Source organism: Haliaeetus leucocephalus, unplaced genomic scaffold, assembly GCF_000737465.1.
Source record: "Haliaeetus leucocephalus isolate CR32 unplaced genomic scaffold, Haliaeetus_leucocephalus-4.0 Scaffold897, whole genome shotgun sequence".
Classification (NCBI taxonomy): Eukaryota; Metazoa; Chordata; class Aves; order Accipitriformes; family Accipitridae; genus Haliaeetus; species Haliaeetus leucocephalus.
The window spans coordinates 3,400,868-3,469,078 of record NW_010973333.1 but is presented as its reverse complement, the minus strand read 5'-3'; the positions used below and the strand labels follow the sequence as shown (position 1 = coordinate 3,469,078).

The window sequence follows — 68,211 nt, the reverse complement described above, 5'->3', positions numbered from 1 at the left end:
GTTTCGTAAACACTTCTACCTTCCTGTCCTGATTTGCAGCCTGCTTTACTTTGGAAAAATGTGGTTTACGCAGCCCTGAGCCATGCGATGCCCTCATCGTGCCCGAACCATTGGGCAATTTTGCCTGGGTTTACAGAGCTGGGGGTGGCTCAGCCTCACCACTGGCATCTGCATCCAAGGCTGGATTTTGGTTCTCCAGTGCCCATGCCGCTCACAGATGCGACCAAGGTCTTCCCTCTGCCCCATCTCCCTCCCAGGGTGGTGGGACGTCTCATCCCTGGGGAAAATCCGCCTGTGAGCTATATGGGCAGGTGGGGAATTGGGTGTCCCACGAAAGCGAGTGTCCCGGGTTAACCTGGAGCTTCTAGGTGGACTTCAGGAGAAAAGCCGAGGACAGGGAGCTCCCAGCGGTGCCTGCAACAGAGGACAGGCTGCATCATGTGTGTGGTCCCAGGGGCAGAGCCTGGGAAAGGGCCATGAGGCTGCAGAAATGTCCTGGGCTTGCAGAAAGGTCCAGCTGGAGCTCACAGTCCTTCTCTTGCACAAGCCATGTGTCTAAGCTTTGGGCTGGAATAAAAAAAGTGTGGATGCTTCAGCCCCCAGCACCTAAAAACTGGGGAAAATCAAAGTTCTTCTGTGTAAGAAGTATCCTGATCTCCCATCTTGGGGCTGTGTGGAAATCCATCTGAAATGTTATAAAAGCCCTCTCTGACCCACTTTGTTTGCTGATCACGTGCTAGCAGCCTCGGGAAAAATAAAGCAACTCTTGCTTCTAGTTGTTTTCTCCTTTGTCCATTAACATTTCATTTTCCTAAGATTAAGGAGGAAAAATTGGAGCCCCAAACAGCCTCGTGTTTCTCAACACCTTGCAGCAGCAGCAAGAAACAAAATGAAACAACCCCTTAAATTATTGCATTTTCAAAGAGAATCATCATCTCGTCATACAGACGGTGTGCGCCAAGCCCTCATTAGCATCCTGGTCTATTTTTAGCCCCTGTTCTTGCTGCGCATGAAATTTGGCTGTATTAAAGGAACTACCACGCTGCCTTCCCCAAACATCATTTCGGTCCACGGAAAGCACTCTGCACCTTCCTGCCTTGGGTTTTAAGGCACAACTGCCTGCTCTGCAAACTAGCGACTGCTCTGCAGCCAAGAGTGTATTTGTTCACGGGGAAGTGAAGGAAAATCACCTGCCAGATCTCCCCCCTCCATCACCAGCTCTTTTTTTTGTGTCTGACATGAAAAAAAGTTGTTAATCCTGAAAGAAATGGAGTCCTCCTCTTTAAACCTTGTTGAAACAGAGTCTAGGATTGCGCTGGCAGGCCAGAGAAAGCGAGGGCAACAGAAATTAAATTTTTTTTTGCTGCTCAGCTGGGGACCAATGCTAACCCACAGCCCAGGATGCTCCTTTGGTAACCTTTTGTTATTGCCAGCTGGTAAATGAGCGATTTTCCTGGGGAATTTTAGCATATGGCGGGAGTGCAAGCACAAGGTGCTTTGCTTCTAGCCTGCCGTGTTTGGGGCAGGTTTCACTCTGGTTTTCCTGGAGATTTGAGCCCCCAGCAATGAGCGGAGCTCGATGTGAGCGACGTAACGACTTTACTCCTTTCCTCCCACAGTAGGTGTCTAAATAGCTGCAATGGGTCACATCCTCAAAGTGGCCTGCCTCCACGCTGGACAAGGGGAACTACTGGTGACCTGTGCAGATGCAGGCACTTGTCTTCCAGATGTCTAAAATCAGAGGGGACAACATCCATGCTTCACATCCAAGGGGAGAAGCTGGTTCTTGTAGTCCCTTCGAGTCCACTTTCATTTGCACATATGGCAGGGAATTTCAGGTGCCTCCACTCTGGACCAGATACAGTTTTCTTTCACCATTTTGCTGAATTATTTAACACGAGCTTGATGTCCCTCGCAGCTAGGTTCCAGAGGAATGAGTGGTAATGAGGCAGTAATTTGTATGAGAGACAACAGGTCAGCTGAAGGTACCCTGCTCTGAGAAGAGGGTGGAGGTTGCTCCAATAAACCATGAATATTCATCTTGCACGTCTGGTCAGTTTTGATCACTCAGCTCTTTTCAAGGCAATTTCTATCAAGCTTCATGAGTGCCTGAAACAGGTTTTGGCAATAAGAAAGCAAAGGAAAAGATTGATGTTAAAAGGAATTGACAGGCAATAGGGTTAGAGATGCTGCCCAATTCTGATCTTGCAAATAACCAACCTGAAATTAAAGAATTAATATGTGAAGCTCTTTGACAACTTAAGGGGTAGCGCTAAAGTATAGTCCCTGTTAATTGTCCAGAAGAAAAAAACCAACCAAACAAAACTCAACGCCCAAAGCCTGCAAGAAATGAGGAGCAGCTTCGTGTTGTTTCCATTTAGTGAAATGGCAGAAAGATTAGAAAATACCAAGAACCCCTTGCTCTGTTTCCCCACATGACCAGCTTTGGGCTAGACACAAAACCAAAGCTCTGATTCCCAGGTCGATTTTCAAGCTCCCGCCACCAAATGCCAAATCCAGCTCATGAGGGCAACTGGGGACAGCCCAAACTGGGAGTACTGGGACCCGTGTTTTGCCTTTAGTGATGGTGACACTTTTGTTTTCAAACTGGTTGTGACTGTAGAAGATTAAAGGTAGGCAATAACAAATCGTAAGGCAAGCTTTAGCAGGCAGTGCACTTTGGCAATTGTTCTTTTCTTCCTAATATTTCATTTCTAGCCTCTCACGATGCACTACCCTCTTCATAAAAGTAGCCCTCCAATGCAAGAAGGTGATACAAGCTGAGAATGCCAAATAGGACTTAATGGCGTTTTTCATGGCAGACATTGTGAAAGGTTTTACAGATACCAATGGAAAGGTTTATTGCTGCTCTTTCATGTAATACATCATCATAAGGTTTTCTAGAAAATTATATACATTTGTTCAGATTAAGGAATTCTTTCTGAGGTATCATTGCACGTTAAAGCAGAGCACTTTATACAATGTAATACATTAAGTCGATGTCAAATATTTGGGGGGGGACACAGTGGAATATGAATGCTAACAAATACACGTATATGTCAAAAAACATACGGAAGAAAACACTGCTTAGGATTTGTATAGCAAATTTCTTACCTGTTCCTACATCACTTTATTTAAATTCGAATCTGGCATACCTCACCTGGGTTCAGGCAGGTTATCCACGCTTATCTTCGAATCTGTGCTTAGTCCTTCCCTGTCCATTGAAATGCTTAACCACATCCGAAGATCTCCTGACTGAAGTCCTAGGGAAAAATTGCTATGCATTGGTCCTTAAATGAAGCAGCTGCTCTGAGAGCTTTGCCGTCCTGAGAATCTCAAGTGGCACAGCCTTGGACTGCTCATCCAAAAAGGAACACTTTCAGTTTCTCAAAGGATTAATTTTCTTGAGGCATTAGCAGAGTGATACTGCTTGAATTTTAAAAGAAAAAAACAGGCTTTTGAAGATGCTGTCATTGATGCTCACTGATGGACACAGCTCAGCATCTCAGAGGCTAAGCATTCAGATTAAGTGACCTGACCTGTAATTAAATCACGGAGTAGTCATGTTCCAGGAACCCCTCTTTTCCATAGTCCTCTGCTGAGCTTCAGGGACGCCCACCTTGCCAGCCCTGCTCCAAGCACTCCTTGTTGCACTCCTTGATGCTTCTTTCTAACCAAGTGGAACTGGAAGCCTGTCTCACGGTTTCTTGCTGGTTTTCTACCTGCTGCACGCTTTGCGATGCCTTGTGCTAGTTTGCCTTAGGGTTAAATGTGTCTATCCTGGGAAATGACACTGTGTTATGACATGTGGCATCTAACACAAGGCTGAAGAGATAGCCAGGATCCCTTAACCCTTTGGGAATATGAAGTCTTGTGCAATTATGTTGACATGACATAGAGGTGGTTTGCGTTCACTTTTTGAGCTGGAAAGTTTTCTTTTTAGAAGAATTAAAGCCGGGGCCTTTAAGCACTGCAAGGGGATGGGATTGCTACCTGTGGAGGAATAAGGATAGTTTTGTGGGGTGTTTGGGCTGAAGGGAAGGCTGCTTGCCAGGGAAGGAGACTGCTCTAGGGTGGGATGATGAGGGGACAGCCAGCTCTTCTGCCGTAGGGGTGGTGACCCCATACCCCGTGAGGGTGTTCTAGCTGGAGCTGCAGCTCGGAGGGACTGAGGACCACTCTCAGGATCATGTGTCACCATGAACACAATCAAAATCTCCCCCAGACGAAGTGATTTGAATATGGTGGTCACCACTGGATGAGAAGAGAGCAGTAAGCCATAGATAGGCATTTTAGTGACAATGAAAATGCTTCCCAGCATCACCACTGTTATTTCTGCCTTTCCCTAGAGGACCTGAGACCAAACATTTGTGTAGCTGAGGAGTCAGGAGGACTTCTCCTGATCACAGCCTCGTGTGGGAGCTAGCCAAAAGCAGCCTCTAACTACACAGCCCTATTCCAACACGCTTCTGCTTGACAAGTCGGTCCCCAAGGCAGCTCGGTTAGTGCTTCTCTGATCAGAGACAACTGCCATCGAGTCTTTTAACACACAGTTATACTTTGAAAGGTCACTCCGTGAAAATGGTGCCGTGAGGCTCCATGTTTATTGACTCCCTTCCCTGGGCAATTTGCTCAGTTTACATGTAATGAATAAATGCTGTTCTTGGCTGCTGCCCAGCCCAACAGATCTGAAAGCCAAGCTGTGTCAGCTTTCTGCCAGGGCATTATCACAAAACTAAAGGTTCCTCCAGAAAAACCTCTCAACCTGTAGCCTGGGAGTGTCTTTTGCCTGTCATGTTTGCATTTGGGCACTTTGCCGTAATCCTTCTTGTCAGCATCCCCCATTTCTTCTTGTTTTCAGCTGCTGATGAACCCCACCACTCCTTGTATGAGAGTTAGTCAGATTTTGGTGCCATTTTGTCCCACTGTCAATTTTCACCTGTGGCGTAGCCCCTAACTTAGCTGTGATGGTTCAAACCTGTCTCTAGAACTGGTTGTTCTGTCTGCTCAAGACGCTCAGGAGAGGAAGATGGGGTTTGCTGTGTTGGATAGTGTATTAGCCTTATAGATGGCTGCAGTCTGTAGGGTTAATTTAGCTCCAGGATGGGCGGCTGACCCACCAGGGGCTAAACAAGTGACTCAACCTGCTAAAGTGGTGGGACTATTATGGCAGGATGGCTTCTGATGCTTGTGCTGGCTCACCTGTAGTCAGATCGTGGAGTTCACAGCAATGCGGTGTGAACGTAACTGCTTTACAGATTTAGGGCTGGAAAGGATCATTCTGATCTTGTGGCCGAACGGTGCTGATGTGGTTTCTGCAGCAAGCCTGCACCTGGGGAGCATCATCAACTCTGGAGAAGAGCTACACTGTGCCTACACAGAAAAGCAGTTATGTATGTCACTCACCGAGGAACTGAGAGCCCAAAGTGTGGCCCATTCGACCTGACAGCCATCGAGTCTGAATGGCAAGTGCAACCATCACTGCACAGGGAAGTTTCATGAGTCACGGTAGAGCTTTCACTTAGTTTGCAACTTGAGTGAAGACGAGTGCATTTTGCAGAAAGAAGTCCTCTGTTTCTCTCTGGATGGGAGGATGTCTGAAGTTAAGGGTTATATTCAAAGTCTTCTCAGTATTTGGGTCTGTGCTGTTTGGAGTTTCTCTCTATGCACAGCGATGGACCCTCCAGGATGGACACCCCCGTGGTTCTTCTGTGCTGGCCTCGGTGGCCTGGACACCAGCATGGCCAGTGACTCAGCTCTGCTTCCTCCAGGTTTCCAGCAGAGAGAAGAGCAATCAGGAGGCATGGGTGAGATGCGATCCAGCACAGACGGTACGATTAAGTGCTCACCCTCAATACGCTAAGGACATATCTCATGCAGAAAAGTTTTTTCAACGTGACTTCTCAGTGTATACATACCCACCAGTCAACATATGTCAGTCCTGTATAACAGGCTGTAGGGCTGGTGAGTTTGCCATAACCCACAGCCTGGTCGTCAGCATCAGCCAGTACAGACGTACACTGCTGGAGGGCCCAGGTTTAATCTCCACCGGTTTTCAACGTGGGAGTTATCACACACAATCGCTGTAAAACAGCGACAACAATTTACAGGCTGTCAGGAATGCAGCCAGTCCTCCTCAGACCTGCGGCTGTCCCTGTCTTCTGCCAATCCAGCAAAGGAGCTTCGTGGAGGCTTACCCAGAGGAGGCTGGATAAATCTCCTTGGCAGCTTTCACGCTGGTCACACTGTTCAGTGGATATTTATACTCTTTTTTTTGCAGTCCCGGTTAAGTATTTCTTTACGAAAACTCTGGAAGTGACAGAGCAGGGGCTGTGAAGTGCCAAAGTTCAACCCTTTCTGCCTCCTGGAAATCCTTTTCCAAGGACATATGTCACAAGAAACTGCTGCCCAGAGGCAACAGCATTATATTTCTGCTTCACTCAGGATTCTCCTAGATAAATTTTTTTTAGTTCAGCATTTCTCTGAGTAATCAGGGCAGCCCTGAGACTGCCACTCTTCTGGATGTCTTCCTCCACATCTCAATAAGGCAAGAGCACCGGCATCACCTGAAGCTCATTTTGAGTAATGATCCCTTTCAGTATCAGCTGCTACTTTTAAAGATGTTATCAGCCCTAAAAGGCCTCACTGCATTATTATTTTATGTTAGTATATTATATGATTATTCATTTATATTACTGTAGTTCCCAGAGACCTTTCTGTGGATCAGGACCCTACTGTGGGAGGTATGGTAACACCTGGCCGTGTTTTGTAGCCTACTGTCATCGTCAGAAGCCAGAGAGGAACCCATATCCCGAAATAGGAGCCACCTGATGGAGATATGAATGGGCCTAATGTTTCTGTGCAAGATCTTGTTTTAATTCTCACAGCTGAGGGAGGGACTCACATCGATTTTGGCTGCTGTTGGACCGAACATCTCCAGAACTGGTGGCATCCAGTTCTGTTGTCCAGCCATTTGCCACAGGTTATTAGGAGAGACCCAAACTTATCCCTGCGGGTGTATCTAGTGCATCTATCCTATTCGAAAGGCAAAGACGTAGGGCTTGCCTGCATCCCTCCCATGCACACACGCCAACGAGCCTTGCAGAGCCTCAGTGGAGCCTCGCTGTCTCGTGCCCTAAAACCATCTCAGCCTAAAAGTCGATATTAGTAGATTTTTAGAGAGCAGTCTTAAAGTCATCAAAGGTTTCAAGCCAGCTGCCTGACAGCTGTTATCTTCAATAGTTGAAGCAGGGATTGTACCATGAATAAAGTGTCTACATAGGTTGTGCTTGCTTCTCTGGATTCACCCTGAACAGGTAGGAGATGTAGAGCTCTCCCCACAGTCTGCTGGCCAGGCAGTCTGGTCTGAAAAGAAAGATCCTTTCCAGACTTGTTTCATACATGACAGTGTTTGCTTTACTTTTTCGAGTGGTCTCCCTCCATAGAGAAAGGAAGAATATCTGAGTTTCTCTTGAACTCAAGCCAACAGGACATGACTGGCAGTGAAATGACTCTTGCTATGCAGACATCCAGTCTGTGGCAATAAGGAAAGTGCTTTTAAGATCACCTGAAAACTCTGCCCCAAATCTCATGTTTGCATTTGAATAAGTTTATTTCTTTGTCTAAAAGCTCTGATTTTTCAGCCTGCACCACATGGATGTTGAAGCAGTTCATCACTGTTACCACGAAAGTTCAAAGCCATTTATCTTCAATAAGGTTACTTGATGCAATTTCTAACAGCAAGAACCCCTCAGTCCTGGGGCTTTCTACAAGATTAAGTGATGTATTCAGATAGGCAATGTCTCAGGAGGATTTTCAGTACCTGGAAGATATAAAGCTCATTCTGGTCGAAGGACAGCAGGCTTTGCAATTGGTGTTTCCCATTTGCCTCCCACTAAGGTTTGCTAGGCTCTTTTTTGGAGCCTGGCATCCCTTTGTGAAGGTACTGCAAGAACAGCCACCTTTGCAACAAATGTTAGTCCTCATCCTTCTCTTGAAGATGATCACTGCCTGCATTAGTGCCTTCACATGCATGTTCTGGAGGGGCAGAGCCCAAAGGAGGATAAAAACACTGTGCATTAGTCTATTGCCTTTGTGGAGAAAGAAAGAATGAGTGATCACAGTCCTAACCAAGGGTCTGAGGTACAGGTTTAATTTGATGGTCTGCCAAAGATTTTTTGGGTGGTTTTCAGCAAATACCTTCCTACCTTGGTGGGAGCTACGCAGGTGAAAGATGACAAACTCTCTTGTGCCAGGGCTTGGAGGACCCACTAGCAGCTGCAGGTAGCTGCGTACCCACAAAAAGCAGAAGAGTTGTGGGGCAGGATTGGGGCTGGGTGTCTGCCCTCACTTTGAAGCGTCAGGACCATCCGCACACAAACCTGCAGCGCCAAGGGCTGATCCCCTCATCCGCACTGCTCCCAAAACAAGGCTCCCAGCAAACGAGAGACCCTTCTGCCGGGTGGAAGGTGCCGATGCGCAGAGACGCGTCTCTGCACAGACCCTCAGTTCCCCGCGTGTTTGCTACTCTCGAAAGGTCTGATCATTTTCCTGACAGCCCCCGCTGTGACCTCCCTGCGAGTGGTTTCTGTTGAGTAATGTTTCTGTCCGGAGGTTTTGCTCTGCCCTCGGTTGTACGTGTACAGCTCCGGAGGCTGCGGGCGCTGCCCTGTGCTACCCTGCAGTGAAACCCCCTCGTTTTCTGCAGGGTCATCTCTGCAGAAGATGAATCACCTTTTTGTGTGAATGGTTCTGGTGATGATACGTGTGGCAATCTTTGTTTTCCGCCCTTCGCTCAGACGGTGTGAGCCTGCAGAGTTAATTGGATTAAGGAAAAAAAAAAAAGGATTAAAAACTTATGCTTGTGTCTGAACAGTTCAGAAGCTGCACTCCTCCATGTGAGAAGGTGTTTCTGATCCAGCTGGAGCAGAAGTGCATCTCTGAGTCTGTTCTGACGGACTCTTCTCTGATCAAAGTGTTTTTCAGGTGTGTTCTGGGCTGGAAAAGCAGATAAATCACCTATACTACAGTACTGTCAATCGGGTTTCATTCCTCTGATGCCCAAAAGAGAGCGAGCCATGCAGCAGTGTCCAGCAATTTATTGTAAACCATCCATTTTGTTATAACCCTTTCATTGTCCCTCCTTTCTTCAGTAGCTTACTGGCCAGTATTCATAAAGGATGGTGTCAGAGCCCATTGGGAAGAGGACCACTGCCCTACTTCTCAGCAAGCCCTCCGGCTGGCACTGGCACTGGCACAGCAAGATCCTTTGTCATCTTCAAGATGATGAGACTAGGGATGCTTCAGCTGATTTATAAGTAGTCATGGATATATGATGTGAGCTTAATTCATAATGGGATTGAGCTGAAAGCACTAATGCTGTTTTACTGCAGATCTGACATTAACATTCACACTGTGTCTGATGGATAGTGCAGAAGAACCAAAGTAGGTTTTCTAGTGGGTCTGGTAGCAACCCATCTGGCTCAGCCTGATGAAATTATTGCTGCAATTTACTAATCTAGGCACAAGAAAATCCATCCATGAACACAGATATGTAAAAAAAAACCCCAAACAAAACACCTCACCATTTTGTCTATGTAAAAAAAACCCCAACAAAATAAAGAGGGAACACTGCTTTCAGGTAGGTAGGAAAGCAGAATTTTGCAAGAGCTGCATAGTAATTTTGCAAGAGCTGCATAGCAATTTTGCAGGACCTCATTTTCTCCTGCACCAAAGGAAGGGTACTTCCTTACTTCAAAGAGATGTAAGGCTGTGTTCTTCGCATTTTTGAAGGAATTTGGAGCGACCGGGTATAATATTATAAAGATGCAAAATACTAGAGTACAAAATGAATTCTAGGAGCCCCAATTTCATCCCAAATTTGCAAAACCAAGCTACAGCTGCCTTTCAAACATTAGTAAAGAGCTGTAAAAAGTGCTATATTATGGGCATTGAAAGAGTGCACGTAAACTGAATTTCATTGTTGATCCCACTTGCCAGCATTTTAGGATTTATGTCCCACCATGCAGCATATTTGCCTCACCTTTGCTTTATGGCAGTGAAGGGTTGCTCATAGTCTTTGAATTATGACAGAATTAGACTGTCTTCCATGGTAGAAAGTCCTTAAATAAACCCTTAAACATCTGAGTTTTATACTGAGATGCCTATGAAGGCTAGAATTAGGCACCCTTATCCCCTTTCTCCCAAAAATGTGTCCTCCTTTTCTGTACTGGGAGTCTTACTGGGCAGATTTTCATCGGTACTCCAACATATCTGGATTTCTGAAATCACTGCCAGAGCTGGGGCTTTGCAGCTGTGGAGAGAGCCGAGCAAGGAGGTTACTTGGTTGGCTGCAAAGAGCAGGAAAAACAATTTAAGCAACAGCACCCAAGAGGCAAAAGCGGGAGGAAGCAAGAAGTGCCACGGGCTCTGCAAGTGGAAGGGTGAAACCCAGGTTGAGAGCTTGAGAACGGGCTGAGAAGGGTGGCCACCAGATGAAGAAAAGGGACAGGCTGAACTGTTGGTATGGTCATGAGAAAGCTCTGGGAGAAGGACACGTGGGACGTGAGGAGGTCCGTGTTGGGGACGTCACATTTCCAAGTGCCTCCTGCTCCACTGAAACCAGAAAATCAGGATGCTGGTGTGGGATGGAGATGCCCATCCCAGAGAACTGTTGCTGTCACACTCATCCTGCCCCTTTGGTGAGGGGCATGCCCCAAAATACCCACAGTGCATTCTTCTTTTCAGTAGATATTTCAGGAACAGAAGGTGCCAACTAGCAAGAAGTAAATAGTCTGAAACAAGTGAATACCCGAGGAATATCCCTCCCCCTAGAACTGATTGTGATCAGGCAACAAAAGCAGCATTACGTTAGGTCTCTACCACAGTGTACAAAGAGCTCAGGAAATTTAAGCTAGAGGAACTCTTTTTATTGGGGTTTTATTGCTTTTGCTTTGTTTTAATTCAGCAGCAGAATATTTGCTGGAGGAGCTGAAGAAGCCAGTTTCAGTCCACAAAAATGCCAATGATTTATTTATTGCTATCATTTAGGGAAAGGGCAGCAGTTGCTGGTTCTGAATATTTAACATGGCAGGGAAAAGGGAAGCCACACCGAAGCCTGCGTGTTCCAGCGAAGCACTGCAAACCAGCATGCCCCCCCAGCCCCTCAAATTCAGAGGTGGGAGAGCTGTGAAAGTATGCCCCAGCATACTCTTACAGGGACTGAGACGACTTCTTCAGACCTCGGCTTGCGTGTTCACGAGCAGCCTGATGAAGAGACCCCAGCTCCTCTCTGAGCAGGGACCTGCTATGAAAGTCCAGGTAAGGAGGCGAGGTGCATCTGCAACTCGGACGGTATCACCTGCGTTGCAGTCATCTCGGGAAAATTGCAATTTGTTTTACTTCACGCGTCATTTGTAATAATTCCCAGGAGAGCAGCAGGTGGGAGAGATTAGCATCCGTGGGTTTGCCCACCCAAAGCTGGCTACAGCGAGATGCCTTTTGAAACATCGAACGCTGTTCTTCGCTTGCTTCCCCCCTTCCCTGGTTTTCCAAGGGACTCAAGCAACGAGCCTCAGTCTCTCTAGCTACTAACTGGCTCAACCCACCAGATGTTTCTCGAAAAAGCGTTCAGCCAGGCCACAGCCACACACGAGCAGAAGGGAAAAGAGGCAAAGACAATTTCCCATGTTTCTCGTGTGTCACGCTCACTGCAGAGCCCCATCCTTCAACACGTCACCTACTGCGGAGGGATTTTTACTGCTGGCGTTGGCTATGGAGGAAACGTGCCTGACTCCAGGTGGGACCGAGGGTCAGGACATGGCCAGCATCTGCCTCTGACTCTCCCCAAAAAAACATCCAAGGGAGAAGCTCTTAGAGAAGCCTGCGCCTTCTTGTGACCGTTGCCGTCTGTGAAACACCCTCAGCAGAAGAAAGGGACCATCACCACCCCCCAAGTGGATGGAAGAAAAAAAATTAAGGTTATTTTTAAAGGGGAGCACTTCAAATCTCATAGCCAATTTGCAAATGGATATTCTGGCTGCGTTGTTTTAAATCAATATTTAGCTGCACACACCCTGTGGGTCTAAGGGGTACAGAATTCAATAGCAAGATCAGTACACACCTTAGTACCATCCTGATACTTTATTTTCTGAAATTCTCTTTTTGAATGCTTAAGGAAAGAGCAGCTAAAAAGGTGAATGCCCCGATGGCTGGCTATGGTTATATCCATCCTGGAGCCAGACCATCTAGCAAGCCTCTCACTGCCCATCACGATACAAGAGTGAGATTTAACCCGTGACCACCCACTAGCTGTCATCCCCAATTTCATGCAGGATGAGGCTTCCCAGGTGCCGGCACAGTGGAGAGGGTGACTTTTTCTTCTGAAGATTTCGTTGTCTGGGTGGTGGAGGTTGCTTCCTCAGAAGCTGAAGGGAGCTCTGAAACGGCAAGCTCCACAGGGCTTGGTTGTGACCACAGTGTAAGAGTTAAATCACTATTGCTAGTATTGAAACCTGGGTGCTCTTGTCCCTTAGTGGAATACTTTACCTTTTAGCAGGCATGGAGAGCCTCCTTAATACCAGGCAATTAGGCCGACAATGAAGAAAACACATTTGCATACCACGCTCAGACCAAAGGTTTCTATGAGTCACCCTGGGTGCAATTTCCAGGAGAAAGCGTTGTTTCCATTGTTGCTGGAGGGCGACAATAAATTGATTAGCCTCTTTAAAATTTCTCATAAAATTGTATTAACAAAACGGTAAATACATTACACAGAGACCGTAACCACAGGATGTTTACATAATGCCCACTGTGGACGAGTACTAAATACCATAAAAGACCTGAGACCCCCCCGAAAAGTCCGCAAGTTCTGGCTCTCACAAGGCAGCTAGAGCACCATGGTTCCTCCTCCTCCTCTTCCCCCTTCACATTTCAGCTTCGGCGTTGTGAACTTTGCTGGTGGTTATTGCAATTCCTATCGCTAGGCTTCCGTTGTCGGAAAAGAGTTGAGCCAGGGAAGTGTTCAGCACAAGGCAATCCCCATCCGAAATGACAGAGTCAATGCGCTCCAGTACCGACCTGGGGGTCGCCTCCCACTTAAGGCGCCTCTGGTTCCTGTTGAGCTCAAGCCGGTAGGTGAAGTTGTCGGCTTGGGTCGGCGTGCCGATCAGCATCATGGTGGCGAAGAACTGGGGGTGGCCTTCGTACTTCTCCTGCTTCCTGAGGACCAGCAAAAACTGGTGGCCAAGGCAAGAATGCATGATGATCCAGTCCGTGGGTGCGGGCAGGTGCATGTCCGTGGCCAGGAAGACAATCTCTGCCCCCTGAAGGATGTTGATGCGGTGGGTCTGCCTCAGGTGGGACACCACCACCTCCAGGTGCCCTTCCCACGGGCAGGAGAAGAGCGGGCACGTGCAGGGAACCAGCTGGGGGTCATGCACCGCTTCGTGGTGATGGCAGGGAGGAAGGATGCCTTGCTCCGCAGATGTCTGTGCAGCTGCACAGCGGGCTGGTGCATACTGCAAAAAGAGAGAAATTAGGTGTGATAGCAGGTAGAGCAGGAACCGGTGCAGATATCCAAGCTGCAGACCCCGCAGACATCAGTCACCTAACACCCCGCCTGAAACAGCACCGGTGGGAACACCAGGATCTCGGCACTCCGGAGACCCGGGGCAATCCAGACCTGGATCTGCACAGCAAAAGGTGCTGGCAGTTGCCTTGTTCGTTGCCTTGTTCTCCAGGAGAAGAGAGAAACGGTTTGAGTCATGATAAGTCACTTCAGATGAAAGTGATGTATGTGTTTAAAGAGCGATTTCATTAGTTCGGGGGGGAAAATCTGATTAAAAAGAAAAAAAAAGCCCAACAAAGGAAGGACAGCATGGGGCATTTTATATAGTTAAGGCTCTTGCAGCTCGGAACAAGGAAATGAAATATGTATGGCTTTATTATTCTTTAATGAAACACACTGGCAAATACAGGCATTTCTCCCGAAACAATATGCTTTATAACACCCATAATTTGTGAAATAAAAGTCAGTTTTTATTGTATATGATGCCTTCTTTTTTTTTTTTGGTCCATATATTCGTGCTTAATTGATGCGCTTACCTCCATAAATCTTAAATGGCTCTCAAAGGTGGATGGATGGCAAATTTAGGGCATTTTTATACTAAAGTAAATTTGGATTAAGGTAGGGCAGCTAGCTAAAAAGGCAGCAGCTCTTGCAGAAGGATTCCATGTGAGAACTAGGAAGCAAACCACCCTGCCTCTGTCAAGCAGATGTTGCTGAAGAGAAATGAGTAGGTCCTATTCAACCAAAAGCGTATCCACATGTAATGCTATTCAGGACGAGTAATGGCTCTTTGCAATAACTCTGTGCGTAGACAAACCCTAAGGCAAAGGGATGCCGGTCATGATTCATCCTACCCGATTTTAAACATTTACTTCAGCCACCCGAGACGGAAACCCGGTTACTTTGGACTGCCTCTGCAGTCCATAGGGAGGCAGCCCTTCCCAGTGGTGGGTTCAGATCTTAGCTGGAGTAATTCACCTCCTAAAGGTGGCACCGGCTGCCGCCGGAGGGACTAAGGCTGAGATCCAATCTGTCTCGTTGCCCCTAAATTTTAGATGCTGAAACGTAGGAGGACATTGTCTCTCTCTCAACTCCTTTGGAGATACTTACAAGGAATACAAGAATTAAGAGTACATACATATATATGTACATTTTGCTTTAACATAGGTTTTAGGAGGATTCATGTAATTCCCTGAATATTGCCCCACATCTGCTCATTTTAACATATGTACCCCAAATTACAGGAACAACAGTATGGTTCTAACATCTAACAGTTGTTCTCCTCCATGCCACATCCAAGTCATAGTAGATTTGGGCTTTATTCAGCTATTTTTGAGCAGAGATTTGTTTTAATCGGGGGCAAGCACAATCCTGTATAGCAGGTGCCAGATGCGTTGCAAATGGTGCGTTGTCTCATTTCTCTATGGATACCGTGACGGCTTTCACTACAGCCGTGACATGACAGTAAGTATTCTTACTGTAAGCAGTTCTTCCCGCCAGAACTTGCTCTTTTGCTTTCCAGGATGTTTCGGAAGGCCATCTCTTGGATCAGCTGTCCTAACTCTCAGATGACCAGGGCTTCCTTGCCAGCCAGGATGACAAAGTCCTGGATCTCCATTCTCGTTTTGGCAGTAGGTGCCAGGGGATGTGATGGGCAGAGCAGGTTGTGATTGCTGCTGCTGTGAAATTCACGGTTCTCCCCAAGGCACTGGGTGTCAAAGGGAGCTGTTTCTTCTTCCTCTGGCATTTGATACGAAGAATAATTGAGTATTTAAGCCCTCTTATTGAACATTGCAGCTTTTTCTTTGGAGAATTATTACTTCGATAGTACTGTTCTACTTTTCCCTTCCTCATATTTTATTTGTTTTGCTGTATAAAATTCAAGAATATGAACTTTCCAAGAAGATAATGAATTGAGGACAGATAAATGACTATCATTGTCTGGGAAATAAAACAGGTCATTATAAACTAATCGAGGTTTGTGGCTTAAGCTGCCTGCTTATCGTGGTGGGATTACTGGTTCACACTAAATTCCACATTAATTTTTGCATCCCATTAGGATGAAAGTTATGGTTAATTTAAACTCTTTTTGGTGAAGGAGGCAACTGCAATGGCAGATCGTAAAAGCCTTTTAAAAAATCCCTGAAATGCTAATTGCCTCATAAAATGAATTCTAATCTCCCAATCTAATACAGTGGGTGTGAGCAATTACTTTCTCTCACCAAACTGTTAATGCAACATTAGTGATTATACTAATTAAAACTAATGAACTCATACTCACATGCTGATAAACCTCTCAACCACTTGACAAGTTCCAGCCTTCTATCAGTTTTATTTAACTCCTCTTTAGGAAGATGAATCTTAAATTAACCTCTTGAATAACATTCAAAATTAGGTTTTGAAATGTGAAGCTTTATAGACTGTGTATAATTCCTCTCCAAAGATTACCAGAGTCAGAGAAACCATTTCCACTGAGGATGTAATTGAATTTAGAAATGCATTCTCCTAATTTGATAAGCATGGAGAGCAATGGTAACTCATCCATCTAAACTGTATCCAAGGTAAGAAAATACAAATCTCTCCAAAAATCACTGTATGACAAGCACGTTTCTATGGCTCAGGAACTGGAAAAATAAATTATAATGAGCAATTTATTCAATGTATCTTTCTTCTTTCCTTCGTTTGTGATTTTTTTCTGTATGTGTGCAACTAATTAAGAATACCCTTTCACATCTCACATTTTTTAACCATTTCTATGAACCACTTCAGCAAAGGATTTTTGGTCTGACTTTCTTCATTTCAGGTTTATTGAAAATTCTGGAAATCCAGCACAAACCACATGATCTATTTTTATTCTCTGACTAGGTGAGAATCATCTTCAAAATCTGGTTTCTGAATTATTCAACATTCCTGTTTCTAAATTCTAAATTTTGTTATATTCTGAAAGAAATGCTTTGAAATTCCTTGTCTCTATGAAAAAAGTCTCACAGAAAACTAGTATTTTAGTTTTACTTTTGAGGTATGAGTGCAACTATTGGGGTGCCCATGCCCTTGTTGGTCTTCCATATGGCTGTGAATCCAACCTCTAAAACTGAAATGCAAAACAAGCACAAAATGGTCACCTTGAGTGCATTTAAATGCTTGAATAAATATTTATGAACATTTTTTTCCATGTTTAATCTGCTCCAGTATTTACTTTCCATCATTTATTGCCCGATTACCTAATAAAATTAGGTTCATTATATTGTTGTGTCAGTCCAGTATTATTCTCAATTATCTTTTAGCCTGTTGGCCAATTTCAGTCCAATTTAACTGTGTGATAGAAGTCTCAAAGGCTTTAATTTTTAACCGGTTTTGTGAGAAGAGGCAGCAGGGTAGAGAAATGTGACCCTTTCAGGTCTCCAGGGAGGAACAGCTTGCCACGTGGGCAATATTGCATTGTCAGGTAGGAGAGAACCTAAACAACAGCAGTTTGATCCCAAATGTATTATAGGCACCAGAAAACCCACATGAGACAGCGTCTTTATGAACAGGAGAAAAGGCTTCAGCCAGAGTGCTCCTCATTAGACGCGAAATAATCCCACCGCGAGACACCAAACTGCAGGAAACCAGGCTCTGCCGCTCACGGAAAAAATTCTTTTTAATGATGCAGGTTATTACACTGTAATTCTTTTTAAGAACGAGTCATTTGGCAAAGAGCAATCTATAAACACAGGGTGCTTTTCTTATGGGGAAAAAAAAAAAAGAGTTATGTTTGGACCTGGGATACAGGGCTTCTGGGTCCTGCCCAGCTTTTCTACAGACTTTCTGCTAAAAATGCCACAAACCTCTCTAGGTGTGACTCATCTGTTCTAACTTGGATGTCTGAGGAGTAGGTGGCTAAGCCTGAAGAACATCAGCTCCTTTTACAGCCCATGTGGAGCCCCAGCGTGCAATTTACTTCATCCCAAGAGATGCTGAAGGAATATTCCTCCTCCCCCCCCCGCCCCCGACACCTCTCTCTACACGCAACCAGCACCAAACCTATCCTTGGGGCAGCCCCACGGAGATTTTACTGGTTCCTAGGCAAGAAGGAGAAGGGAACCCCTATTTCAGTCTGGAGAGACTTGTACCACTATGGGCTTCTCCTGCTGCACTGGAGACCACACAGTCTGTGGAGAAAGAAATGGATGCCTGTTCACCAGAGGGTGTAAATCCATGGCTCCCTACCACCACCAGTGACCTGATAGAAAATCCAGGGGAAGGTGGAAGGGTAGATCCAAGGGGTAGAGATCTCCAAGAGGTAGAGAAGACACAAGCGTATCTTTGAGTCTGCAGCTGCAAAACTGAGGCACCCACCCAGGAGGAAGGGCTTTGGTATTGCTCCTCACGCTCTGAGGGACCTTGTGTACTTTAACCAGCAAAGACTTTAGGTCAACGACGGTAAAAATAGTAGAAACAGAGGCAGAAACCCACACCGCAACCCTCCTGGCTGAGTTCTTGGCCCTGTGGGGTGCAGGAACCGGCTGTACCACCATCCCTCCAGCCCTGCTTCTCTGCTGCACGTTGGCACAGCTTCAAACGGGAGAGCAAAGGTGGCTGCTGCCCTGAGCAGCCAAACGCCTCGCAATTAAAGTCCCGACTCACAAATGGGGAATTAGCTCGCCGCAAACCCCTCAGGGTGAGGGAGGGTTGAGTCCAGTCCTCTCACCCCATGGGAGAGGACCCAGACCCTGATGATCTGGAGTAAAAGGAGGGCGAGTAGCACCACCACATTGTAGAAGAATAAACGCCGCTTAGGTCTTCAGAGTGAAGGTTGAATGTCACCTTTCGGCACTTTCCAGTGTTCCCCAGTGCTATACTGGGAGGCTGGATGCTTCATTCATGCTTTTACTTACAGTAATGCACATAATGTGCAAAAAAAATCAGCCTTTTACATGCCTATGAACAGTACTAGTGCGTGCCAAGAACGTCCCAAGGAGTGAGGACAAGGACTCGTTCGCTGCCTGGTCAATAAGGGTTTCTGACAGCAAAGCAGGTGCTGTGAATAATCATCTTTTTCCAGACACTTCACAGCTGTGCAGCTGCATTTTATCCAGTGATGACACACAACTTTGCAGACACTCACTAATTCCCCCGTGGGCCGGGCTATTTGCCTGGGGAGGTCAATGGTGTAGTTTGAAGGCCATCACTGTGGGGCTTCTGAGCAGGGTTGTGCAGAAAACATCAGCGATGAAAATCAAGCCGTCGGACACGCCAGCCAACACAAACCAGCAGACAGTGCTCCCTCCCGACCCTGGTCCAGCTTCAGCACCCCCTGAGACATTGCAACCTAACCCTTCTCCTGAGAGGCAACCCCGATCTGCTCTTTCCGTGGATCCAAACTCTTGCGTCCTCAGCCACAACTTTCTTGGTTGGATTACAGGAGACTTGGTAGGAGCCGTGTATGTTCATGGGAGCTGCGAACCTTTGGTGGGAGCTGGGGGCTGCCTCCTGCTACAGCCGACCCTACTCGGATCCAGTTTGCTTTGTAAAACTTAACGTTGTTTGGGATAACACCCGATTCAGGCTGACTTTGAAATGTATTTTAAATTCTACTTACATTTATGTAAACACACATATTTACATGTAGACTCATAACACTTGCAGGTCTGTTTCAAATGTTTCTGAGAATAACGCAGTGGGGAAAAACATGGTTTTGTCCAGGTTAAACCATTCTGGTACCTTTTTTATTTAAAAGATGGTGGGACCTGGGAGGATGGAAGCCCATGCATTTTGATGATGAGCTTATTTTTGCTGTCCTTGTGAAAATAGTCCCAAATTTGTGACTGCATATTTTTTTTAAAACTGCCTCCGAGAAGAGTTCATTTTGTCATGTTCTTCTATGAGGCTGTCTCTGTGTGTCACAGGCGTCCATCAGCTGATATCTATGATGTTGAGCTAAAGTACAACGGCAGTGTATTTCCCCGTTTAGGGTCAAGGAATTTAGGCACAGAGAGATTAAAGTTCCAAGTGTATTGACCATATTTTGTTGCCCAGCTTATTTCACACAGCCCCTGATTTTTCATAGTAGAATTGACTCCTAGAGCACTTGATATTTTCAAAGTCCAGCCTCCATTAACCTCAGATGCAGCTACAAGTGATTAAACTATCCACAAATGAGGTCTAAGACTTGAGGTCGAGCAACTTGGGAGCACAGATCGACTGACTAGAAGCCATCCATGAAGAGCTTGCTGTAATGACTCTCCAGTATCATACTGGGCTTTCCAGTGGAGTCCAGTTCTCCAGGGCAGCGTGGTCTTCCTCCCAGCTACAGGACCTCCTTGCTTATGTGCCATCACTTATCTCTTCCACCACCCTACCTGTGATAAGGGCCAACAAGGGATGTTGTCGCCCTGTAGGTAGGTGAGCAACCTGGAAACGTGCCATGAGAACTTGGTGGATTTTTGGCTTCGACCTAAATATTTCTGCAGGCGAGGAAGGACCCGGGCCTGCAGCCGTGGGGTGCTTTGAGTGAGAGCTCCGTGGCAACTTCCAGGGTTTCTGTTGAAACAAATCGACTTTTTCTTTGCCAGAGATATGTGCGATTTATTCAGGTTTTTTTAGTCTTTTTCCTCTTCCTTGGCTTCTCAGGGTCTGATTGCTTCTTCTCATCTGTATGGAAAATAATTTTCTAATTCTCAGCTTCTTTCTGCCTCATAAAAGCTTTGCCACCCACTAACATCCACCTCCACGTTACTTACACCCACCACACAGGGACAGATGCTCAAAAGAACTATAAAGGTGACATGAAGAAAGTAGTGAGTCTTTTAATCCTGATCTTCATTTAATTTCTCTTCTGCTATTTTTCAGTATGCTAATGAGATTTTCTAAATCTCTCAGATGAAAGAAAAGAGAAGGAAAAAAAAAAACCACCAAAACCCCTCAACCTATTTTGTCAAAAGCTATACTTCCATATCTGAAATTAAGAAGTCCAAGTCAGGGCTCATGTTGGGGATTTATTTAAAATTTTAATTATACAAAATCCCATTCATTATGAATGCATCAGTTGAATTTCTTAAGTACTGAATATTAGTTGCAGCTTTGGCAGTGGAAGGATTTGTTTTCCCTACCACCAAATGGCACCGAGAGTACAACTTCAAGCTCATTTTGCTAATCTCAGTTTGCAACATAATCAGGCGTGACTTGGTGACACAGCGCACAGGATGTGTTAATGGCTGTCCTCGCGCTAATTACACACCTCTGAGTACGCAGAGAAAATGCTGCTTTAGTACATGTCCACACTGTAGCACCACACTTCTCTGTGTCAGAGGACCCTGAATTTTAGATGAGGCCACATATTTTTAGAGGTATTACGGAAAAAAAGAAATTTGTTTTTGTGGTAGATGTAGCAAAAAAATGTTACAGCATTTTAAATGTATCCCAGATGGAAAGAAGACATTATTCTCAAATTAAAACCCCTTGCTTGCCTTTCAAAAATCAGTTTTTTCAGCATAAACTGTCATGCAAGCAAAAAAACCCCAAGAAACTTGACATTCTTCAGTATATTGAAAACAATGTAATTATAATGAAATATAAACAGGATCCATACCAAAGCATTTCAATCTTGTAGATGCTTTCTGAGAGACACCCAAGGGTAGACACTGGCAGGGTGGAGGAAGGTCACAGTCTCCAGTTCTCCTGCTTTAAAACCAAGTTTGATGGACCATTCCCAGCCCAGGTGGGAGGATACCGAAACGTCCTGGGTTTTGGGCTGAAGGGAGATGCACCACCTTACTGACCCTCAGCCAAAGCTGCAGATGGGTCATGGACACCCAGACAAATGATCCCAGTTTAGCTGCTGCGTTTGCTGGATCTTACCTGAAATCACTTTCTGTGCATTCTTTGAGGAATAAAATACATGGAGTATATACAAGCAAAACCATGCACGTGGGCAGTTCCTGTGGAGCATCTGGCACAGTTATTTGCTCGCCAAAATAAATGAAAAGCATGGAGACGAAATGGATGAAATGGAAGCATCTGGACCTGTGGAGGTCTGGCAGGTTGGCAAGTTGACATACATCACCCCCTCTGGGGTAATTGCCCTGTGCCTGCTCCAAGGGCTTAAGCAAGGATGAATCTTAGATTTAAATCTGTAAGAACAGAAAAAAAGCACCCTGGCTTTGAGTGAACACGGTATGAGACCATGACTGTGGGAACAAATAGGACCAGACATGCTCCTAGTGCCCAGAGCATCCTTGCTCAGTGCAGGTTTATCCTGCACCCACGCTCACTACCCTCACCCACGTTGCCTTTCTGCTCTCTGTTACTTGGGTTTGGGACCCCCTGACAGAAACAGTGGCCGGAGTGGGAGCCGGTGTTCCCGCCGTGACCGTGGACAGACTCTGCCTCTGTCATGAGGAGCTTCCCTGAAGTGCAGGCAGCTACTAGGGATGAATCCAGATCCTGGATCCTGAGCTACAGCTACTGTCAGCAATAGAAGTGGAAAGGGTGGGCGGCTGCAGTTCAGAAACATGGTTTTCCTCCTCTGCTGGTATTTTAGAGATAATCAGATCATTTCCCTCTCTGGTTTGGTTCTGGAAGACCCTGAACTTCCTCCTGGCAGAGTGCCCAGCCTCACAGGAGGGCTGGAGCCATTACAGATTCGGAAGAAGCCGGGCTGGAACGTGGGATGTGCCCTTGGGACCTGATTTGCAACTTGAATTCTCTTTGTTGTATTTTAGGACTGAGCACAACGCAGTGACAACAAACCGTAATGCAGAGTATTTAATGTTGCATTGCAACTGCCGATGCACTGGGGCATGGAGACGTTTACCCTCTTCTCTTTGGGCTAGAAGAAGATTTTATACCTTGTTCTAAGCAAGGGTGATGCCTCTAAACGCCGTCCCCTTTGGCAAGTATCAGAAGGCAAGGCACAGGCTATCAGCTCTTGCTCCAGAAGGGCAGGGTGTAAAACCACTGTTTATCACCAGATCGCTCATGAGGCAATGCTGGTTGTGGCTCTGGGTGATGTAGCGAACGGCCTGAATATGTGAAAAGAGGTAATCGAAATGTAGAATTATCTGAAGATTCACTTCATCCTTTATCCACTTTGTATTTTGGATAAAGCTTGTTAACAAAGTGCAAAACCATTATAGGCTTTAATTAAAAGCAAAGTGATAAAGTAGTTCCAAGCTGCATCTGCTCTGTCTGATAGGGGAGGCAGAGTTCACAAGAGCCCTATATCTGACCTTTTGATTTTGTGTCTTACATTCACAATGAAAAAGAAATTAATATGGAAAAGAATTTAAAAAAAAAAGAAAAGAAATGATTGCCCACTGTGCTCATAAACTTACCAGTTCAGACTGGCTCTAATAACTCATCATCCAATATTCATTTACAAGTTACTACAGTAACAGCGTGTCTCCGAGAGGAGCAGATTTGCTGGTGTTAGCTGAGATAATTAGACCAAATCCACCCTGAGACAACCGAAATGCTTCCCTTCCATCAGGCAACCTCCAGCTATCACAATTATATGACATTTAAATCCACTAACTGCTCTTTCAGAAACGCACCCCGGGAGTGCCAAAGGACGGCACAAACATTACCGGTCTGTTGGAAGGAGAGAAGGGATGAGACGGTGGGTGTTGAGCAAGCCCTCGTCCTCTCTTTGATGGGACCCATGTCTCCAATCCCATCCGCACACCCAGCCTGGCCGAGGATTTGCTCGGTGGTCTGCGTCACGTTGCTCTCGCCATTGCCACAGGGTAATGTACAATTAAGCCTATGCCAGGCAGATCACAGCCGAGGTCAGACCCGGGGCTGGGATGGAGCAGAGGGCATGCAATGATGCCGATACTGGCTCCCTGTCCTGTCCCATAGGGCCGTGTCAGTGCCTACATCTCTGTAGCAGTCACTGAGCAACGTATGAGCCATAAGACATTCCTCATTATCGGTTAAGACCTTCTCCTGAGAGCCGTGTCTGGGGAAATGCAAGAGTGGCTTAAAAATCACGCCTGTCTCCCTCCTGCTGAGGCACCGCATGAGCATCTCAAACCCATCTACAATAGCTTGATGTGGCAGAGGTCATGCTCAGGTTTCAGGAGCATTAGTTAGAGAAAAGGGGAAAATATATTGTGCCGGGCTCAGAGCAATTCTCCTTTCCCCTGCACATCCCTGCCTCTTCTCCACTAGTGACTGAGCCCTGAGCTTTCAGCTTGCCCTTGCTCTGGGTGCCTGCAACGTGGGTGCGATGTTGAAGGAAAAAGTCTCCCTGGTACAAGACAACTCAAAATTCATCATTATTCCACTGTCAGCCGAAAGTGTGTCTGGAATTTGTGCAGTCAGTCTTAAGAAAAGGGAAAAAACGCAAAATAATCTAGATAAACCAATGCGAGCTGTTAGCTTTGGGCACGAAACACAAACTGCAAGTCTGGGGAAATTCTTTTAGTTTGTGTAATGTATGCTGATGCTTCATTGATATATTCTTTGAGGTAAGGAAAGGGCCATTTCTGTGGAAACATCTGGCTTGTGTCACAAATACTTCTTTTAATTTTGTGCAAATCATAACCTGCTCCTTCTTCTTCCTCCCCCTCAAATTCTCAAAGAATAGTTCTTCTAGACGTTTTCTTCACATGGGGAGGATGCAGGTGGAAATAAAGAACAGAAAGGGAGGCTCAGTTTAGCCAGAGAAGACAATGTTCCACCTAGAGCAAGAAATTATCCCTATTAATAGACTGAAATTAAAGTGTTTTGTTGAAGAAAAAAAAACCACCACCAACATGCCGCTAAGTTAACATTCATGCTACGGAAAGGTAATGTATTGACAGCCTCCGAGTTTGCAGTGCTCTGCCTCCAGAAGGAGCAGAGCACAGAGAACAACGGCGTTCATTTTTTTTTCCAACTTGTCCTGTCAAAATGCCTCAGATCTGAGACAAAACGGTCTTCCTTAGCCAGGAGAGGTTGAGTCAATCTCCATCTGTGCCTCCCGCAGCACTGCCCTTTTGGGGACGGAATCCCCCGGCATCCCCTGGCCTGCTGGCACCTCCACTCTGACCTCGTGTGCCAGCAGCAAGAGGGAGCATAGAATCACAGAATCACAGAATGGTTTGGGTTGGAAGGGACCTTAAAGATCATCCAGTTCCAACCCTCCTGCCACGGGCAGGGACACCTTCCACCAGACCAGGTTGCTCCAAGCCCCATCCAACCTGGCCTTGAACACTGCCAGGGATGGGGCAGCCACAGCTTCTCTGGGCAACCTGTGCCAGTGCCTCACCACCCTCATCATAAAAAATTTCTTCCTTACGTCCAGCCTAACCTACCCTCTTTCAGTTTAAAACTGTTACCCCTTGTCCTGTCACTACAGGCCTTGGTAAAAAGTGTCTGTCCATCTTTTTTATCAGCCCATGTTATGTATCAAAAGGGCACAACAAGGTTTCCCTGGAGCCTTCTCTTCTCCAGGCTGAACAACCCCGACTCTCTCAGCCTGTCTTCGTAGCTGACGTGTTCCATCCCTCTGATGGTTTTCGTGTCCCCCCTCCGGATCCGCTCCAACAGGTCCACGTCTGTCCCGTGCTGAGGACCCCAGAGCTGGACGCAGGACCGCAGGTGGGCTCTCACCCGATGGGAGCAGAGGGGCAGAATCCCCTCCCTCGACCTGCTGCCCACGCTGCTTGGGATGCAGCCCAGGACACGGTCGGCTCGTGCCCGGCTTTTCATCCCCCGGTACCCCCAAGTCCTTCTCGGCAGGGCTGCTCTCCACCCCTTCATCCCCCAGCCTGTGTTGATACTGGGGGTTGCCCCGACCCAGGGGCAGGACCCTGCACTTGGCCTTGATGAACCTCATGAGGTTCACGTGGGCCCACTTCTTGAGACTGCCAAGGTCCCTCAAGTGAATTAACTACACTGCTCAGCTTGGTGTCATCTGCAAACTTGCTGAGGCTGCACTCAATCCCACTATCTATGTCATTGACGAAGATATTAAATGGCATTGGTCCCAGTATGGACCCTTGTGGGACACAAGTCATTACTGGTTTCCACTTGGATATTGAGCCATTGACTGTAACTCTTTGGACGCTGCCATCCAGTCAATTCCTTATCCATCTAACAGTCCACCCATCAAACGCATCTCTCTCCAACTTAGACATAAGAATGTTGTGGGGGACCGTATCAAAGGCCTTACAGAAGTCCAGGTAGATGACATCTGTAGCTCTTCCCTTGTCTACTGGTGCAATCACTCCATTGTAGAAGGCCACTAGATTAGTCAGGCATGATTTGCCCTTGGCGAAGCCGTGTTGGCTGTCTCTAATCACATCGCTGTCTTCCATATGTTTTGACATCTTCCAGGAGGATCTGCTCCATGATCTTACCAGGCACTGAGGTGAGGCTCAGTGGTTAGATGTCACCAGCGGATGACAAAGTTGTTCATGGGGAAACCATGAACAATCCAGAGGCGAGAGACCCGTCATCCAGCAGAGCCGCAGCTCCTGGAGTCTAGTTATTTTTAAAGCCGGGGAGGCTTTTGCTGGAAATCCATTGGTGTAGGGTGTGCAGCTCTGGCTGAAGCACCACAAGCTCTTTCTATTGCCTCTGGTCTCTCTGGCTCTCCATCCTAAAATTTCCTGTTTCAGTGCAAGAGTAGCATTGGAGAAAGGGGGCTGAGGGGCCACATTTCTTGTTCAAAGCCATTCTTGCACCTTAATGTCCCCTCTCACACCCTCACTTGTCTTGTGGGAAGGTTTTATGTTTTAACTTCAGCCAGGTCCTCCCCATGCAGGCAGCTTAATAGATGTTCTTATAAACTTGTCTGGCTGTACAATACTCTATACCTTGCACATCATAAAACTGAATAATTGTACAACTATTCTGGCACACTTATGGGTTTTGAGGATTTGAGAGCGGGCTGGTTTTTTTTTTTTTTTTTTGGTATTTTCAGCTTTCTATAGAGACCTTTTTACAGAGCTTTCTGTGTGACATTACTGAACAAGACAACGGACCACTCATTTCATGACGTCAAAGGCGTTTTGGCCTTTCTTTCCCAGGACAAACCTCTCACCTTCTTCCTGAAGGGCTGTCGGGGCTGAAGGGCAGAAGCGTGGCAGCTCAGGGGTGGGACACCAAGAGAAGATCTGCTCCCCATCCCTCACGCTGCAGTGATGCCTACCTGCTCCCTGGGCCAGGGTGCAGGGCGTGCGAGGGAGGGCACGGCTCCAGCACCCATCGCCTGTCAGGATGCGACCCTGGGGTGAAGAGCACGGCTTTGCTGCAAGGAACTGCACACCCCCCCGACAGACCTCTGGGACCAGGCTTAACGAGAGGGAATGGCCGTGTGGTGTTTTGTGCAGCCTGGTGGGCCAAAGGCGTGAGTTGGGCATGTAGTTACTTCAAGAGGGACACCAGACTCCCAGGAGGAGACCTCGAGTATTCCTGAGAATTCACCAGCAGCTACTTGCTCAGTGAAGGCTGTTAGGCACCTCCATGCCCCTGTCAACGTAGCTTCCATCTGTCTTTAAAACCCTTCATTTCCCTCCTTTCCACGCTATGAGCATGCAGTGATGGCTTACCCTGCAATTTCCAAATCCGCAGCGAGTCCATGCTAACTCAGAATAACGTCTTTTAGATCCCCGGGGCTTGCAAAGACTTCAGGGAGAAGGATAGCTTTACTTAGCAGAAGAAACACCTGTGACAAACAACTGGATAAATTTGGGGTGTGATTTGTCTCATCTAAATGTATATCTCTAAAAGATAGGCTTGTTCAAATCTGAGCTACTTCCCTGAAGCTCCCTTAATAATGGAGATAAGATGCACCTCCACAGAGCAATTCATCACCCCTATTTTGAACCTGCCCATCTTCAGGGAAAGTTGAAATTACTGTGCAGCACCTGCAGGAGATGTTCCCTTCTCTTCCTTGGCTAGAAGTGGAGCTGGGGTCACTGGCCCAGAATTGGACATCGGACTTGAAAAGTTTCACCACGTTCAATGCAGCAGGGAAGTCACGACTCGGAGTAGCAAAGGGTGTCGGGAGACAGCGGCTGTGACTGTTTAATGGGTGATTACGATCTGCCTATTTGCCTAATGCAGAAAATCCCTTGAGCTGGCACATTTTCTTCCCAGCTAAGGGCTGGTCATTCTAATTTTCAGGCCTCTAGATTTAACAGTGAAATAAAACTAATTTACAGCCCTTGCCATTAGAAGGACAAATTTTCATCTCCATCCTTTGGGTAAGAGGCACTATAACAAATGAATGATTACTGACCCATGATACCTATTAGAGATTGCAGTTGGGTCATCTCATTTGTTGTTTTAACACAAGAAATTAAGAGCCCTAGCAGGGCTGTCACAAAAATTGAATTGATAATGAGACGAACGCTGCCTTTACCAGAGGCTTTTTCTAGAATTACATGCGGGAAAAGCTCAGCAACGACAGGACCTTGAGCCGTGAGCCCAAATCGTGGAGCCCAGCAGGACTTTCCACGTGTACTGGTTTCCTCCCATTGCTACCTGGAAGCGCAATCCAGCTGCCACATGTTGGACTTCATACAAAGGAGCAGTTAGCCGTGTACGTGCTTGGCCCTTTCTCCTCCATCACTGCCCACAGCTAAATTGCCCACCAAAGAGGTTTTGAATCAAAAGGGGGTAACTGAATAGGACGGTTCACTCCCAATAGCAGCCCCTGTGGCAGATTCCTATGGGCTTAGCCTGATGCTGATTGCACACCGGTCCCTGCTGCCAAGTGACAAAGCTGGTCTCCTTCAAAAGCATCCTCAGTGATGGGAAACAAATAGCTTTCAAGTTTTAGGTGAAATACAGAAGAATGTCTTGGACAACCCAGCTCTGAGCTGTGTGAAGGTAAAATTAGACCCTAGAAGTCCTGCAGAGTCTTAAGCTCAAGACATACCTATTTGGCTTCTGCTCAGACCCTCCTGCCCCTAGACCGGGGAGGGCTGTACGTCATGCACATGTAGCTCAGCACCACAGCACCAATCCTGCTCCGAGCCTGCTCTCCAGCTGCGCCCTGGACCCTCGAATCTGCTGACCATCTCTGATTTAGCAGCGTTGCTCCTCCCTGCAACCTGCCCTGACTCACCAGGCTTTTCCCATCGCGTGACACGGTGCCCTGACGTTGTCTCATGTATTGAAGGGAAGAAAATGGTAAGAATTGACTGCCACTTAATCAGCTACTAGCTCGTCATTAATTGACTAGTGGTTCCTCCTTCCGATCTAACATAAGATGGAAAATTGTCCCACTGCCCTTAGTTCATAGAGGCCTGTTTAGTGCATCCACAGGCAGAGAAAGTACTCAGAGCAGTATCCTAACCTTACTTTGTGGAGTCGGGTTCTGTCTTTCTTCTCCACACCAGGGTTTCATCTTAGCACTGAATGGAAGGAAATCAGAGCTGTAACTCTTCTACAGCAGAGCAGCAGAGCTGACTGCCCTGTTTTCATGGGCTCGGAAGCACAAACAGGAGACTGTGCAAGGTTGTGGCACGAAGCTATATGGCAAGACCCTCGTCAGATTTAGACCATAGCCCAGAAGTTAAATGATCAATGAAGGACTTTTAGTATCTTCACTGCTTTCTTCCATCCACAGCCACTTAGGCCAGTGCGGTCCAGCACGGAACAGGGCTGTATGAACACAGCTCCTCCACCACTGCAAACCAGAGCAGACCCAGTACTCACCAGCTTAGGATGCAGATCATTAACCTCATCCCTGCTTAGGGTCTTGTCAACACTGGTGAGAGCAGCTACCTTCAGGGCAGGCAGTGGGAGAACCTGCTCCCACAGAAGCGCTGATGCGGTTACAGTGAGAAACATCCCACCCCCTTTCTACTGCTGCAGTCCCAACTCGTGCATCGCAAATGGTCTTTCCCCAGAGCTGCTTTGTCTTTCTGGTGGTCCTGAGGTCGCGAGGGCAGCATTGCAAAGTCGGACCTGCAAGTCACACCTCCATCTCGCTTCCCACGTGAGCTTTGTCCTCATTTATTCCTGCTGCCTGTTTTATACGAAGATCTGCTTTAGCTTTTGGGCTTGCTCCAGTACCATTCGCTAAAATTATATCAAGCATTGATTGGTAATAGATATTTTACAGGGCAATGCTATTGAGGATACATTAAGCAAATGGAGGAGCAGGCCCATGCTGCTTTCTTCCTTTCACTCTGCTGCTGTTTCTCAGAACGGCAATCAGCAGCAGCAGAGATGTACAGGACCTGAATCAGCTGCAGCTTAAACCGGCCAGAGATAATCCAAATTAATAAATTATGGAGAAGATTCAGTGTTGTGTTAAATAGCGGTGGGCCTGGTACTGCCCTTGGTTACAGACTCGTTACATAGATGATCTTGTGAAATGAGGAGGGTTCAAGGAAAAAAACCCTTGTGATTCAAGGACCTCAGCATTGTGGTCTGCCGTACTGCTCCGTGTTTCATTTTCACTTATTATCGCTCAATATTTTATTTCCTTCTGTACTTAGAAATGTGCCAAGCCCTGGTGACAGTGATGGCTGGCTACTATTTTTCAAGCCATGTAGCTTGGGCAGTGAAGTAGAAGGGACAGTAAAAGAACAGGAAAGGGGAGACAGTCACATCTCTCGGTGATGGACATTAAGGTGACACTGGCAGAAGAAAAGAGGAAAGTGAATGTTTCAGGATGAGAAATTGAGGTAGAAAAGAGTTTTAAGCAGCAAATTTTCACTAAGTTATGGAGCAAGGTAAACTACAACTCTTAACAGGCAGATGTGAAAATGAGCACCAGTGACAGCAGTATCAACCTAAACTGACTTGCAAATGCCCTTTTGCTGGAGTTCCTTGCTACTGACTTTACAGGTGACTGCAGTCAAAGGCTGAAAAATTAGAAAAGACTGTGTGTGAGATAACATCAGGATTAAGTTAAACCATCTGAAGCTGCAGAGCGGCAGAGTTATAGCTAAACTTCCTTCCCAGTTTGGTCTGGCATTGTCCTGATTCCGGCATCACTTGGCTATTTCTCTCCGCTGCCTCTAAGGGGAGTTGAGGGCATCTAAGCTGAGCTCAGATGCAGACACCTGGTTTTCAGCTCCTACGCTCAGGTGAGATGAATCCCACCCTGCTCCTGCCTGGGCTCCTGAGCGTCCTGGCCACCTTGCAGCCCTTTGATTCCATCTCTTCCTCATCCATCTGCCTGGCCCTGCACTGGCTTGTGCCCGCATTGCCTCAAACATGGTCCCCTTGTTATCTCCGTGTCCTTCTTCAGATTAGTGCTTTTATGAATTTAGGCTTTCCTAACAACATGTCTGCTCTTCCCTGAACTCCACCCTAACCGAGGCAAGAGACAGGACCATCAACATCCCGTTCTAAACTTAGACTGCTTTCAGGATCTCTGCTAGCCAGCTGAAGTACCTCCGTGCCCTCTCTTTGCCATGTGAAGATGTGCCTCAACGTTGACCATCTAGCTGTTAAACCCTATACCACCCGGTCCCTCGTGTGAAAGACTCCACGTGACAAAGCAAGCATCCCTGGTTTCACCGTGGCTTGCAGCCTTGAAAGGACAGTGATATGCCAGACTTATGTGCAAGGCCTAAACTGCCAAATAAAGGAGGTCTAGGGACAGATCTTTGGTCCCAAGCTCAGGTGACACAACCTGGCTTACAGACATACCTTCGAGAGGGGACACAGGGCAGCCTGAACCCCTGCCAAGGAAAAAGTGGTGCAAGCCATCAAGGTCCAGACCTCAAACTCAGACTTCATCAGCTTAGGCTACCTTTATACAGGTCAAGAAAACACGCCAGGAGCCGTTCCCCGGTGCTGAGGACACGTGGCACGTCTTGCGTCCATGCGGTTCAACTCGCCTCTCACGGTGTGGCCTCTGTGTCGTGCCTGGTGGGAACAGCCCCTGGTCTCTCCCAGCTCATCAAGGAGAGCACTTGTTGGCACAGGGCAAATCCAGGGAGAGTACCGGCCATCACGCAGGGTGGTGATTGCAAGTGGGTGCTGTGACCTTGGTCTGCTGTGGCTTGGCAGGTACAGCCATACCTGTATTTCCCACACCCAGACGTGACTCGGCTTGTGCAGGTGAGGGGCAGAAATTCACGGCAGGGATGTTCATGTGCTGCTTCCCAGGCCCTTGAAGGTTAATGGTTGCACAGAGACTTGTCAGCCTTCAGGGACATCTTTTGGCATCTTTCCTAAGCACTCGGTCATTTGGAAGGGAAAATAATAATAAGCGCTTTCCCGTGGAAGGCTTTTTCTTTTGGCATCTTATGTCAAGATGCAGTTACCTGTCGGGTACATGTTTGTTTTCGTAAGGCACTATGTAAAAGACGTCTCTTCCTTCAAGCGTACATTGTGTCAGCAGCTCTTTTGGAACAATTTCAACTCCTCAGCCGAACCGCAGCTCTTCTATGGCTAGAAGAGGGCATTCAGGCTTTACCTTCCCTGTCAGCTGAAGAGTCACACCGCTCTGCAAACTGCCCTTGAAATCAATGTGGTTGCTGTATTAGAAATACTTAGCACATAAATTGTAGGACATGGAGGCAGTGCTTGTTACAAGGCATGATAAGCGTGCAGTGAACCTGCTGTACAAGCTCATTTCAAGATCTAGCACAGACTCCTCGCTCTCCTGCCTGCTCGGTTCAGAGCTTTAAGGGAGGGTGGGCTTGTGAAGGTACACGGCTAACCCCATCCAAACTCCAGTCAGCCAGAAATGGGGCTGAGCTTTTTCACACATTATTATTTTTTTTTTTATGCTGATATGCCCACACTGTAGGTTTGGTCGTAAAATGAGCTTTCCCACCTAATTTGTGCACTTTCACCTGAAGCTGAGGATGTTATTGGGTGGGCGGTGGTTAAAGAACACTAAAACAGGAATGGAAGTGGCATACCCACATTTCAGCAGATGCCTCCACAGGGCTTGATAGTGTACACACTGATAAATAATCATAAATGGGCACCTTACCCTGGAATAGCGAGACAGCGAGGGAAAGAATGGGAACTATCTGCGCAAGTTTTACATGTGCCCCAGCATTTGAAAGCCAGGGAGACCACGGTAAGGATGCATCCAGAAGGTTTTTTTGCTTCCAATCCCACCAAGGAGAGCGATGTATATTATGTGTAACTATTAAAGGCATATCTTCTGTGTTTGCAAACCCAAGCCTATAAAAAGACAAGCTTGTTTACCAGGGAAAGTCTTTCTCTGTGAAAAACCTAAAGGCTCTTTAGACGTGCCAAATTGATTTCTTTGTCTTCAAGCACGAATATCAATTAAGCTGAGGTTATGTCCTAGCTTAAAAGCAGGGTAAGATTTATGTGAACAATCAGTTTCAGTTACAGGGAATTAATTTTAAGTGTATAGTACGGGCATAGGAGTGCATTACTTTCCTTTTATGTCATTTGTTCCCTGATACTGGCACGCTGGAGCAAGGGTATCTCAAGTAAATTTGGCTTCTCATTATACACCCAAGTCCCATCAGCACAACTACAGACACCTGGCGAAGGGTCACATTCAGTTGAACACGCTCAGCTGTGTGCAGGTGACATCGTGTTTCAGTGGAGGCACCTCAAGGTTTCCTAGACGGGGCTGGTAGAGGAGCTGCGGCTCCAGGGAGAAGAGCAGATGCTGAGCGGCCGGAACGGGTCTCGTTTGCGCTGGAGTGGTGGATTTCTCACTTGGCTGCTTTACTGTTGTGCCACCCTCATTTTTTTCTGCTGTTGTGATTTCTCCAGCACTGAGCATAACCGGTACCTTGAAAAAGGACCATACAGAAAGGGTGAACTGCTATAAACCCCAATTCTTAGCTGAACAAAGCCAGCGTAGCTCCTCTATGGCCACTGCAACCTCTGCTATGGAGCTGCACTGCTAGGAGCAGGGAGACACGGGGACAGCAGAGGCTTTCACAGTTTGTGTGCTTACATGAGGGAAGATAAATTTAGGATCCAGTCCCAGTTTCTGTGGATTGGGTTTTACAGGAGAAAGTAGCTAAAAGAAACCAGGCTGCAGTTTACTGTTTCCAGGAGAGATGTAGGTATGGAGTCATGTTTCTTCTAGCCCAAGATGCTTGTGGTTTTGCCTGCGTGATGACCTTGCTTCAACAGAAAGAATGGAGGGTGATCCCTGCCCCGATCCCTTCCACCATCGGGGCATTCCTGTGGGAAGTAGGAGATGCTGCTCCCCCGCTATGGGAGAGACTTTTCACTTCTAGGTTGCTCTGCAAGCAGCAGATGAAACATAGACTGAAAGCTGCTGCCAGGGAGTTGTGTCTTCTCCTGCCCTCCGTGTGGTCATTCTGTGTTGGGTACACTCACAAATTAAATACAGGATCTAGTCCCGTGGGGAGGATGGGACTGCCCGATTTTGCACCCAGACGCTGAGCTGAGCAAGGTGGTGTCCTAAGATGTCAGCCCTTTGGGGGCAAGGAGGCACGTTAGTGCATTTTCAGAACCAGCTTTGGTGTACAGGGGCTCTTACAGTGCCTAAGTGATCAGGGGAGTCTTTTGGAGTTAGAGACCAAATAGCATCTAATTGTATTTTAGGAGCTGGATCGTGCCCTGAGTCCTCACCAGGTCATGCTCATGGCCAGGCAAAAGAAATATCACGATTTGCTCCTCCACTGGCTAAGGCACCATCCATCATGGGAACTTATACATCCCCTATATACTGGGGGACCACTGACAAGCTTGGGCATCTCAGCCTGTTGACTGCAGAAGAGTTACTTCGCTCTGTGACACCACGCTTGAGCTTGCACCAAATGGGTCTCATACAGCTAGCTGAGAAAAAGGGGACACCTTGAATGAAGATATTGGGAAAATGCATTCAAAAGGAAGGGCCGGGTACTGGAGGTCTCTGCTCTGCCAATGGGAGCTGAGCCTGATGGTGGCTGTGGCTGCAGAAGAGGGTGGGAAGAATGAAACTAGGCTCAGCCAGATTGGGGATTCAGTCTGAAATGCTTGCACGGGGGTTCCCTGGGTGTGGAGCACACGATATCGGTGGCATGCAAGCCTGGCATGGTGCTGGGACCTATCAGTCATAATATGCATCCTCACCAGCGCTGCTGATCTTGGTGCCTGGCAAAAACTTCCTCGCGGATCTGTGCATCCATAAATCACTTATGCCCTGACACATTTGCAACCTCCTCTCTTCCTAGAAATGTAGTTCTCCGATCCAGGAATCCTGCGCCTGGCTCTGGTTCAGCCCAGCTACATAGCCTTGGCTCAGATGGATGAGGAAGAGCTGGGAGAAATTCTGGGGAGCAGTGACTCATGAGATAAGAAAGGTGAAAAGGCAAACGGAGGTAGGATTGCTGAGATGGGGATAGGGAACAACTCAAGAATTCAAGAAGAAAAAACACCAGCATGGGAAGGTATAAAATCCTAGATGGCAACAGAGAGAGTTGGAAACTGGAAGCTCAGCAGCACTGAGGACCTGTCACAAATGCAGCAGAAACCAACCCTTCCCCACCTGACGGCTGACTTCCTAGCCTGCAAGGGCTCTTCAGGGGTCTTATCGGGGACACCGAGCATACTAATGCTTAGCCTGGTAGCATGTTAAATCCCAGCTATCTCTTGTCTGTGTCAACCAATAAATAACTGTGTTATACTTCAAAGGTGTGTATATTCTGCTTACAGAATCTCTTTGTGCATAGCAAAGGGTGCCTGAACAAAGTGACCTAGAAAAGGAGGGTTACAGTTTCCTCTCTCCAGCATAGAAAGCCAGCACGACCAATAGAAGAAAACCCGGTTTCTTTGTTCTTGTTCCCCCTTTTAATCTTCATCATCCCTCCAGCTGATGAAAACGAAACACTTTCATTGTGATTTGTTGGTGTTGGGGGCTACCAGAAAGGCATAGGGGTAAAAGAGGCAGCCAGGGTTGTATTTCCACTTGTACACAAGTGGAAAGTGATGTATGTAGTATGTCACGGTGTTGACTCTTTTTAAGGACAAAAATTCAGATTTTAGTAAGAGTCACAGAACAAAATACCTTTGAAGATGTGAACCATTTAGGTAGTGGAAGGTGTCAGTCTGCTGGGCTAGAGTATCTATGATCTCAAAAAGAAATCTGGTTAAAGTTTTATGCTCTGTGTTTCAAAGTTTTGAGATCACTGAAAAGTTTCAAAAACAAATCACAGAAAAAGTGTGATTCTTCTCACCTAACATCACAGGTTCACAGGCTTCTGCATATGATCTAGTCAATACAGGCTCTCCTAACAGTCAAAGTAAATAGCATAGTCCTCTGGGCTCACGTCCTGATCTGCTTTTGCATCTACTCTAGGCATGCCTATTTCCCTCCACTGGGTAAAATGGGACCCTCCATTTAGTCACTATCTTTTATATTTGGCACCAGAAAAGAGCAGTGTGCAAGAAGGGAGGAGTCACTGATATTGTTGAATGAAATCAAAATAAGGACCACTGGGTCTGGCTGGGATGGAGTTAACTTTCTTCACAGGAGCCCATATGGTGCTGGACTTTGGATTTGTGACCGGAACAGCGTTGATAACACACGGATGGTTTAGTTATTGCTGAGAAGTGTTTGCACAGCATCGAGGTCTCTGTTTCTCGCTCTGCCCCCCCCCAGCAAGTTGCATGGGGGTGGGTGAGAGGTTTGGAGGGGACGCAGCCGGGACAAGTTACCCAAACTGGTCAAAGGTATATTCTATAACATCACGCTCAGCAATAAATTGTGGGGGTGGGGGTTTTCCAAAGCAGTCTTTGCTTGGAGACCAGCTGGACATTGATCTGCTGGTGGGAGGTGGTAAGTGACTGCTTTTGCATTTTACTGGAAGTTTATAACGTCTGGTTGCATCAGACTTGAAAAAAAAACCTTCCTGCTTTATATAAGGTCTCAGCAATATTACTATTGTAATCCTGAAAATCCTGTTTGAACAATGGCAGCTGCAGGGGCACCCACACTTAATGAAAGAGCAGTTTGGCAAATGAAGCTGAAACATGACCCAAAGCTAAGACAAAAAAGCGGGAAGTGAAAAATTTTGATGTACTGAGAATGACACGTTTGGAAACAAACTTGTGTTCGTGCCATTTATGGAAAAGATAGTCCACAGGGCTGAGCCCTGCATTAACTTTACCTCGTCTGGTTGTGTATGATATGAAACGTTTAGGAGGTCTGGCAGCCAAACGTGTCGTGTCGGCGCTTTGGCAGCTTGCTGTCCGATGCCCTGGGTTTCTTGTGGTCCTCCACCACGCTGCGGTGAAGCTGTGTAATAAATCAGATGTGACAAACCCAACCTGGTCTGATGCAACCAGCGACCAGGTTCGGGAGCCTCTTTTTGTATGATGTGCACTTGTGGAACTGTGGCAGCCTGTTGCTTCCAGATAAATGCAAATAAAGAAGGAATGAGTAAAGTGGGTCGCTCTCCCCTGCCTTTGGGTATGATGAAGCACACCGCATTAACGAGTCTCCTAGCCACCACAATAACATTTCTGAGCATGGAGCCAGCACTGGCACCCTCAGTGTCTCCTTTCCCTACCTCCTCTGAGACAAATTGACCCTGCCTAAGTAGAAAAGGACTTTCCTAATCACATTAGGATCAGCTTAGATTGTAGAGAGGGTAACAAAATTAGAGCTTTTAAACCATTATCTTTTCTTCATGAACATCTGCGTTGATACAAGCCTGTGGTGAGTTAAGGAAAGCTGAGCTATGGCTGATCTCATTATAGCTTCAAAAAACAAAATATGTGATGGAGAGCTTGTCCATGGCTGTAAGAAAACCATCAGCCTTTTTGTAAGAGGCAAGAAAGGGCTCTGCTCAAGCCCGGAGTGGTTATATTCTGATTCTTGATTTAAAAAATAAAATGATCTCCAATGCCTCAGATCTTTTCCTAGGCCCAGTATACGAACTAATATATACACATATACCTAGTCAAGTAGTGTGCCTATAATTTCATATTATATGTGTCATGCCATAGTGTTTTAATCCTGTTGTCTGCATCCTGTTTGATGTAATAATTTATTGTAATACTTTACATAACCAGAGCTGATATATTGTATGGAGAAGCCAGGGAGCGTGTCTGATCTCCTTGCTATGACAGCAATAACTGAAGTGATATGGTTATTGTACTTGGAGAGAAACATGAACTCTGCCGAAAAACTGGACTGGATGAAACAGGGAATAGGACTGGATTTTGGCTAATGCAAAGTAGAGACCTATATGGCAGATGATTCAGTGGTCAGGGGTTTTACCATGCAACATGTTTTTCTTAAAAGCGCTAAATAGGAACTATTCATACATTTCTTAAAATAAATCAGGAAAAAACAGGACTTCCTGTTGACTTCTTCAAAGTATAATTGACTATGAACTCCCACCCTCCTTTTACTCATATATTTACATATATACATAAAACTAAGGAGGTTGAAAATCAAACAAAAATATTCTGAATTTGATTATATCAGACAGATGGGCCCAAAACACAAAGCCAGTATCTGGAGCTGGGTATGTTCAGTGCAGAGGGATATATGGCTATGTCCAGCAAAAGAAGATCAAGTAGTGAACCCAAGCACTGGCCTCCTGATCATCCACATATACCCGAATTATCAGCCCACTCCCTGGCTCTGTTTGCACCACTCCAGCTACATCTCTCCAAGGTGAAATTGCTATACAAGAGCTAACCCTAACCAGTTGAAGAAGACATTGACATTTAGCTTCAGGGAAGAGCTTCCTCTTTCATTTAGCAATATAGACATAACCCGCCAATCTTGGACTTTGATACTGTACTTTCTCTGTGCAAACGTCACTTCTGCAATGCATTTATATCGATGTGTATAAATGCACATGTGCATGCACGCGCACACATATGTCTTCTTTGTTGCTCCAGTTTGGCAGAAACTGGAGCCTAATTTTGAAATGTCACAGCTGAAATATAATCCCCCAAAAGAGTTTGCAATGCAGATCACTTCAGCAATCTGGTTCACAGCACACCCCCAAAAAATGGTAATATTGGTTTAACAGACTGAGATGAGAGAGCAAAAACTTTTTAAGCCAGCCTCACCACTGAAGCGTATTATGAAACTACCCTCTCCATCTACAGACATTTAATTGCTACCTGGCTTTTGGCCTCATTAAATTGCAGATAATTAATCCCCAAGTACTGGATTTTTGCTCTGCCCCAAGACACTTCAACAGGTTTTCTTAGCAGTGGCCCTGAAATGATCATTTCCTACTCTCAGTGCTGAACATGCTGTGCCAAGCAGTTTAATGCGTGTCCATTAATAGCGGACCACTTTGCTATATTAAGGGGAAGAAAAAGACAGGAGAAAAGTATGAGCCCTGCACTATCATCAGTTTCGCAGTGAATTCGAGTGATCAGAAAAATGCAGATTTGACCACTCGCGGGACAATTGCCCTGTCCCTCTCCAGGGAGCTGGGTTTGCAGAATGGCCAAAGAGCCAGAGTGCCATCGTGCACCTCTCCTGCCCCGGCGTTTTCGCCTGCCCCACGGGGAGACGGCCGTACCCATCCAAAAGGAAGGGACCAAAACATGGTCCCCCTTTTTGGCATTGAAACCACCTCCCACTTCCACTCTCCATTCTCCAGTTCTGCTACAAAGGTGGATAAAATCTCAAGGAGAACGCGCTCCCCATTGTAAAACAGGGACATAAAACTTAGCTGCAATTTAGTCCTGAGTAAATACTACCATAGATTTAATTCAATCAAAACTTCCCCCTTGCTCTTAAATAATCAGCAGAAGGCATTTGCTGTAGGTCTCCCCTCCACGAACATCACCAGCAGAGACGTAGCTGGAAGGCGGCATCCCACGGGCGATGCCCAGGCGCTGCCCTTGGGGACAAACAGAAGGCACGTTGCATGAAATTAGCACTTTTACCCCTAGAGACTCAACAGCGTCTTCCTTTTTTCTATGATTTGGATAACAAGTTTCATGTAATCTTGAGACAATGCAGCACAGACTTAAAAGTAACTTTCTGAATGTATTTTCTAGACTGTTGGGGCTGGCACAACAGCCCTGTCAGGAGCTGAAATGTTCTCACAGAGCTCCTGGTTCATGTGCTTTGAGGTGAGATAGGGAATAGTGTCTGTCCTTCAACAGGCATATTTTCTGGACTATAAATGCTATCAGCTTACGTTTACTTTTCTTTTTTTTTTTTCTGGCACTGTATTTCTGTTTGTTTTATGTGGCAGTTGCCTGCACTGATTAGCTCCAAACCCAGCATAATTAATGGCTTTCTGTAACTTCAAAATCAAATGTATTTTGATCAACTTCAAAAAAAGTCCCTTCTTTCTGCTGATGGGAGGTGCGAACCTGTAAGTGCTGAGCCCCTGAGACTTTCCCTGACTTCAGAAGAGGTTTCATCTCTCGTTCCGCAGAATTACTGAGAACGCCTTCTTAATGAAAAGAGAGGAGACTGGGGCTTTCTTCTTTCTGCGTCGCAGACCTTGCTTTAACCTCAGAAAGGCCTTGGTTTTTCCAGCTCTAAAATGTAGGTGACGGTATTTATAAGCAGACTGGGAGTTTCTACTTAAGGAACAATTTATGAAAGCCTGGCTATTTGCCAAAGAAAAGCATGATATTTTCCAGACCAATGAGCCATGGATTCTCTAGGGCGGGGGCAGGGAAAAGTACAAAAAGAACCAGTCCCCTGAAACAGGACTTTCGATATTTAATTAGAACAGAAGTGGGGCGTTAAGGCATTGTAACACCGCCAGGCTGGTACCCCCAAGGTTGAGGGAGAAGAAAGCCCACAGCTGATCTCCCTGGGGTGGGATGACCAAGGGCTGCTTCAGGAGCAGATGCTCTGCAGGGAAAGGACTCTCTGCCCGCTCCTGGATGGGGAAACCAGCTGGATGGGTCAGGGTGTGAGTGGGGAAAAAAGTAAAGGAGCAATCTGGCAAAAACGGGGCAGGGGGAGGATGCTGCAGCTCCCGTGGGAAAGCCGTGGAGAGAGCTGGGAGTCTGCTGTGGGAGGTAGGTAAGTGGTGGGTGCAGACATCGCTGGCTTTTACAGAATGCTGAAGCACCAGTTGGGGGTTTTGCAAGCTGGGGTGACTTTCACGAAGCCTCAAAGGGCGAAAAGTGCTGATCCAGCAGTCGAGATGAGCTGTAACCGCACCTGCGAAAGCTGGTGGAGAGAGGAGCACAGGGAAAAGCCGCCGTGGAGGGAACAGGCTGATGCGGTGAGCACCAAGGGAATGTAAGGCTATTGCAAAACTATCCTGAGGAAGGGGAGTCTCACTGAATCGATACAAGCCTCTATTGTCGATCAGCTGTAATTGATTTTTGTGGGGTTATTTCATCGCCTCCCCTCCAACCCCCAGCAAAGTTACTCTGGTTTTTACAACAGACGCAGGGTTTCTGTGGGGATATCAAAGTTCTCCTGAGCAGGAGGGAGGGGTTACTTAATTTCCAGGCTTTTGTGTGGGATCTCAAGTTGCTGCTATTTGTTAACATTCAGGAAAAAGAAAATACTGAACAACATCTTCCCAGCTTCCCCAAAGCATTCCAATGTAGCCTTTTTTTCTGCTGACAGTACCATTTCTAAAAATACTACATTTTGCCCATAGACATGTGATCTCTGTCGATGAAAGTCATTGTGTCCAAATTAGAGGTCTTTCTAAAAGACTTCAGGGAGCTGAAGTTAAGGTCTTAAGCTCCTGAGAAAGGATCTTGGGTTTGGATTTGTGCAGCTGGCCTGGTTAGGTTGCCGTAAGAGCCTTTTCTAGCTTTAATGGATGTGAATTTCTGTCTGGGAGGCAAGAAAATGTCACTGTGCCTTCACAAAAGCTTCACCCTGGGTCATGCCAGGGAAGTTTCAAAACGGGATCCCTCCTTTTGCCTGCCCCTGCCGCCGGCTTCGCAGGCTCCCTCCAGATGCTTGTCCTCAGTGATGGATGCTCTGAGTACGCAAAGTCAGTGACAAGCGGTGGAAAATCCGCAGCCTCGCGACTCCCACTTCATTTAGGCCAAAGAAGACACAAGCGTGATGCCCCGCAGTTCCTGGGGTTGGTGGCTAAGAGGCAGCTCAGCGATCCCAGGGGACGGGGGTATAACCTTCATTTGAGGGACCCGGGAGAACTACATCCCTACCTCAGAAATGGAAGAGCCATTTAACTTGTGCGATTCCCATCTTGTCCAGGGAGCTACAGCAGAAGGAACCCTTGAAGGACCACCCTTTTGCTAGACCCTGACAGACACAAATTCCCTTCCCAATTAGTATTTGTTAGCTTGTATATATTGCTTAACCCAGATCTGATGCACAGAAATGTGTTGTTCGTGGTAACAGTCTCCTCTCATTTGATCACGACAGGCCGGGAGTTTTATGAAAGTCTTTGGTACCTGCTGTGTCTACAGAAGACTTGATTTATGGTTCGCTTAATGAACGTTGTTCTATTGCATATTGATTTTCTGTGTGGTTAATAGTTTAACTTAAAAACGATGTGAAGGCCGTAACTACGTTAAGCCTGTATGAACAGCAAAACACCCTGACATACTAAAGCAAAAAACTGTGGCTGACCTGCAGCTGGTGCATCCTCTCTCTGAGAACCTGCTTAAGCATCATAGCTAACACGTTCTCCGAAATAATTTTTCTCAGAGGTGAGCTCATAAGCAAGCTAATTAAATACCAAATTGGTTATCGCGGGTGCATTTACTGGGCATGAAAGAGCGATGCATCTCTGACATTTCCCTCTGTAAATATGTTTTAAATAAGTCGTGGGTAGTTAATTACCATATTGTAAAATTAAGGCAAATAGATGTATTTTGGATGCTATAAGGCAGCTGCTTTATGGTAATTAAATAACACCAATGGATTATGCTTAGATAAAAATTCTGGAAAATCAGGAGCATCACATCACAGTATAGCATTTATTGCTTCCCCAGGCGTAGCTTCTGGATTAGAGGAGACGCAGAGAGTATGTCCACATTAGCAACGAGGGCAGCACAGAGCAGGCAGGAGGGGGCTGGTTTGCAGCAAGCTGTTCTATTTTGGGGATGACCTGTCTGCACCCCCTCCTTCCTGGCCGTGAAGCTTGGGGTGGCTTCCAAAACTGCACATACACCACAGTTTGCTTCCCACCGGGAATGCCATGCCACAGGGCACTGCTGCAGGCTTGGGACCTCGGGGGTCCCTGCACCCCTGCTGCTCTTGTCCAGAGAAGGATTTACCCCCTTGAGCACATGAATTTCTTTCCTTCTTCAGCTTTGGGGCTGGGTTTGAGAGGCAAGCCCACCAGAAAGGCACCTGCTCTTGCTCCTCTCTTTGCTTTGCAGCTAGAGCAGCCACCCCGCGTTGATGGGATTTGTGCCTTTTTGGAGATTTGGCCATGACACTGACTTGTATCCAAGATGCAGTTCAACTGGTCACATAGCCTGGCCAGCACGTGAGTGGCCTTAGCCTTATCTTGCACACTGGAAGCGAAGGTAATACACACAAAAAAATTCATTTGGAACAGTGAGGGCCTCGGTACTCACTTCCTATGGTGACAGATATCTGGAAAATTAAGTTCCCTGGCAGGACAAAGGAAGATCTTGCCTTTGACCACATAGAACATGTACATCTACTATTGCCTGACATGCCACTCCATTCTCATTTTACCCTGTCCTAAGGCAATGCACAGCACCCCCTTGAATTTTATGCCAGTTAAGAACCTCCTGAAGATCACCGAGCTGACAAGTTTTTCTATTTGCTGTGTGGCATTGGGACATTTTCTACAAGAATTAACCCCCGCCCCCGGAATTAAAGCCCAGAGACTGGATGGCTGTACTACAGACACTGCGATTTCTGCCTCTGCTTCAGCACTAGGAATTCATCATGCTTGGGACCGAACGAGGCACAGTGTAATAGTTGTTGTGCATAGGGAACCACCAATAAAACCCAAAGTGATAAAGGGCATTTTTGTTTATCAGTGAGGATAAGTCTGGCAAATACTCCCACACACTTATTTTTTTTATCGGGTCATTGGTGTGGTGAAGCCTAGATGATTTATGATTGACCTCCCAAGGGTTTTGCCTTTGCCGGGGAAAAGCACAGAGGCTGCTGCACTGACACACGCTTCTCCAAAGCACTACCTTCAACCTTGACCTAGGTGGCTGAATTTCACTCTGGTCAGAAGCTGAAATTAAAAGGTGCCAACTTTGCTCTCTTTGTCAGGGAAAAAGTCAAGACATCGGTGCAAATCTGCCCCGAAACCCCAGTGCACGATGACAAAGGAGGTTTTGGGGCTGCGCATGCCTCGTGGTGTCTACCTCAGACCATCATTTTCTGCCCACCTCCACCTCCTCCCGTGGTCCCGGGTGGAGCGGGGATCCTCCGCTTCCCCCCCGAAGGCAGGCGGGGACGGCGTGCTGCGTAATGCTGAGGCGGCATGATTGCTTCGTTCCCTCTCAGCGGTGGCTGCATATTAACTGTGGATTGATGAGCCCTCTAAGTATTACTTAATGCTCCTAAAATACTTTTTATTTTCTACTTACAGTATAATCATCATTAAGGGATTAAGGTAAAAAAAATTATAAACTTAGGTGGCTACAATTAAGCTTCGGCATCCTCATTTTGGGTCTTACATATTTACAGCCCGGCTGTGAGATCGGAAGAGTGTACCCCCCAGCCTTATTGACACCAAAAGGATCAGCGGCTTCGCAGTATTTATGACAACAGGACCAGTTTTGCTGACGGGTCCCTCGCACACATACAGCAGCTTAACCTACAGCAGGAGATTTGACTATTTTGGCCTCCATCCCAAACCACCTAACTGACTTTGGAGAACGTTGTCCCCCACCTCATTTACAGAGAGAAAAACCAAAGGCACAGACGCCCGTGGAGCATCCCAGCTAGCTGATCCATCCCCTCCTCCGCAGCTCCAGCGAGACGATGGACCCGCTGCAGCGTGTGGATGCGCCCGTTGGGTTTGGAGGCAGATAAACCACGACGCCTTGGCAGGTTGCTGCAGCGAACGGCTCCCGTCTCCTGCAGGGCTTATTAGTTCAGGCACAGCACCCGCCTAATGCAGCTATTTATCCGTTAGGCTCAGCCTGGCTCGTATCCAGCTTCTGCTCCGTCCTTTCCCCGTGCCCCAGCTCCTGGGGCGAGCGGAGCAGGAGATGGGCAGCCTGCCGGTGCTGTTGGGGAGCTCCAAGGCTGTGTTTGTACACGGAGGGGAAAAGCGGTTTTGGGAACAGAGGTGAGCACAGCAAGCTCTCCGTCACCGTTAGCTGTAGCCTGGGCTCAGAGCGTTGGGTCAGTCATCACCGAGAGCTCTCCAAGGAGCTCAGCCTGATTTTGCCCATGAACTCAGGAGCAGATGCTCACTGGATGGGTGTTGGGGACGCCTGGTGAGCCCCACCAAGAGGTAGGGTTGTTCCCCACCAGGGAAACAAATTATCCGCAAAACTGGACTTAGGCTGGTAGGAATTCTCGACCGCAGAGGGCTGGACCAGGTTCTTGCTCATCTTTCAATGCTCAGCTATTTCCAAACACCAGGTGGCACAGGTCTTACCGGAGTGCCTGAGCTGTAATTACGGGTCAGCCAGGACTGGAACTGGCTGCAACCCACTGCGTGACTTGCCTGTAGAGAGCATCAAGGTCCTTTTCCATGAAAAACAACTCAGAAGCTACTTGATCTGCAAGTTTCTTCTATGTTGTAAAAGTCAAGAAGTAAAAGTTACTATTACAAAAAACTGCTGAAAGGCTGCTTTCAGCATCAATTAATTTTCCCTATGAGTGAGTAAAGAAAAGGTCTTCCCTTCCCCAACATCTGCTTCATCAGACTGAGTTCTCTTGCTATAGGCTGTTGATTGGCCTCTGGCAAATTAAAGTTGCTTTAGTTAAAGCAGCAAATAGGCAAAATACCCAGATGCAGCCTGGATTTATCTGTGAACTGGGATGTTCTTTTCTAATCACTGGCTTCTTATTTAAAAAATCATTAAAAGCTTAAAAATTATTAAGAGATACCTCACCAGTAAGCTCATGTTTAGCTGCAACACTAAATTACCTCCAGTTGCCTTATGAAGCTCCTGGAGATTAAGCTGGCTTCAGATCTGTTTTCTGATAGTGCCTTCATCTTTTACCAACAGCCTGAAAGAAAATTCAGTCTTTATAATCAGTTATTTACAAACCAGGGGTTATGTTTGTGCAACCTTGCATGACCTTAACATTTTTGAGTCTCTTTTTTGAAATATTTTCTATGGCAGAAGAAACTCAGTAAAAGTTTTATTTTATTTTTAAAGCTGTATTATTTCCTGTATGATTTAGACCCTTGAGACTCCAGGCAGGAATTGTAATTGGACAAAAGATTCCAGTTTGTCTGTAAGGGGGAAACCAGACGAAGCAATGGTGAATTATTGCAAGCATTTGTGTCTGTATTCCTGCCACACTTTAAATCTTGACCTGGGCATAGCCATGAATTGTCTGCAAGTAAACACACCCCTATTTGTAAGGAACGTGCTCCTGCTGCATTGCTGCCTTCTTTGAATTTGCATTCTGGCGAGGTTGGCATGTGGCTGTGGAAAATCTGTCTTTTCACCCATTCCTAAAAGCACAGATAACGAAAGGTCTAAACCTGGGTACATGTCTTGAGGCAAATATTTATATGGGATACTGCTTGACTCAAGAAGGGTAAAGAGGTCCCCCCAAAAAAGGTCTGCCAGAATGATGGCAGAGATGAAACTAAATGAGCCAGACAAGCCCCTGACCACATCACAACCATTTTGTAGGAATGTGAGGAGAGAAAATGAAACGCAAACGTCTCCCCCAAGCCAACAAACCTTAAACAGCAGCAAAACATTTTTCAAGGACCGATGCCTCAGTCTCCTGTCAGATATCCCCTGGTGAAGCTTGCTACAGTGGCCTAGGACATTCCTGATGCCAGTGCTTGCACGAACACTGCCAGGAGTCATGTTTGTTCCCACAGCCAAGACAGCAAAGGGGAACACGTCCCTGCATTTCAGCTGCCTCTTCTATCCGACGTACTAATGCAAACTCTTTTAATAAACCCACAAAGGCTTGTGAAATGGGTTGGGGGTGGTGTGAGGACCAAGCTTTATCTCCCCCTCTGCTGCCCCTGCACCAGGGCAATGACAGCTTTTATGGGACCAACAAAATCATGGATGATAGGAATATTTTACGCTGCCCCAACAAAATACAGGTCACCCACAGACTTCCATACCGCAAACCATGAGCTGGCCTAAAAAGGCCGGGTAAACCAGCATTTCCTCACCTCTAGTGATGTTATCTCATTCTAAGTCACTGTGTAGCACCTCTGGTTTTCACTGACCAAAGATAAACAGAAACAGACTCTGTCGAGCCTGGGAGCAGAGCTGGAATCCAGGCAGGGAACAGAAATGACACTACCTAAGTAGCCTCTCTGCTTTGTACCTCTTTGCACAGCTAATTAACACAGCTCGCACGCCAAAAAGCGGGTCTGAAGCATTAGGGATCCTGCCATGGGGGGAAAGTACTCATGAAGCAGTTAATTGAATAAACCCAGGGAAAGTTTGCTCTGCTGGCAGCCATCCCATAAGGAGAACGGCAGGCAGATTTGTCCAAGTGGATTATTTGCTCCACGTTATTTGTTCCACTCAGGGCTCTTCAGGAACATGTTTACCCTTGTGCCATGGTGCAAAGTCTTTTCTGGTAGGTGTTGAACAATCTGTCCTCTCCCCCTCAGAGTTTATTCTGTGTTGCTTGTAATTACCAATAAGGGTGCTTATCCCAAAACATATTCTGAAGTATGTCTTGCTCTCTTTTGCCATCCCTCATCTGCCACAGTGACCTCCTTTCCAATCCAGACTGATTTCATTAGCTGGTAATATCCCTGGGCTTTGGAATACCATAGGGATTTGCATTTCTGATGAGTTTAAATTACCAGATGCTTGTGTAACTGGTATAGCTCCAGACTTTTTCACCGGTGTCAGTCTCCTGAATCCTTGGATTCCCCCATGTGCCCCACATGTCTGTCTGTCTGTCTGCCTTCTTCATCCCTTTCAGGTGTGTCTTTCAGATATGACTTTGGCTTGGTCGTTGTTGAGGCAAACATTCGATGATTGCTCTTGAAACCCTTATTTTGCTACACCCCTTCTTGCACACCAAGCTCTGTTTTTACACAGGGTTGCAGGGTCAGAACAATTCAGGTGGGAAAGGACCTCTGGGCATCGCCTTGTCCAACCCCCGCTCAAAGGACAGTCAACTCCAAAGATAGGTCAGGTCGCTCAGGGTCCCATCAAGTTTTTGAAATCTCCAAGGACGCAGATGGCAGAGCCTCTCTGGGCAGCCTGTGCTAGTGCCTCACCACTCCCATGAGGAGGACTTTTTGCCTTATATCTAGTCAAAATATCCCTTGTTTCGGCTTACATCTGATCCTTGTTGTCCTTCCAGCGTGCATCTGTTGGAAGACTCTGGCTCTGTTTTCTCTATACAGTCCTGTTAGTTAATTGTAGATTGAAATTCCCTTTTTTTCTCCAGGCTGAGCCAGCATATCCCTCATCCTCTCCTCCTCCTTCCCACGCTCCAGCCTCCGACCAGCTTGGTGTCCCTCCCTGGGCTTGCTCCTCTGTGTCGGTGCCTTTTCTGTGGTGGGGAACCCCAGACGGGACCCAGTACTCTGGACGTGGTCTCACAAGCTGCACTCCTGGTTCCAGTCCTGCTAACACAGCCCAGGATGACGTTGGCCTTTGCCACAAGGGTACATTGCTGGCTCGTGTTCACCTTGTCCACCAGGATCCCTTTGTCTTGCCTGGCAATGGCGACAGCCCCCATGCTTTAGTCCCTTGCTTTGCCTGAAATTCTCTGTTGTCAGTTAGTCCAAAAAATTTATTCCCTACTTTTTTCTTGGTGAGAAGTTCCTTCTAGTAGAAATAAATTGAAAGCTCTCACCCTGCAGTTATGTCGCCAGACCTTGTTTTGCTATATTCTGAAATCTCCTCTGAAATCTTGCTTTTGCGGAGTGGAAAGAAGGCTGTCGTACCAGAACATGTGTAAAATAGTGGTCAGTATATATATACTTGCTGTTACTGTGCCCAGACTTTCTGGATTTATCTTAAGGAGACAATTATCCAAATTGGGTTTTCTTTTGCATAAGTCAAAGGAGCTGTAGGGTATTAGTGGAGTTCATTTCATCTAACTGCAGCTAGACAAAAGTGACATATCCATCCCAAGCTAGTTTTCTGGCTTCCTTGATTGTCAGTGGCAAGAAAGACAGTTGTCCTTTGAGGACAGTTCATCTCACTGATCCTAGACTCCAAAAGATGTTGCACCACAGAGGTGTCCTCAGCTCTCAGGTAGTACAAGTAGGGAACTCGCAGTACTGCCCCACAAGCAAAGCCTGGCCCCACTGGTCTATAATGTGCCTTTTCATACCATGGGGGTCCAACCAGCAGAGATAACACTTCCCTGCATGCAGCCAAGCATCCTCATCTGAGCAGGCGTTGCAATGCAGCAGCGAGACATCCAGGCTCGCTTCCCTATTAAAGAGGAGAATGTCTTCGGTCCACCCTGTGCTCTTCAAAAGAGATGGATAAATTTGCTGGACTCCAGCAGCTTTTCATATGGTCTTTTGCTGGTTGAAGTTTGATAATTTTTAGAATAAGTATGTCTGAGTAAGGGTCTGATCCTGCAAAATATACATAAATTTGAATCTGTGCACATGCTTGATACTGAACCCCTGAGTTCAGGGCACTACGGTGATCATTCCCCCACTTGCTGCCATCTTGCTGTTTCTATTTCAGCTTCTTATTCCTGCAAAGCCTGAAGGTGACCTTAATCACCCCCTTACCCCAGCTGCCCTACGTAATCCCTGTGTGGTGGTGATTTACTCCATTTTCACACTTATTACTTTGCTTATTTTCCACATGGCAGTCCCTAAGAGTGGAAGAACATTTTCATCCTCTGCTGATGTGGTTTTCTGCTCTGTAGCAGCTGCCTCCTTGCTCATCTATAGTGTTTGTTTTCTGCACAAGGGGACGTTACTGATTTCATCCTTTTTCTGTCTCATTTATGCTCCATTTCTCTGTTTCTCTTTCTATTTCAGCTGGCACTTGATGTGAGAGAGTGTGTGATCTTGTGTTGAAGATATTTACAAGGACCTGTGTCTCTTCTCCACCATGAATTTCCCAGGGGTTGATGGGCAATTCACCAACCATTCTGGAGCTTAATATTTCCATGTGTAAAATACCAATAACATCACTAAAGCTGTGCAGATGATTTATTTTTTACTGGAGAGGCCAATCTGGAAGGAAAAGGGATTTCAGTTTGGATCAGCTCAGAACAAAATTGCTCTAGAAGAAAAGACTAGAACCGAAAGCACTACATCTGGTATGGAAACAACTGATTAATTCTTTTCCAAGGTTGTTTCAAACATTTCTACCTTTTGAAAAAAAAGTACACCAAAATAAACACGCAAAGTATTCAGGGTTCTCTGCTGTGACACTTTCATGTTGTTGCTCAGACTGAAGGGGAGAGTTAAAGATGAATCCATTAATGTTACATAAGATGCTCCGAAATGCATCTAAATAAATAAAAGTGCTTCAGCTTGTACACTGTGTATGTGTCAGGCAATTCGTCGGCAGTGCCAGGATGCTCTTCCCTCTGGAGGAGAACGCTGTGGGAGAGCCAAGCAGTACTGCAGGTGGCTATTAGCAGCAGGTCACCCAGAGCAATTTTCAGGACATCTTCATGCACAAGTGAAATTTTGCCGTTCAGCACAGCCCGCAGTAATCCCTAGAGGTAAGAGCTTTGTGGGAGGTTGTGAAAACCAGCTAAGGCCACTGCTCTGCCCAACTGCTTGCTCCTGCAGCATGGAAGCAGGAGGGACATGTGCCTATTTCGGCAGTGCACGCAGCAGACCGCCAGCTTAAATCCCTGCTGCAAGTGGATTTGCTTTGCTACGCCGAAGCAGAAGGAAGATATTCTCTTTTGCCAGCACCGGCGAAGGGATCATGATCATGGTTCTCTGCGCTGGGTGGACAATGGGTGGCCGTGGCACCTCCAGCTGGACCTGCCCGCTCGAGCTCCGATCCAGTGCACGATGGCAATTAGATTTTGCAGGCATGTAAGGCACTTGGCTTCCTTGCCAGCTGCATCTGCGAGTGGTGACAGCAATGTTTCGCTGTTTTTTGTAGCTCCCCTCATCTTGCTGGCGATCATTTTAAAGAGGGACTTCATCTGTCAGTGGGGAAATTGGTGGCACCAAACAAGCTGAGGAGTGAATGATTGTGATTTTTTTCTGAAAGAGCTTGGAGGAAAATAAGAGATCCAAAGTTGCAGTGAAGTTAATGATGCTTTCCTTTCAGCAAGAGTAAAAAAAGCACAAAATTAGGTTACTGAATGACAGAGGAGGAGAATCTTTTGCTTTAAGACTTTGGTATAGCAGGGAAAGGGCAGGATGAGAAGGAACAATAGCGCAGAAGAAAAGGTACTTAACAAAAAGAGACAAGCTATGGAAAGAAAGAAAAGTAATGCAGTCTGATAAGGTGTTTAATGTCTCAACAGCCGTGCTTTTCATTTCCAAATAGAGCATGTGCATACAGAGGTGGGCTGGGAAGTTGCCACCACGTTCAGCCAGACCCAAGTGGAGACTTCAGGCCCAGGCTCCCCCCAGCTCCATCAGAAGCTGGACCCAAATCAGCTGAACGTGGTGGCTCAGCTCTGCTCTCCTCTGTTGCAAAAATCACACCGAAAGCAAGCCCAGTGTATTACCTAAATCTTGTCTAGCTCTCCAAAGGAATTCTCTCCTTTTTGGTGGCGTGCGTGCCTCCTGGCACCCACTCCAACACCTCCAAGGAGGACCATGGCTCTGGACCACGCCATGCCGGTGGCAATGCCATGGAGAGATGCTGAGGGCAGTCCATCACCATCATTGCTCCCATGGTCATCGCTCCCACCGTGCCAGGGGAGCAGCAGTCCTTTCCACCCCAGCCTCCTGCAGGCAGGAGAGCGTGGCCGTGTCCTCCCACGCTCCTCACCGCCTCACTCAGTCCCCGGTAAAGCTGGGTAGAGACTGTCCTCCCCTCCAGCACCCTCTGAAATTATTGCAGGATTTACATTTTTTCCCCCCCTCTTCTGCACCCGGCTGAGAGACACTGATTGCCTGTTGTGATGGGGAGGCTTTGGGGCTGCCAGGAGGGACCCAAAGTCTCAGCTCTGAGCCAGACAGGACAAGGATTACGGGTTTTCTATGGCATAAGAAGCACCGAAGACCTGGGGAGACAGGGCACAGCCACAGCAGCTCCTTTCCCTTGCTTTACCAGAGCTCTCAGGATCTGCTGTGCTTCCTTTAAACTCACTTTCTTGGATTACTTAAGAACCTCAGATTGTCTCTGAGAAAAAAAGGAAGTTTCTAAGTGCCCCCTCCCCAGCTAAGTGTGCTGGCAGGTCTTTGATACCAGGAGAGAATCTTAAACAAAAATTTATACTCTGTAAATTCTGAATTTGAGGCAAAATTCACAATGCTTGGGAACCCATCCTGGAACTTTTTAACATCCAAGGTTTGCAGGACCATATTCTGTGCTTAGGGTCTCTACTGAGGCAACCAGCAACGTGTGTTAATTAATGCCAGTTGTGGGAATGTCTGGGGGTGACTTACATCTGCTGGGAAGCAGACTGAGACCTCACCACTCATTTCATGTAATCAAGGCTTACATTAAAGTGTCCCTCTTTCCTCTGCACCCCATGTGTTAGCCACAGCAATTGTTTTGGGGCAGTATTTCTCCCGAGGGAGGTATCTGGGCCGTTATGTCTAACCCAAAAGGCTGCACTGGGAAATTCTTGATCTACTGAGCCATATCAGAGTGGGTGGATTACAAAGCAGTATGTGGCGGTGTCTGATGGCTACTCCTCACCCTGCTGTCAAACACCTTGTCGAGGGAAGAGGCATTTCTGTAATATTAAAATAACGGCACTCTCTTCCATTGATAACATCCGACTTGAAACGTCCTGCAACCAGGTCAGGTTTATTATTGAAATTCACCCTCAAAATCAAACGTCGGTAGGAAAGGACTCGATGTTTACCCACTCTATCCCATCTCCAGAGCTGTACCGTGACAGGCAGGGCCAGTTAACAGCGGTAATTAATTTTCTGCAGTGGGTTTGGGGTGGGAGGTGGGGAGAAGGAAGCCGGCGCATATTAACGCAGAAACTTCTGAGACGGCGGCTCTTCCCATCCCTCTCCCTCTGCCGAGGAGATGCCGTAATTGTTATTCTGGGAGACCACACTGAAGCTTGGAGCAGCCCTGCTTTGTAGCTTGGAGCAAAGCCTGTGGGTTGTGCGGGTGCATGGGTCTGTGGGCTCAGGGTTAATGGCTTACGGGAGAGGGGAGCTCCTGGGACCAGGCAGAGGCAGCGGAGGATGGGAAAAACCCCGGGAAGAGCTGCCGGAGCATGTTCTGCCTCTCCTCCGCAGAGCACCGGTATGGGTCACATCTGCAGGCAGCTGTGGACGCGTGGACGGAGGCTCCCGGCATGCTCGTGGTCAAGCTCGTTTCCAGTTTGGCCCACTGGAATCCCTTCAAATGGTGGCGGGGCTGAAGGAGGGGGTTGCAAAATGGCGCTGCTTGCTCCCTACAAAAGGATTTGGAAGTCGGAGGTGCCCAGTGCTCACCCAGCCCTGGCCCACAGCCGGGATGGGATCCGGGCGCCTTGCCCAGAGCCAGGGTTTGCAGGCAGCAGGGAGTTTTGCGGACCCTCTCGCCACAGCTGTCACGATCCTGCTGGACATTGGGGCCAAATGCCGCTTGGGATCTCCAAATCACAGCCCTGCACTGGAGATTGGAGGGTGTCTGGGCTGGGGCGGTGGCAGAGGACGTCTGGGGGCTGTTAGCAGCAGGTTTCAGAGTCCTTCTTCTCCCTTGCACCAAATAAATAAATAAATCTCGGGGGGGTATAATGCACCGTAGCACTTTAATCCTTCTGGTGATAAAGTGGATTACAATGCTATTTGGCTAGCCACCGTGCACAGAGCCAAACTGTTATAACGGGATTCAAAACCCTTCCCTAACTCAGAGCAGACACGCTTGTTGCTTTAAAAAACAGCTAGAAGACAGCTTGGCTACGTAAACCATGCTACGACCCTTTTTGAATATAAGATTCAACTATTTATGCCCTGTTTTAAATATGCTGCTTTTTGTAATTCAACAAGCTCCTTCAAGTCCTACAGAGACGGAGACGGGTGGTTTTTACAAGAACACCGCAAACACACTTTTTACAAGAACATTTTTCACGCTCTCCAAATAGTTAAAGCTGCGTTTAAAAAGCTAGTAACTCCTTGAATGAAGAAGATCTGTTTTACCCAGCCGTACACAGCACCTCGCAAAGCATCGGCACCCGGCTGGGCTGTGATTGCACTGCAGTCCCCTGCCGTGTACGTCTGGTTTTTGGGGCAGGGACCGATGCCAGCTAAGGAACGAGGACACACCGCCCACCTTCACCTTCTCCCCAGGGTGCAATAAGCAATGCTGGGAGGAATTGCTCTTAACAGGGGGAAAATGCAAAAGAATTCACTGAGCCTCATCTCCAAAGGGACCAGCAAAGCCGGCTCGTTTCTTCCACGCGCATGGAGCACCTTAAAACTTGCCCTGCGTGCTGGGTTCTGCAGCCAGCAGCATGAGCAGTGCTCCTCTAATTAATACGTCCTTGGAAGGAGCTGCCACTTAGCTGGGGAACTCTGTTGCCTGGCCGTGTTTCTCCAAGGGGAGACATCAGGGCGACCGTACGCTTGAAGGAAGACAGGTTATGAGGTAATGCATCTAATGTGATCGAGAACGAAGGTGACTGATAGAAGTGCGGTAAATACGTGATTTTTCTCTGCTCGGCAAGTGAATTTTCATCCCAGCATAGCACCACGTCGTAAGGTGCCGCTGCCACACCTGGGAAAGCTCGTGGGAGGACAAAGAGCAGAAAGCGGCAAGAAGGACAAAGAGGCTCCAAAACACCCCCCCCTGCAAATCTCCCCCCCTCCATTCATACCCCTGCCAAACAGGCAAACGGGGGGTGGCGGTTGCAAAATTGTCTTTCCTCGTTTAGAGCCGCCTGTGTCAGCCTGTCATGCTCAGGGAAAATAGTGGCAGATCAATAGAGGTGTCTGCGCTGACACTTTTACCGTCTTCTCCTTTAAGATACACTGAATCGCTCATCAGCCTTCCCAGTTAACAAGCCTTTCAGTGGGAAGAAAGACACAGGTTTGTTTCTAAGCGTGCGCTTCTCTGCCAACCTCCAGACCTCTCATAAAGGAAGAGGTAAGCGATGGACTCTGGTCACGGTCAGAGATCTGGGCTGTGACAGCATGCTGACATAACTTTACTGGAGAGCCCTCCAGTCTAGCTATGGGTCTGTGACAGCAGAAGCTGGTGCAACCTTTCCCTGGAGGGTACCAGGGCTCCCCTGCTCTCTGCCCTTCACCGAGTCCTTTACGTGATGCCCAATTTCTGACACACAACATTTCTGACACCAACCATGGGTCCCCGGCGTGGGCTGGACCCCACCACCATCCCTGAGCGCTCCTCTGGATGGAAGGAGCGAGAATGGAAGTCCTGCTGCAATTTGACTTTAATGGAGTTATGCACCTTCGCACTGATTGAAGACCTGACCTATGTGAGGGGTGTCAACGTGCATAATCACACCAGAATACGATGCCTGTCATTTATCATTTGCACCAGTCGGCCAGGAACCCCTTCACCCGGGTGCTGTGGAGATATGGAATAAAATAATCTCTTTGCAAAGAGCTTACAATTTTGGAGTAAGCACAAACATTTAAGCCTTGAAGGGAAGGGAGAGAAACGACATTGCTCCTAGCCCTCGTTTCCTAGCAGGCTTGTATTCATCGACCAAGAACCTTAATACAGTTTTCACTCCACTTGTCAATTGTTAAGATAGATCTGGGGGCTGTCAACAAAATGTTACAGTTGAAATGACCCAGCTAGAAATAATAGACTATGAAACATCAAAGTAGTCATAATACTCTAAACCATCACAGAGGAATACATTCGGCCCTTTCGTTTTTAATGGTCCCTCGGGTGTCCTTTGGTGTACAGGACAGTTTGGGGGAGATTTCCCTGTCCCAGCTTCAGAAGTTTCTGCACCAGGTTGCTGGGGGGAGGAACCACAGCCTCCCTGTGCATCCCCGGGGGAGAAACGCGCACCCCGAGCAGCAAGTTCATCTGGCTTGTCTCCGACACCGGTTTTTGGACAAGGTGCCTTGCCGGCTGGAGGTGACCACCTCTCCACCACCAGGCAAGAGGTGGTGGGGCGAGATGTCTTCTCGCTCGGGGACAACAGGCTCCTACCACTGGCGGGTGGGCACCCATAGAGCAGTGATGGGCACAAAGGGGTTCGTCCGACCCACCCGTCTCTTTTGGGTGCTGGCACAAAGCGGTGGTGAGTTCCTTACAGAGCCGGTGGGAAACCAAAGTGAACACCTTGGGAGAGGATCAGAGCTGAAGCCCACCATATTTACCCAGCTGGGAGTGAGCTGGGTAACTCGGGAGCACCTTCAAAGCATATTTCACTTTACAGTCAGAGGGGTTTTTTCAGAGCAGAGAGGTTTCGTGTCAGCTTGTCCATCTGCCTGATGTCTCAAGAGGCCCATGTGGGGAAACACGTGCCAGCGGGTTCCCACTGCAATCCTATCGGGGGAGCACCTCCCACCCAGGTCAAGATGATTCTCAGTGGGGCTTCACTGGCACATTGGACCTTCTCCTAGAGGCTCCCGTTTGTTTCCGAGAGAGTTTTCCATCCAATGCCTACTTTCAAGAGCTGCCAAGGCAGTACCGAGATTGCTCGTCTCTCTACCAGGCTTTGGATCTGAGCAGTGAAGAGCTTGGCCATGGGGGATTTTAATAAACCAAAATGCCCTATGTGTTTAACAGAGAGGAACAGAAGCATCAACTTTGTTTTGGTATGCTCAAAGGTAAAATGCTGCAGCTCCTACAATAGCAAATCTGCAACTTGAGAGGACCTGAACTGATAGAGTCAGGTCTAGTCCTAGATACCAGTGGAGCAGTCAGTGGACACCCCTCTGTGTGTTTATGGGACCTCATCAGACAAAGCCACTGGCACTGAAATTGTGTTGTGACCTTCAATAACCTTTTTTCTGCCTTTTTTTTTTTTTTAAATAATTAAAATTACAAATGAAAGTAGCAGGCGACAGCCACATAAAAGGGGTCGAGCACAGAAGCATTCATTTACAAAATCTCCCCATGCACTTAGGAAAGCGGCTATTTCTTTTAGCCATTCGCATGGCCAGATCCTTTCAGATAATGACAGGGCTGCACGGGGTTTTTTTTTTTTAAATATGTCAGCGGAGGACCATGATGCCGGGAGATGGGAGCCCGCACCGGAGCAGTCCGTCCCCCGGGAGTGTCTGCCCTGGCCGGCAGTGCTCGCCGGGCTGAGCACAGTCTTACAGGGAAATCCTCCCGGAGCTGGCAGCCTGGTAGAATCAACATCTCCCTGCCTGAGTGCAGCCTGAGACTGGAAATACAACTCTGGAAAATCTGCCTTTTTTTTGGGGGGGGGGGGGGGATGCTGCTCTGAAGAGGGATTTACCCCATCAACGGACCTCCGGGGGACCTGCAGCTCGGGAAAGATGCTCCCCGCAACCCCTCCGAGTTCATCGCAGGGAGCCCAGCAGAGCCAAAGATAAGTTGTCCTGAATTAAATTCATTTCTGAGCTTGCGTCGGGCTAGCGGATTGACATCGCAAGTCAGGTTCGCGAGGACTTCCCACGAAACAGAAGCCACTTTGTTAAAGTTGGTCATTCGCTACCGCGATAAAGTAATTAAAGCCTCCCAGCCGCTTTCTCCCCCTGCTGCTCCTTCTCTATGTACAAACATCAGGGCTCTGGCATAGACAGAGCTGTTGACACTTTGTCAGTGAAAATCCAGAACTGTGCGAGTAAGAGAAATGTTTTTCGGGGGCTATAAATAGTTTTGCATTAAGGCAAATATATTCTGCCACCTAAAATAGATTCACCTTGCAAACGGCTTAAGGACGGTTTCGGCACCAGAGGAACGCCTTCAGACTCCGCTCAGGAGACAAAAACAGCCTTTTTCTCCCAAAAAAGCAAACAAGACCAGCAGCCGGAGATTCCTTTGCTGCGACCCCCCCCTCGCTGCTCCCCACCACCTGGCAGCATCCCGCTGTGCTTGGGAGACCACCCAGCATCCTTCCACCAAAAAAAGGACCTTAATTCATCCGGCTAACTTTTCCAATCATTTTTTTTCCCGGCCTCTCGCAACACCCGTGCTCATTCCAGGGGTGAGAGGGATGAGGAAACTTTGGGGAGGGGGAGCAGCGACTTCCCACGACGGCTTGGAGCAGCGGGTTGCTTCTCCTTCGCTCCGAAGGGAATCGCGCAGCCAGACAATGCAAACACCCTCTTTGCCAGGGCTGCAATGTGTTAACAGCACTTTCCCCTTGCTGCCAGAGCATCGTTTCGTTCCCTGCATAGAAACACCAGCGCGGGGGGGAAGGGGGGAAAGACGAGAAGCTGCCAGAAGAGAAAAAATAATTTTTGACTCACCTTTAGGCTGTGTGTTGGGTTGACGACGCAGACAAGTTGCCCGGCAGCGGAGAAAACCCTCTTTGCCTTGTAGTGCTGAAACCGCAGGTGAATGAGATCTAACACAGCCCCAAAGCACTGGGTGAAGAAAAGCATCACAACTTTTGGCGTTGCTGCTGCTGCTGGCGGTGGGCAGGGGAAGCAGCCAGGGAGCCCCTGAGTCCTTGAGCCCGGGGAGGGAGTGCGGTCGGTGAGAGCTACGCTCCGGCACGGCTTAGCATGCCTTCATATTCATCATCAAAATAAGACGGGAAGAGGCTTGCAGCAGCGGGGCGGCCAATGGAAAGGACAGAAATGTTATCCTTGAGGTCCGGAGACAGCCAATAACGAATGCCTCCCCTCCAGAAATTCCCTGATGAATTGAGCCTGGTGGAGAATGTATTATTGAACATTACCATACATCAGCACATTGCATTTATCTTGTGATTACAGCCAGTCATACGTAAGGCTGGGGAGATGTGCAGGCAAAATTGATTGCTTAACGTCTCCATTTATTAATTGCCTTAATTTAACAAAAGAGCGCTCGGATACCGAAGCTAAATGTAAGGCGCAGGGAAGGAGCTCACCAATGAAACTGTTAGAAAGTAGCAAAAATAGATTAAGCAGGCTCTGTTTTACTGAGGGAGAAAAATCAAATATGCAAAGACAGTTACAGTTCCTTGCAGGGGTTAAACAGAAGTAGAGCTCGCTATATAAATAGATTCACGTCTGTGCATTTGCAGGCTTTGATTTGGATTTTCACCACTCTGAAGTTTTCTAAATTGTATATTCTGCTACTTCACAAGAGTCCCAGAACACAACCAACATCCTGCCCCCCCCCCCCCCCCCCAAAAAAAAATAGGAGAGGTCAGGTCTCGGGTCTGGTGTAACTTGGAATAACTCCATTTAAAGTCAGCAATGTTTTCCTGATTTACACTTGCCGGTGGATCAGGTCCGTTGGACACAAAACATGGCAATTACTGGATGCTGGAACTATGAGAGCATAAAAAGGCACAGAGCATGCTTCTAAAAATAATGAAATACATGATGCATGAGAGCACACACAGAGAGAAACTTGCACTGAGGGAAAAGTGGCTTCTAAATCAACAGAATAATTAAACATGCAGAAGGCTTTTGCTTGTCATTCATCTGCATATCGGTGGGCAGGAAATTGTGAATTAGCCATTAGATCATCCTAGGCATTAAAAAGGAATTAGGGAAGTGCAAGGAAAATAACACGCGTTTGCGTATTATTACCCGTGCGTATCTCTGTTGGTGGGCAGGGATCCTTTTCGAGCCATTGACTCTCATTAAACTTGAGTCCCCATAACCGGGTTTTCCGGGAGGTGACTGCGCCAAAGCAGCCAAGGGAATCAGAAAGCACGTTCATTTCATGGGACAATCCTGTGTGATATGTTGCTCTGCTTGTTAATAAATCAAAGAGGGTTAATTTAATTAGCTCTCTGCCAGAACTTCCTATCAGGGTGCTATTTAGGCTTGCTAGCTAAGTACTCAGATGGCTTATTTAGCCTTGGTAATCCTTTTTTCCCTTCAAAGCAGAACAGATAAAAGTAGCTTTTCTTTCCTTTTTTTTTTTTCTGCTTCTTTTTAAACGTGAGCCCTGCGCTGGGGGTGAGGCTGCTGCTTCAGCCTGGGACTGGATTGTCACAACTGCCTCTTCCTAAATCGATACTGCAATACTGGCTCTGCCAGACTGCAGAGAGCCTGTGCGTAAAAAAAAAAAATAAAAAAAGGAGGCCTGTGTAGATAAATAAGTGGGAAATTGTGAATGCTGGAACAGCTGACAACACAACCCCTCCCCAAAACATTAAAGACGGGAGGAATATGTATCTTTCAGTTCTTAACATTGGCTTGTAAATGAGAACAGGGGATAATTTTTGCAGCACTGAGAGACACTTTGAGAATATTTGCAGACAGACTTGAGGACAAGTGAGTGAAATGATTTGCTTAAATGTATCCTCTTCTCTGTTCCCAAAGTAACTGCGAGCATCCAGCTATTTATTATTTACTTCTTCCTGATTTGTAGTTGGTAGCTGCACAAACACTTTATACCAGCAAATTTCAGCCTGTAAGTTAACAGTGCAATTATTCTGCCATCAAAGCCTTAAACGAGCAAAAGGTCCTTGCTATTTACGTTCGTTATTGCCACCTAAATCCCCTGGGATTATTCCTGTTTGACCGATCGACTCGACTGAAAGCCTAGGTTTTGGGGGGGCACGAAGACATCCGTGGGCAGCGGAGACGGCACCCCTCATCCCTGCTGTCCAGCCACCTCGGGGCTTTGGCAGTGCCACAGTCCAGCCACCCTGAGACCCATCTGCCTTTCTGGGGGGGCTGGAGAGGTGTCCCTGATACCACAGGAGCACAGGGACGTCTTCAACCTAAATATACATCCTGGGCGCTGGGCTGGTATACAAGAAGGGTTGTCGTTCTTGCGAAGAAAAGACCGCTTTCAAGGGTGGGCAAGGGACCTTTGCCGTGCCCAAATCCCCACAGGTGTCTGTGCCCATCTTGCTTTCTACATACGACCTTCTGAGGAGCGTCTCCCGGCCAGCAGTATTTGTGGAAATGGGCGAAAACGAGCGCTCAGCGCATCTGAAGGTAACTCCTGCTCGGTGAGCGAGTTACGTTCATGGAGATGCTTTTGGGAAATGTTTTATTGCCCATATTGTTCACGTCCCGAGACCCACATGCAGCACACGACTTAGCACCGGCTTGACAAACGGACCCTACACCCACCCAGCCACAGCAGCTTTGCTTGCAAGCAAAAATCTCAGCAGCGTGGTCTAGCGCGCGGATGTGGGTCCAGGTCTTTCTTCTGCTTTTGCACACAGGGGCTCTCAACCAGCGCAACTCCTTTAATTTGAGTTCTTGGTGGTTTCATCCAGGCTTGGGGACGCAAGGTCTGCTGTCCTACCTGGGCTCAAACCACGGAGCGGGTCCTCAACGGCATTATTTAGCTGTGTGGATGCAGCCAGAGGGAGGAGGGATGAATCCACGTGCAAGGGGCACTTGATGAATCCCATTTAACTGCTGGTTGCAAATTTCTGGCGACTGTAGCCGTTATTTCCAAGACAGTTAATTCTGTAACATGCAAGTGTGACATGGCAAAAGGCCATAGGCTAAATCTTCATTAGGATTCAGATTTTGCCAAATTAACTGCTCTAGTGGCATCACCGTAATACACATGGGATTATAATGCTCTAATAGCTCAGCTGCTGGTGCAGCTGCATCAGGTTAGCACGATAATAGGATCAGCCAGACATAAAAACTGGTCACAGTGGTGCTAGGTTTCCAGTTTGCCTGCTTGGCTTTTGGTCTGTGCTGCTGAGGTGAAAGGGAAACGCTCGTGGGAAACCGTGGTTGTCCAGGCACTGCGCAACTTGGCAGGACAACAGCCTGGGAGATGCATCGTTTCCACACTCACTACTTATATTTCCCTGGGGCAGGGAAGGACCCCTTTTACACCCTCAGCCCTCCTTCAAGGGGTGCTAGTCGGCTTTTTAAACAGGTCCCTGCCACCTTCTAGCCAAGGTGCGAGTCCATTTTCTGCCTGGCTGGGGGCTGGAGGAGAAGGATCCATGCCAACTAGGCACCTCTCCTGTGCTTGTCTACATCTGAGTGCATCAGCCCAGCTCCTTTTGTAGGTTTGAGGGGAATGGGGCACACTGAGGATGCATTTCCCCTGCCCTGGCTGGGACATCAGGCAGTTTTCTACATCCTTTGGATGTAAACCCAGTGTATGAAGCTTTGTCTGCTCTCCTGGGTCTCACGGCAGGTTTTGAGGAGAGGTGTTTGCACTGCCAGTTATCATTTCCCTCTGTTGTCCACCAGACCTTTTAACCAAGAAGATAAGAAACGTCTCACTAGCTCAGTGCAATGGTCCTCCAGCCCAGCACCCTGTCCCCAGCAGTGACTACAGGAGATGGCATTTCGAGCCAGGTTGTAGGCAGGGGCCACCACCCGTCATATTGGGGCATTGGAAGGCAAATGCCTGGGGAAGCAGAACCAGCAATTTTTAAAACTGGGAGAAGAGTCGTAGCCCTCCAGCCTGCCCCCTGTAAAGCACACGTCACTTCATATCAACTGCCTTGTGTTTTGGTTGGAGCCCACCCTTTCCAAAAAGCCTGGCTTTGAAGTTTCCCACAAAGGACACCGGTGGCACCTCCTGGTAAGTTCTTCCAAAGGTTATTTATCTTCACCACTAGGATTTTTTATCATATTTCCAGTCTGAATTATTTTCCTGCATACGCTTCTGCCTGCAGAAAGTCATTGTGCTTTCCCTTGCTGAGCTGGGGCAGCCTCTGCCATCACAGCCCTTCTCCATGTGAAGACACAGTTTTTGCCCAAAACCTCCTTCAACAAACCCGACAGAAAAATAGTGTTTCCTTTGCAAAGCGCCTTTCTTGCCCACGAGCAGGTCACTCTTGCAGCTTCTCGATGCATTTTCTTTACCTCCTCATCTCTTCTTGACCCTGATCCGCTCCTCACTGCTGATGTGTGCAGAATCCAACCGACCCATTTGGCTTACTCCATCACGGTGCGCTGCTTACAGCTGTGACACATCCACTCCTTTGGGTCTCCATTCCCACACCTCCTTTTTGCTTGCAGGACAGATTTCACACCACTTCAGCCCAGCTACGCAGGAGCCAGAGCTGTCAGTGGGCAGGAAGGAGAACTGCAAACTTCCCTGGAAAATGCATGGAGGTACTCCCTCCTCTCGTCTTCTCTGGTGCCTACAGTGATAAGAGGCAAAAACATCAGCAAATCTTTTTTCCTCTTTTAAAAAATGATCTATTTTTTCAAAAGCAAAGTGCTGTCAAAAGTTATTGGCTTTACCAAGTACTTTTTTTATTTGTGGTGAATTATTTTGCCAAATATGCTTTCAAAAATCCATTTTGACTCCATGCAGTGATATAAGCAATAGCAAGCCCCGGAACTGTATGGATGCTTTAAGCAGAAACTGATCTTAAACGTCTCAACAATTTTCATTTTCTCAAAAGGACAGCTTTTATTGGGCAAGAACTGTCAAAAGCAGTCTTTAAATCAGTTAAATAACATGCCAATTAAGATACCAGTGATAAATGCCACAGATAATCTTACAAAACTAGGGAGAAAACAGAATTTTCTGAACTGGAACCAATTTCACAACTCTGAGGTCCTTCCCGACATTTCCTCAGCGCTGCCTTTCTCCTCCCTCTGGGCAGCTCGCCTTCAGCCGTGCGCGGTCATCGCCCTCAGAGCTACTTTGCAATGCTGCACGTCCAACACCATCGCTGGAATAACCGGAGATGCATCTGGTCATCGTTCACGCGCTTGGGCCACGTCTCCCCCATCTGTCACAGGGCAAAAGTCATTTCTGCACCCCCTGGCTCCCTGCAGAGCATCGTCAACGCACAGCTGCTGAGCTGGGCTTTTTTCTGCTAATCTCCCTTCGGCAGAAACTTACATTTCCCTCTGGTATTGAAGGACACTAATATGGCAAGAGGTGTTTTTCTTTTATTCCTTTCAAAGCCATCCTTCCTACATTATTATTAGCAGTACATGAGTTTTCTAGTTGCTGGGTCAAGAGGGGAATTCTTCATTTCTCCTTGGGGGACATCTGCTGCCTAGGGAAAAAGTTTGCTGCCTCCACCTTCTTAATTTTGTCCTTTCACACCGCTGCATTCGGTATGCTCTCCCTTCCTCTGCTTGCTTATTAACGGGAGAGTTTATGGCAATATCTCATGCCACTTCTCTCTGCAAATGTTATACCCGAGAGAGCATCTCCTTTAACTCTCACCAGCAAGCCAGCAGCTCAATAAAGACACTTTACATTTTCATGCTGTTATTAGATAAAGTAACTGCCATCATTTCCTATTCGTAGTGGCTGCCTGGTGCCCACATTACCATAAGGATGGATCGCTCTCAATTCCAGCCTAACGCAGTGCCCAGCCGAGAGTCCTGCTGCCCCGGGCCATACCGGCACGGCGGGGTGGATGGACCATAGCCGCCTCGGTCGCCTTGTATCGGAGAGAAAAAGCATCAGGAGCCAGTAGTGATGGATGGAGAAGGCTCCCTTTCCTGCTGACAGCCCGGACAGTGGCTCGTTCAGAGGCAGCCTCTAATTCCGAGCAGGTTTTAAGGGCTGGGGAGTTTCTCGTTTGCCAGGGAGCCCGCCGGAGAGGCTGTTTGTGGTCACGCACTGCAGGCTGGCATTTCGGTCCCCGAGCTGCGCTCAGCCGGAGGAAGCGGCAGTCAGCAACACAGACTGGCGGCAGCACCGTTTTCACCCTTTAATCTGCTTTTTGTGCCCTCAGCTCCAGTGCTGGTTTGTAATCAGGATGCTGGGGGCCTCCCTAGGAGCTCGCCAGAGTCACGACAGGCTTTTTTTTTTTTTCTTCTTTTTTTTTTTCTGCTCCAACTGCTTTAAAACAGACGCAGAGACGCGTGCACGGAGGAGATGTGTGAAGGACGGGGAGGTAGCAGGAATGAGACAGACTTGCCAGGCTCACATCAAAGTGCGAGCGGGTTCTGGGCGCGCAGGCGAGCCCTGCTGAACCAGGTCGTGCTGCTCCTGCCTCCCCCGCGGAGGGGGGCCTGGGCATTGAAGAGGTGGTGGGCTGCGTCCAAATGACCCAGCAAGACAGACAGAAATCCCTGCTTTTCTGGGTCACGAGAATGATAAATAATTCAGGCTTGCTTCAGAGCTTTGGATCCTACATTCTTGTTTTCCTGGTCTTGGAGTCTTGTCTCTTCAAAATCTGGTCAAGGCAGATTTAGGAGACGTTCGCTGAGGATTTTCCAGCGGTGGCACACATTTTCCTCTAGTGGATGCCTATGCCTTAATTAGCCAGCTATGCCTCCTGAGACAGTGGGGAGAAACAGGTCTGGGGCATCTCAGGTTAAAGGAGATACCTAAAATGGGTTAGATGACTCACCACCTAAAAGTACCAAATCGCCTCCGTTGACTATACGCCTGTGACTCTCCCAGACGAAACACCACGCTCCTCCGTGACCAGGCGAGATGAATCCCAAACCCAGCAAGCTGGGCATTGCCACACAAGCAGCGGCTCCAGTACGTGGCATCCTGCAACCCCAGAGAAGCCCCTTCACATCCCACCCAGGCAGTGGGTGGCATCCAAGGGCTGCTTCGGTGAGGACCTGCTTGTCACCGGCATTGTCCGTGACCGGGGGGGAGTAGTCTCTCCAAGGGGTCCTGCCTGCTGCAGGGCTACGTGCATACCCCACGCCGCAATCCCTGGCCACCACATCCCCCTTAGTGAAGGTCCCAGAGCCCAGGTGGCCCCAAATTAGTCTGGATACACACCAGTGCAAGAACTTCTGCATCCTCTCCGGTCCTCATCCTGCTTTGGGCAGCAGAGCTCCCCATCACCAGCCATACCCCTCACCAACACAGACATGGGCTGGGGACGGTTGGACAAGCGCCAACTCGGTCTAAATTTCAGCCCCCTTTTCTAAATTTCTAAACCCTTTTCATAAAAGTCTCTGGGACAGAGACCAGCAGTAGCCTCCCATGTGGTCCTGCTGAGCCCAGGGACCACCACCACTGTCTGGAGGTCTCACCAGCTCCTGCCATCGCAGATCCCACCAATGACCACCGGCCAGGCGGAACATGTAGCCTTTCCAAATCTGAATTTACTCATTTGAAAAATGTGCCTGCCAATGCCGGTGTTGCTGAAGTATTGCTGCAAAGCTCAATTAGCTAATGGCACAGAGCTTCGGAAAGCGACGTGGATGGGAGACAGTACTTGGTGCCAAGTGCTGTTAAGATGATTACCACGTCCCAGTGTATCACCAGAGGCATCCATCCCTTGTGAGCTGCACGCAGTAACAGCTTGCCTTGACCACGTCCTTTCACTTCTCTACGTGCCCCAACAGCCAGCGGCATTTTTTTTCAGCCCACAGATAGCTCAGGTTGAGCCCACCTAGCTCAGAGACGGTGCAGGGACTCGTCTGCCCAGAAAGTGTGGACAGAAAAGGATTCTCAATAAGAAGGGCCTCACCTGGAGCACCGAGTCCTCTTCCCACGTTCACACATGGTGCTCCCGTGACACTGGTGGCATTAGTAGAGAGGTAGCTGAATGCAGGATTTCACTCTTAGACCGTTTATATCACCTTCAGGATCTTCTCAGGAGGAAAAAACAGAGGTGGCTAGTCCTCCCTGAAATGAATTTGGGGGCTGTCCTTCAGCTTAATATACCCTTGGAATTATGCTGATGTCAGCAGAGACAAAGCAGGCTGATGCGGGCCAGCACAGTGGAAGCCACCCAGCTATGTCCTGCAGCAACCATTTCTTTCTCTGCACCTGGACTAGCATCTTGTGGGCTAGAGACAGGCTGTGACGTCCAGGACCCACATCGCATCTGTCTTGCCTTGATTAACAGGGCAAAAATAGCAAGGTGAGAAATGCTGGGGAGGGACATCAAAGTACGACCTCTTTTTACCTCCTCTTTGCATCACAGGTGGAAAAGTGATGCTGTGCCATGTTTCAGATGTGGTCGGAGTCAGGGACAAGGCAGAAGATGTTGGTAGAGCAGGGGAGAGGGGCAGGGGGAGAGAGTTAGGGGGCCAGAACATGTGCCTATAAATAATCCACCTGCCTTGTGTGGTAGAAGGAGATGTATCTGAAGTTATTAACCTTGGTTATAAACCCTCAATTCACTATTTCCTTGGAGCAAGCTGGCATAGCAACCCTTCACGCTGGTGGCCATGTCACCCCTCTGGGCGGGTGGCTTCTCGGTGTGGTTTTCAACAGTGTTTGAAATAAATTTAAAATATGTCGCGCTGGAAATGACAATGACCCAATAAATACTTGTAGCCACATCGCGCTCTCAGTTTCCCTGGAGAGAGTAGTTTTAATACTGACAGTGTTGCCTCTGTTTTGGGGCACAGCCACAGGACAGACCTTATTGCTTTTCTTCCTGCCTTTGTAAATTTAACTAAATTAATTTGATTTATATAGCCAATAAACAGGCACTTCTGTCCCCTGCTCTCAGACACAATTGTCAAATGGACTGTTCCTGCAGCCACCTCTCCGCCAATAATAACCACGTCTTTTAGCTGAAAATAATCATTTAAAGGGGCAACTGTCCTAATTGCCTCATGTCTTAATTCCGGGTCTGTTTTCCAGAGAATAACTAATGCTCTTCATAACGAGATCGGTCGTCATCTCTGGGGATGCAACCACCTTCTTCCTGGAATGTTTTTCACGCCGGAGGACGCGGATGGAAACCGAGAGCGATATTGTCAGCGCAAATCCCAGCTGACGCGACGCGTTTCTGACTGTGATCCAGCTCGCTCCCGAGAGGCGAGCGGAGCCTGACCTCAGCACAGCCAGCGGACATCAAGGCTGCAAGCTCCCAGCTTTAGCTCTGCTACTTTACGCTGAAGGGAAAACTCCCAGAGCCCGCTCTCCGAGAAGATTTTTCTGGCAAAGCAACTGTTTTGAGTTAAACGCCTCGATGCGAAAACATCCCTCTGCCGGCAGTAATAGCTGAGGGAGAGTTCCCAGTGTGATTTGTGTGTAATAGCACTGGGACTAAAACTGCATGCGTTGCTAATCACGGCACATCAAAGAGTCAGGCAGTAATTTAAGGCTTGATTTCTTTTTTTTTGAGGGGGGGGCTCAGTGTTTCAATTTCTATTTGGCATTTCTTACCAAAAAACTCCGAGCCTTCAGTAAAACCGAGTGTCCAGAAAGCTCAACACAAAACCTAAAAGCAGGTTATCAAGACCAGCCTGACTATGTCTTGACCCGTCACTAGAAAATAAACAGCTCCTGCGGATCTTTTGCCAGCTATCGCCCTCAATCAAGGAAAGCCCCAACCGAGCAGATGAGCCCTGACCTGTGGCCTCGAGGCCATCGTGCTCCGGCTCGGGCGGTCTTGAGAGGTTTCCTTCCAGACTGCATGCTGGTTTACATTTTAAATGGCAATTTATAAAACCACGATACAGTTAACGCTGAAAACCCAACTTGTTCGAAAGCAATCCCTGTTGTGCAATGTGACCGTGGCACGCCTTGGGGTTTGCCTTCTGGTTTGTTGTTTTTTTTTTTTTTAATGTAAAGATATCAAATGATCAGCTGGCTCTCCTGGTGCTGTTTCACCTCTCTGTATGAAGCAAGCCCATCAGAGACACTTTCCTTAATTACTCAGCAATCCCACTGAGATTCATTTATCTCCAGGGTTAAAATATGCCAGGCATTTAAAGCGC

At 47.4% G+C, this 68,211-nt stretch overlaps 1 protein-coding gene across 1 annotated transcript; it reads right to left on the bottom strand.

The window, feature by feature from the left end:
- Nucleotides 1-12,729: 12,729 nt before the first annotated feature.
- On the bottom strand, nucleotides 12,730-58,092 carry SIAH3 (siah E3 ubiquitin protein ligase family member 3). Its single transcript, XM_010583405.1, has 2 exons — nucleotides 57,958-58,092; nucleotides 12,730-13,517 (listed from the first exon to the last, which is right to left on the bottom strand). Exons 1-2 carry the CDS (start codon nucleotides 58,090-58,092, stop codon nucleotides 12,924-12,926), a joined length of 729 nt encoding a protein of 242 aa, XP_010581707.1. The 3' UTR covers nucleotides 12,730-12,923.
- Between the last annotated feature and the right edge of the window lie 10,119 nt (nucleotides 58,093-68,211).

Excerpts from the sequence above, each read along its gene's own strand:
- SIAH3 (XM_010583405.1), bottom strand. The coding sequence starts at position 58,092 with ATGCTTTTCTTCACCCAGTGCTTTGGGGCTGTGTTAGATCTCATTCAC. Across the intron at positions 13,518-57,957 it reads ACCCAACACACAGCCTAAAG|TATGCACCAGCCCGCTGTGC; the intron begins GTGAGTCAAAAA and ends CTCTTTTTGCAG.